This window comes from Lycium barbarum, chromosome 1, assembly GCF_019175385.1.
Source record: "Lycium barbarum isolate Lr01 chromosome 1, ASM1917538v2, whole genome shotgun sequence".
In the NCBI taxonomy this organism is placed as follows: domain Eukaryota; kingdom Viridiplantae; phylum Streptophyta; class Magnoliopsida; order Solanales; family Solanaceae; genus Lycium; species Lycium barbarum.
In genome coordinates this window covers 144,192,196-144,264,284 of record NC_083337.1, presented here as the reverse complement: position 1 = coordinate 144,264,284, position 72,089 = coordinate 144,192,196, and the positions used below count along the sequence as shown (strand labels likewise).

Sequence of the window (72,089 nt, the reverse complement as noted above, 5' to 3'; positions counted from 1 at the left end):
ATGTGTGTCCACCAAAACGTCTGTGTCTTCGTTGAAAGGAAAGTACGGCCTCCTTCAGATCTTCTTCTCCAAAATCAGGAAATAGTGTATTTGTGAAGTACATTTCAGAATAAGCGAGCTGCCACAATAAGAAGTTACTGATTCTTTGTTCTCCACCAGTCCTTATTAGTAAATCAGGTTTGGGGAACTTGGCGCACTTAGTAGAGAGTTCTTGCTCAAATAATTTATTGTCAATATCCTCTAACTTAAGAAGGCCATCCTTTAATTTACTGGCAATGCACTTGGTTGCCTGTAACATGTCATAATGTCCTCCATAATTTAGTGCCATCATAAGATGCAGTCCTTCATTGGCTTTGGTGGCCTCCTCTGTTAACTCGATGCTTTTCTGTAAAGTTATGGAAAGTCTAGGTTTATCTCCAATAACAGATACTCGTACCCCAAACCTGTCGATTCAAAGGAATGAGAAAATTGAAAAGCAGAAATCCCTCTGTCAATTTAGCTACACAGATTAATTTAACTAAACGAAGTACCTCATAAATTCTTGAAAGAACTCTTCGAACAGTTGCATCAAGAAATCAACCTCCTCCTGCTCAAAGTCAAATTGTTATTGTATAGCTACACTAATTAATGTTTATAGCTTCCTTTAAATCACAAGTTTCAGAAGTTTTTCTTGTTTAAATCTTGTGCTTCTCACATATGGGACGAAGAGAATAATATATTTTCTCTTTATATAAATTTGGAAGTTGAAATTAGGCCAAGAAAGTATATAGGAAATGAGGTTAAAGCTGTACCTTGGAACGATTAAGGTTTTCAGTGGAGAAAGCAAAAGCAGTGAGAACTTCTATTCCGAGTTTGGAGGAAACGTTACAAATATTTTTAAGATTCGGAGTAATAAATTTGTGACCCTCTTGCACCGGTAGGCCTCTAGCCTTAGCCCATCTCCTGTGGCCGTCCATTATTATAGCTACATGTTTAGGGATAAGCTCTGGATGAAGTTGGATACTACGCACAGATGCTGATGAATTCGATGATTGAAAACCCAAATTATAAGAGTTGTTGTATATTGGGAGGAGCTTGGTCTGGCACATTAAAAAAGAGCTCATTTCCTCAACCTTAATTAGTTTATACTTTGCAGTAAAGAATTCACAAATGTGTTCTAGTAGTAATATACTTGACAAAAGGCTTGAAGCTTGCCGTGGTAATATACTACTCGAGAAGAAATTAACACCCACACACTGCAACTGACAGCCTAACCTTGAAGTTTGAATAACAACCACAAAATCAATTCCTTGTAGTAATTACTTAAGTCCCGTTAAAATCAAGGACTGGGATTTCAGAACATGAGTTTCATGTGGAACTTGTAACAGTTATATAGCTAACAATAATGATTAGGGGTGGACACAGTTTGGGCCAACCCGAAATCTAAATCAAAATTCGAACTTTTTAAATATTTGGTTTGGATGTTCGGATTATGGATTGGACTTCGGATTTTATTTTTAAAATTTATGGATTTCGGATTGGATATGGATTTAGTACTACGGATATCCAAAAATCCAAAAATTTTATACCTTATATCTAGCCCTACCTATATCATATGTGCCCTGTACTAATAAGGCTAGTTTCTAAAGGTTCAACAGATTATACCTAAGGCCCACCTATTAAAATATTAAGTTCAATATACTATTCTCTGCTAAATCAAATATAATATAGGGTTTTCTTACTCCTCAAGTTTCAAAAGTCTCACGTTAGTGTCACAAACAACAGAGTTCTTTGTTTTTTTTTTTTTTTTAAATTTTAGTAAGTCATCGTCAAGGGTTGTGAGACTTTGATTTTGGGGGGGGGGGGGGGGGGGGGGGTGTGTGTGTTAGGCTTGACCCCTACCATGTCTATTTCAATGCACAAAAAGGTTACATAGTTAGAGGGGGACATGTACCAAAACCTCTAACACTACAGATTACATTGAGAGTCCAAAAGGAATAGAGAGGGATGAAGCCTATACAAATCCCTTTCATTTACAAAGAGTAGCAAAGTTAGCTTACAAAAAAATTACTTTTATCGTATCGAAGGGAGTTGCCATTTGTCTAGTTGGATTAAACCTTAAACCTCTCTAGGAAGTTGAGAAGGATTATATACAGGGGCGGATCCACATGTTGTCCACGGTGTTCACCCGAACACCCTCGGTAAAAAATTACAGTGTATATATAGGGTAAATTTTCTATATTTATGTTCATATATTAACTTTTGAACACCCTGAATAAATTATATTAGGTTCTTCTTTTTTCCGAACACCCTGAATGAAAATTCTGGATCCGCCACTGATTATATAAGGTTTCCATCCCACTAGATGATGCCAATTTTGTGAAAAAGTCAGCCGCCTGGTTAGCTTCCCTTAGGCAGTGTGATACTATTAAAGTGTGATTCTTGGTTAACCTGATAGCATCTGTGATGATCCTTTCAGCTTCATATGGGAAGTGTTTCTTTGGTTAATCATGTTGGTAATCAGTTGAGAGTCTAACTCCACCTAGAAATTATTGAATCCTCTTTCTGTGCACCATTAAATTCCTTGTTCAATAGCTATAGCTTCTGCTTCATTGTTGCTGTTACAGTTCATAGGTCTAAATAATGCCATAAGAACCTCTCCATTATTGTCTCTAATGACTGCTCCTATGCCAGCTCTTCTAGTGTTACTGATGTAGCTTCCATCAAGATTCAATTTGATGGTCCTTTCTTGTGGTTTGATCCAGTTGACTTGTTTGATTATTACTGTTAGTTTCAGTCTTTCCACCATGTCACAAATGTCAATCCAGTTTCCTGTTATATTGCATCTTGGAAATTCTGTTTGTAGGATAGCTTGGATGTTTCAAATAGTGTTGTACTCCATCTTGTTAGTGTACATCTTCCTTTATCCTCCGTATTTGCATGATGTCCACTCCTTCCATATTTGCCAACATATGATGATTGGAGCAACCTGCAATATTAGCTTATGCACACTATTTTTGGTCCTCATATCCCACCAGTTCTTAATGGTCCTTTTGATAGGACCTGGCTGTTGAGTGATGCCTAGAGGAACCCCAAGATATCTCCATTTATGATTAGCAGCTTCACCATAAGAAAAAGTGTGTTGCATTGAATCTATAACTGGAGTATTGCAACAGAAACAAAAAGAAAGCATTGCTCTGAATACCAAATCTTGCAATAGATTCATTAAAAGGAAGTTTACCCTGGCATAATCTCCATGTTAAAAAAGAGAATTTAAAGGGGAGGGATTTATACCATAATTTACTCAGAAAGTTATCTCTATTTTTGGTGATTCTGATACTATTCCAAGCTGATTTATTAGAGAACCTACCATCCTCAATGATTTCCCAGATAGGATCATCATTGATATCCATGGAATTCTACAAGAAAGTGGAGATACGACAACATTTATTCAGTGATGCAAATGTCGTAAAAATAGTTACATTTGTCGCAAAATGTCATAAAAATAGTGACATTTGTCGCAAAATGTCGTTAAATCAACGACATTTTGTGTAAAATGTCGTTAAAACAACGACATTTGATACAAATGTCAAAAACATTATGACAGTTGTTTCAAATGTCATATTATTAGTCGCTCATTACCGACATTTACAACTAATGTTGGAAATCTAAATCTTTTTACATTAATTCAGCACTCTTTATATTTAACTCTAGGAAAAAATTATTGGATGCATAAATTAGTAATTATATACTCCATATAACAGATGAGTTTGAAACTAAAAACGTGGTCAAAATTATTTGTTTAAGTTAGTCAAAAGTAAATTATACAATTATAATAATAGAACTTTTGAATATTTCCACCAATAATAGTAGAAAAATTTATTGAACATATGACTTATTAAAAAGTAACTAGTCACTACCAAAAAAAAAAATGAAATTAGCTACGCAGATTGTTGTTATTCCGTCGTTAAATTGCTCATAGCTTTTTTTTAATAATCCATCGCTAATCCGCCACAAATAGGATCAACGATGGAATTTGTTGTTTACTTACTGAATTTGTCCGCGCTAACTCCCGTTTTTAGTAGTTAATATTAGAATAGGCGCAATTGCGAATAATTTTAAAAAATATTATTTATTTTCAAAATTATGATTTAGCTTGTTTATTCGTTATTGCTCTCTTAATTATTGTCGTGGTCATACCCTATCGTGATTTTTTTTTACCATATGCCCTCTTAACTTTTTCATTCTTCGAATTCTGGTTATAGAGGTAGGGAGCGAGAACAAGGTATCAGGGATGATTTGATTTATTACGGTACAACTCATGATGTTCATATCAATCTTTTTGACTTCTATTCATGTTTGCTTTAGCTCTTATAAATAATTTTGTTTGCGGTGATTTTATTATAGAGGTTGACAGAACGCCGAATATTCGTGTGTAATTTATAACGATTACTGACCTTACAAGTTTGTAAATTCCGTCGTTAACTTAAAAAGTAAACTTTGTTTATCTTTTTTTTTCCGTATATATATATATATATTAATTTTGTATTTGTATGAACTTTATATAAATTTTAGATGTTAGATCAATCGTCATATTTATTCTATTTATTTTTGTATATGAATTAGAAATTTATTTAAGTTCTTACTGAAGTAATTGGTTCTGCAAGGACAACATTATAATTGGAGTACTAGTTAGTAGTTACTATTACTACTAAAATCGGGAAAAAAAATGAAATATAATAACAGGAACAGTTTTTTTTTGTTTTTTTGTTTTTTTGTTTTTTATATATATATATATATATATATATATATATACTTTAATAGAAAAGTTTCTTTTTCATTTGGATCCAAACTCCCCCCCAAAAATTTAAAAGTCCCCAAAACCCAAATCTTTCCCCCAAAATTTAGTAACCCTTCCAAATACTAATTACCTTCCCACGAAATAAAAACCTAGAATCCTAAATCCCCTTTCACCTCCCCCAAACCCTTTACGTCAGAGGCTTGTCGGCACTACACTAGTGGGGTATCTTCTCCCTTTTCTTATCTCTCTCTCTCTATTTTTCTCCTTGAATTTTATTTGTGTTATTACTTTTTTTTTATTTACTATTCATTTGTAGGTTTTATAAAGTGGAGTTCCGAAAGAGATGAATTGTACAATATGATTATTACATTGGATCAAATATTTGTGGATGTGAAGGTGATCCTCTATCGTGTGGGCTTGGCTTTAGGATTCATACTGAATTTTGAGATCTATACTTTTACTTTTTTAATTGTATCATGAATCTAGCAGTACTCTTATTTCAGGATCTTTTGAGTTCTCGCCGCGTCTTAAAGCCATTCGTAAAACATTTGACTATTCTAAATTTCGTCAAAATTATATTTGGCCTTTAATTGATTTTAGGTAAGCCTCAATTCTATTGTTCTTAGTTAAGGACCAGGTAATAAATTTACTCGTGTGGTTGAAAAAATAGGTGGCTTCTTGGAATTTGTTTAAGATCTTACACAGGTACACATTTGAAGTTCCTATATTCTGGAAGACTTGAAGTTTCTCATTGTTTTTCCTTTTTTTATTAGTTACCTTCTCATTCCTCCCCCCCCCCCCCCCCCACCTCCCTCCTTTATGGTGGAAGTTCTTAAGCTAGAAATATTGTAACGTTGTATGTGGTATCACTTGCTAGATAATTTTTATACAAGTTGCCTGCTAATTTTTTTTTAACAATATTTTTCTAACTTCTAATATACGCCTCTATCTTTGGTTTGCTGTCAGATGCCTCTTTGCCATTTTTGTTAGAAGTTGATATGCAAAAATTATAGTCGAGAAGAGAAGTCATGTGAAGAGGGTGTCGTCATAGCCTGTAGAGAATCCAGTTGCTGCTTTGTTTGAAGGCTCGCCAAGTGATCATCAATAAATTAGTGCAGTAACTAGTCAACATTAGAATTTATTTATAGTTGGCAGTCTTAGTTTGATCGGAGAAAAATTTGTATTCTTTGGGAACCATTATGTAATGGTGTTATGATATATTAAAAGATATTGTATGTCGAGTGACTCTTTCGTTTTGATTCAAAATTTTTTGGTGGTGTATGACTTGTATATCGAAATTGTACATATGAATATGGTATTAGGTTAGAATTATTTCAGTTTACAAAAATGAAATAAATAAGTTATTGATTGGAGATGATTCCGACATTTCTTTGTATGTGTAGCAACTATTGGTATGATTTCCTGACATTTCTTTATAGGTCACAACTAAATTGAATTAAAACTCAAAACTTGTGACATTTAATAAAAGTCATAAATAAATGTCACTAATTATTTTGCCGACATTAATTTAAATGTTGGAAATTTATTGTGACATTTTTTAAAATGTCGGACTTAAATGTCGTAAATCAATTACCAACATTAATATAAATGTCGGAAAATTCCCGACATTGATATTTACGACATTTGTAATAAGTGTCAAATAAATGTCGCTAAGTAATTTTGCGACATTTATGTCACTTAATGCGACATTTATAAAATGTCGTCATAAGCCTAATTTCTTGTAGTGGAACCAATATCAATGCCTATGATACGAAGTGTGATTTGATCAGGAAGCACATCATTAAGCATATTGACATCCCATTCTCCATTAGTGATGAGAGGACACAATCCTGTCCATGAATCTAGCCAAAAATTAGATTTTCCACCATTGATTCTCCAATTAATGTTGTGCTCTGTCTGAGATCTAGCCCAGACAAGATTTTTTCAGTTTTGAGAATTTCCAAGAATCCATTTTTTCTGAGTAACATGGATTCTAGAACAATATTTTGCAGTCATGAACTCAGCCCACAGAGTGTCTTGAGTTCTCAGTCTCCACCTTCTTTTGATGGAAAGAGTATTGGCAATATCATTCAAAGATTTGATACCAATACCTCCTTCCTCTTTGGGAAAACAAAGATTAGGCCAAGCACTCCAGTGATACCTTTTCTTTTTTGAAGAAGAACACCAAAAAAATCTAGCAATGTGTTTCTTAATCAGGTTCATGGTATTCTTTGGGAGGTTAAGAGCAGATAAAGTATAAGTGGGCAAAGACTGTAAAACACTCTTGATGAGTACAGTTTTGCCCCCAAAACTCAACATTCTTATTGAAGCAAAGCTTTTTTTTTTTTTTTTGGTTTTCCACCCGGTGTTCGGTACCCGCATTAGAGCTCAAGTATATCCGGATTTGAACCGCGTAGGGCTTATTTAGGGGAAGTGCTCCCTACCGAGAATTTTGCCATACCCAAGACTTAAATTGGAGACCTCTAGTTAAGAAAGGAGCAACCCATCCACTGCATCACATCCTTTGATGGTATTGAAGAAAACCTTGATACCACTATTAATTTGACTGATCAAGACAAAGAAATACAGAAATAACGCTACTTTAAAATAAGAAAATCTATAATTAACAAGTAAATTATTATCTTGATCATTCTTTGTGATGGTTTTGTTGTTATAGTATCACATGTGATATATTTGAAATTTGATATTTGGGCGGGAAATCGAACAAAAAAAAAAAACGTTTACTCCATTATTGAGCTGTAACATATAGTGCTGCAGGGAAATGCAGTTTCTACTGAGAAAAGGGCAACAAGGAAGTGACCCCATAAGGGGTTTGGTTAATTTGGAATATTGTGGACGTGTTGTGAAAGCGTCACATCAACTTCACTTTGAATCTCGATAAGATCTTACTTTTAGAAAGAAAAGGTAGACAGATCGATATAGCTTCCAACTTTACTATAATTAACAAACCATACACTTTCTTGCATCCCATAATCACATTGCCCAGAGTGAGAAAAATGTCTGTGTTTACTGTTCCAAAACAATTAAACCTTGCTGAGTAATCAGTGGCGGATTCAGGATTTTTATTCAGGGGGTTTGAAAAAAATAACAAAAGCTAAATATAAAAAATAATGTTGTTAATGGAATAGAACCTAGGACGCTAGAGAAAATTTTGAACACCCTGAACTGTTTGAGCTAACCTTTTGTATTTGTTCAGGGTATCCAAAAGTTAATATATGTACATAAACACAGAAAATCTACCCTATATATACACTGTAATTTTTTGTCGAGGGTAAGCTCTTGGTGATGGATTTGGAGATTATGATAAAAAAGAAAAAGAGGATCGTGGATGACCGGCCGAAGATCAGGTGGGGTAGTCTGACTCTGTCTAGTACCCAGGAGATGGGGGAGAAACTAATGGCTATGGGGGCTTGGGAGAGTAGGGGGGACACGAGCAGTATGTGGGATAGGACGGCTAGTTGCATTATGGAAGCAGTTAGAGATGTACTCGGAGTCTCGAGAGGTCGCCGTGGTGGGCAACCAGGGGACTGGTGGTGGAATGGAGAAGTCCAAGGGAAGGTGGAAGCAAAGAAGGTGGCGTACGCGAAGTTGGTAGACAGCAAAGACGATGAGGAGAAGCGGACGAATAGGGAAAGGTATAAGATTGCGGGAAAAGAAGCGAAGTTAGCTGTTTCGGTGGCAAAAACGATAGCTTTTGAACGACTATATGCAGAATTAGAGGACAAAGGCGGGGATAAAAAGTTGTTCAGGCTAGCCAAGGCGAGGAATAGGAAGGCACGGGACCTGGATCAAGTAAAGTGCATCAAGGACGAGGATGACAAAGTATTGGTGGAGGAAGCTCTCATTAGACGGAGATGGAAGTCATACTTCCATAAACTCTTGAACGAGGAAGGTAACAAAGACATTGTGCTGGAGATTTGGAGCACTCTGAGAGGCGTTGCGATTTTGTGTATTGTAGGAGTATAAAGGTGGAGGAGGTTAAGGGTGTCGTTCGTAGGATGCACAGGGGAAGAGCGACCGGGCCTGGCGAGATCCCTGGGGAGTTTTGAAAGAGTACAGGAAGGGCAGGTTTGGAGTGGTTGACTGGATTATTTAATATTATATTTAAGACGGTGAAGATGCTCGAGGAATGAAGGTGGAATATGATGGTTCCTTTGTACAAGAACAAGGGTGATATTCAAAGTTGCAACAACTATAGAGGGATCAAGCTGCTACGACACACTATGAAAGTGTGGGAAATGGTGGTGGAGATGAGGGTGAGAAGAGGCATGTCCATTTCAGAAAACCAGTTCAGATTCATGCCGGAGCGTTCGACTATAGAAGCTATTCATCTTGTGAAGAGACTGGTGGAGCTGTATAGGGAGAGGAAGAGGGACTTACACATGGTTTTCATCGACCTAGAAATGACCTACGATAAAGTGTCAAAAGAGGTTTTATGGAAATACTTGGAGGCTAAAGGTGTACCTGTAGCATTCATTAGGGCGATCAAGGACATGATGAGGGAGCCAAGACTAGGGTAAGGACAGTGTGAGGAGACTCGAAACACTTCCAAATGGAGATGCGGTTGCACCAGGGATCAGCTCTTAGCCTATTTTTATTTGTCTTGGTGATAGATGGTTTGACGCGGTAAATTCAAGGTGAGGTGAGGTGTCATGGTGTATGTTATTCGCGGATGACATAGTCTTGATTGACGAGACATGCAGCGGAGTGAACGCTAAGCTGGAGGTTTGGAGACAAACTCTGGAGTCTAAAGGGTTCAAGTTGAGTAGGACCAAGATAGAGTACACGGAGTGCAAGTTCAGTGATGTGACACATGAGGCTTTCGTGGAAGTGAGGCTTGGTACCCAGGCCATCCAAAATAAATGAAGTTTTAAATATCTTGGGTATATTATATAAGAAAATGGGGATCGCTTTAGGAGTGTTGTGTGATAAGAAGGTGCCACCAAAACTTAAAGACAGGTTTTACAAAGTGGTCATGAGACCGACTTTGGGGGCAGCGTTTTGGGCAGTCAAGAACTCTTACATCCAAAAGATGAAAGTTGCAGAAATGAGAATGTTGCGATGGATGTGTGGGCACACCAGGAGAGATAGGACTAAATGTTGTGATGGATGTGTGGGCACACCAGGCGAGATAGGATTAGGATTGAAGATATCCGAGATAAGGTGGGAGTGACATTGGTGGAGGACAAGATGCGGGAAGCGAGACTGAGATGGTTTGGGCATGTGAGAAGGAGAGACATATATGCCCCTGTGTGGAGGTGTGAGAGGTTGGCTATAGACGGTTTCAGAAGAGGTAGAGGTGGGCCGAAAAAGTATTGGGGAGAGGTGCTAAGATAGAACATGGCGCAGTTCTAGCTTACTGAGGACATGACCTTAGATAGGAGGTTATGGAGGACTCAGATTAGGATAGAAGGCTAGTAGGTAGTCCCAAGTATCCCTGTACACACGTAATTTTTTACCCTCCCGGGATGTTTTCATTGTCTTATTGATTAATTTTTATTTTTAGTCTAATCTTGGATTTTAACTATTATTTCATTTTTAGTAGGTTTGTTTGTGAAAATGAAAAAAGGACAAAAAATATTCGCTATTTTCAAGGCATAAGTTTTGTGTTTAAAAGAAAGAAAAATTACAAAAAAAATAGGTTTCTTTTAATCTAGTTTTTCTAAGTTAATTCTATCTTTTGGATTTTTCATTAGTCTATTTATTTAATTTTTTTCTTAGTTTTGGTTTAAAAATAGTTGATTAGTATATTTATTTTGGTATTTTATATATCCTTTTAATGGAAAAAAAATAAAAATGGAACCAATGATGGCCCGCCACTTGGCAAAGTTTCACCCTATTCACACAAAAAAAGCACAATCCATTTTTGGGAAGGGAATATTCCTTTCATCCTTCAAGATATTTTTATTCATGTGGGAATTTTGGAAAAAGAAAAAAAGAAATAACACACTCAAACCCTAGCCTAGACACCATATAAATATCTAACTATAGACACACATGAATTCAGCCGCAACAAACAAATGAAACAAAAGACCTAGAATATAGGAACCTACAGCCACCATAACCAAAAGAAAAAAAGATGAGCCGCATGAGATCTTTCTTTTTTCATTTTTAGTAGCTAAAAACGTGTACCCAAGAATGATGATCAAACTAAGAAACTCAGTACACCAAAAAACACTATAAGCATCTAGACCCTTTCCTTACTCTGCTGTGGATGGGTAAAAGATCCACAACTTACCCTTTCAACTCCAACAAAAACCAACCCCAAAACAGATGAAAGGTCATTTTTTTTTCTCCATTTTTAGTCCACTAAACACCACCATGGATATCAATCGTAAACTCTCCCAAAAACCCCGTAAACCAGCTTTGAAAGATTTTGTTTGCCTGAGTTTCTTCTATTTTTGAGACACATATTGAGTTTTGTGGTTGAGGTACGGGTCAAGATTTCCGGTCGTCGAGCTCCGGTGAACATTCTTTTTTTCAAGTTCGGTTGGTGTGCTTTTGCTTTCTATAATCCAAGCTTGGAGATTCGTTATTAATGTTGAAGAAGTTTCTACTCCTTAAAGCTGCGTAACTCAAAAGTTTGGAAGGATTTTCAGTTCACTTGTTTTGACCACGTCTTTGAAGGTCTATCCCCTTTTAGTTATTTGACGTTAATCGATGCTTTTGTTTCAAATCCGTAAGCCTGTTGTGTTTTGTTTAATTTTGAAAATCATTAAACATGTCTAAAATTGTATTTGTGTTTAAGATTTGATTATGTAGGAATTCTGAGCTTTTCATATCCAGCAATCATCCTTTTATTAACATTGGGGGAGTTTTATACCTTAAGGATATGATTTTGATTTTCTCTGTTACGTGTCAATGTATTTTTGTGCTTATGTGGTCTTATTTAGAGATTAAGTGAAAGTGATGATATGGTTGTTTATATGCTTTAATATAATAGGGACTTATTTCCTTTAAATTAGTAATGACAGGTGCATCGATGCTATGTAGCGGAAACGAATTTTTGTCTAAAAATGGTATTTAGGAGGTCATTGCTTTCATCGTTAAAAAATGTAGTTAACTTTAGCATGCTTATTTTGTATAGGAAATTTATTTGTTTTAAATTTTAACTTGTACGCATTCTAGAATTTCTTATATACTCATGTTGGTTTTTGGTAGATTATAATACTTTATATTATGCTTGCAGTTTGTTATTGGACATACTGGTTTTAAGTTAAGTTTTTTTTGAATGATTAATAGTCAATTGGGTCGTGATCTAATCGCTTCTTTTCAATATGGAACTGGGGTTTAAAAACAAATGTTGGGCCACGATCAAGGCTTAATTAATCAAATATTAGTGTGAGATGAGCGAGATGAGATGCGAGCTATTTCAAATCTCGCTGTCAAGTATAAAAGATAAGAGTGGTAAAACCAATTGTGGGGGAGCGAGATGGGTTGCGAATTTATTCAAAATCCATTGTCGAAAGAGAAAAAAAATAATAACCAAATAATAATAAGTCTCGGATTTTAGAGACAAATAATTGTCTTTAATGCTAGATGAGCTTTAGGCACGTTTCAAACGTTTGTTTCGATTAAGAATGCGGTTACGCATCTTATTTCGAGACGTTTTCTTTTATAACTCAAGGATGCGGTTACGTACCTTGGCCAAACTTGTTTTAATAATTAATTTTGTTTCAAGTAAGAATGCAGTTATGCATCTTATTTTGAGATGCTTAAAAGATCCGGAATGCGGTTACGCATCCAAGTTAAGACCAATAAAAAATTCAACAATAAAAGGTACGAGCAAATCAAGGCCTGTAACGCAATATATCCAAAAATGATTTAAGCTAAGTATAAGTCGATAAAGCGACCGTGTTAGAACCACGGGACTCGGGGAATGCCTAACACCTTCTCCCTGATCAATAGAATTCCTTACCCGGTCTTCTGTTTTCGCGGACCATAATAAAAGAGTCATTTCTTTTTTATTAGGGATTCATAAGGTGGCTTGGAACACCAAAACTCAATTCCAAGTGGCGACTCTGTAAATAAGATAATCCCTTTTCAAAACCGTCACTTCAAATGGAAAAACCCTTTAATAATAAAACTTGCGCGTTCTACGCGTGGGGCGCAAAAAAAAGGGGTGTGACATCTCTGGCGACTCTGCTGGGGACAACCAGAGTTCGAGCTTTGTGATATTGCCTTATACTTGGCTTTTATTATTTTTATTTGGGTTTATTGTGTGTTTGTTGGCCTAATGTGCTACTTGCCCGCTCATTTACCGCTTTGATATTGTTGAACTGTATTATAAACTGTCTTCTCTTGCGCACCCCTCTGAGTCTCTGAAACACTTCACACACAGTCACAGGAATGCAGTTATGCATCCTACTTCTGTCAAGATAAAGCCGGAGCGTCTTGACGCCTGATGAAGGATTTTAATCACACATGTTAAGCGGGACAGGATAAGCAATGAAGTTGGAATAGCACTGCTACCGACAGTATTGCCCCTCCCCGGCTCGAGTTGTCCGCTCGGGTTAGCCAGTCTAGACACCGTTTTCCATTAGGTTTTAAACCTAGCAGAACTGAAACGCAGACATGATTATCCCTAGTAGGATCCGCTTATATGCATCACTTGCATTTGACTTAGTGGGACTCGGCACAGGGGCCGGGTCCGTCTAGGACAGGTATCCCTCTTTCTGACCGATCTGTGCATCTCATGTGCTATTTGCAATATTATTTTTAAGGCTTGCATGATTGTTGATCGGCTTTAGGCTAACTAGTGAAATAGAAGAGAGAGAAGCATTCTTCTAACTTTTTACGCACCCATTTTCCTTAAACCTCTAATTTGTCTGGATCTTGCTAAAAATAAGAAAATTCGTGACGAGTTTATTAATTAATTTATTTATTTAAAAAAAAATAACTTAGCAGTCCAATCTGGACGAACTACGCACACCTGATTCCCGTCCCTCGGGGCGACGATACGTAGGCAGCCCATATCGGGTTCGGTGATCCTTATTCAAAAAATTAAAAAAAAAGTGTTTTATTTGTATTAGAAAATCCGAAAAACAAAGGAGATAGTTTTATAAAAAAAAAGATAATAATAAAAGGGGGGAGATTCCTTTTTAACGCCCTATCCAAAAGAAAAGGAAAACGCAAAAAGATTTTACTTCGAGTAGTATTTTTAGCGGGGTTTCTTTGGAGGAAATTTTATAATCAAAATCCAAAAAGATTTTTTTTTTCAAGTTTTTGTAGTTTTTTTTCTCTTCCTAAATTTCAAAAAAAAAAAAAAAGAAGAGAAAATTCGAAACAATTTTATTGATTACTTTTTGCCGAAACTTCCCGAACTACGCAAAGATCTGATTCATGTCCCAGCATGATACGTAGGCAACCCAAGTTGGGTTCGATCGAATTATTTTCAAAAATCAAAATGAGTAGTGAAAGAGCGGAGAAGAAAGGAAAAAAGAGTGGAAAGAAAAAGAGAGATAATCGTAAAAAAGAAAAGAAAGGAAAGAGAGCGAGTGAATTGAGAGGCGTGGAAATGAAAAATGAAAGAGAGAGGATGGCCAAATCGAGCGGGAAATGGGATGATGCCAAAATGACATTATTACCCTTAGAGTCATTCTAGAACTGATAATTGTGAATATATGCATTGCAAGCAATTCCCTAACCCATATTTTTTTATGATGTTCGATTTTAGAAAGTGGTTGGTTTGTGGTACACTGGCAACACACATCCACTTCACTAGACCAAAAGGAAGTGTGCGAATGTCGAGTGAAAATGAACTCCCAATAGTCAATACTGAGGAAAGACAAGGACATGGTCAACATGAATCAACCGTTGTTGAGGAAAATAGGTTGTTGAGGCAACGTATAGTGGGGATGTTACAAGAAGGGTCGAATGGTAGGCAACCGCCCCAGGCAATCCCTAGTTTTTCTGACATCACGCCTATGGAACATGCATATACTCAGGCCTCACTCTCCATGTCAGAAGATCTAGTGTACCTTTCTGGGTTTGCTCATGGTCTGGGTGACTATACCAATTTGCCTAACATCACTGAAACCTCCACAAGTCGTTTTCCAAGGGTGCAAATCACGACTGATATTCAGGGTATCGCAACAGCGCCGCCCGTTTATACGTTCTCGCAGCCTAATCCTATGGTTGTGACAACTACTGTGCCAGTTGACATGATTCCCCAACCCACTATGGTGCAAAGACAAAATCATGTGTCACAATTTGTTACCCGTCAAGATCAGTACTACCCTTCGGATTTCACATTCATGGGCCCAGATCCTCATCACTCTATTTCACAGTTTAATTCTCTTATTGACATTGAGAGACCGGCGAAAAATGGTGAACATGAGGACATGGCTGGAAAAATGAAAAGCCTGGAACAAGCTATGAAGAACTTACAAGGATTGGGAGGTTATAAAAGTGTCTCGTTTAGAGATTTGTGTATGTTTCCCGACGTTCATCTACCTCTCGGATTCAAGGTCCCGAAGTTTGACAAATACGATGGACAGGGTGATCCTATGGCCCACTTGAAGAGGTATTGTAATCAATTGAGAGGAGCTAGGGGTAAGCAAGAGTTGCTTATGGCCTACTTCGGTGAGAGTTTGACGGGTTTAGCCTCAGAATGGTTCATTGATCAAGACTTTACTAAGTGGCATATTTGGGACGACATGGCTCAAGAATTTGTGCAGCAATTCCAATACAATATAGACTTAGTTCCTGACAAGAAGTCTCTGATCAATTTGAAGAAGAAAACTACAGAAAATTTCAGGGAATTTGCCATCAGGTGGCTGGAGCAGGCTGCAAGGTTGAGACCACCGCTGAAAGAAAGCGAGGTTATGGAGACTTTTATCCAAGCACAAGATGAAGAATATTATCAGCACATGCTCCCTGCCTTAGGCAAATCATTTGTTGAAGCCATCAAAATAGGGGAGATGATAGAAGATGGGATTAGAACAAGACGTATTGTGAGTTTTGTTACCTTTAAATCCACCACACATGCAAGTGAAAGTCAGTCAAAAAATCTGGGGATAGAGAGGGATGGAAATTCTGATGTTGCAATGATTGGATCTGGACAAGGTCAAGGTCCGAGGGGCCGCCATCGTCAATATACTCAGCATCAACGTCGATCACCAAATTACACACAATGGCGAGCAGCAACACCACAAAACCCTCATCCGTCTCCACAAAATTTTCAAGCATCATACAATCCCCATTCGAGGCAGGAGTACGGCAAGAGACAAAGGCCAAGGGATAATTTCACACCCATTGGAGAATCTTATACGAGCGTGTTCCAGAAATTGAGACATTTGGGCATGATCACTCCTCTACTCGGGTATACTCCTGACCCACATTCAAAAAGTTTTGATCCCACCGTACGATGTGCTTATCATTCTAATATTCAGGGACACAGTACTGAAGACTGTCGCACTTTAAAAAGAGAAATAGAAAGAATGATTCAAGAAAAACTGATTGTGGTACAGGACAGCGACACTCCAAGCGTCGCAGAGAATTCTTTAATGGCATGGGATGATGCACACTTCGTAGCAATGAGCGCGTTGGCCAAAGGGACCCAGAACCTATTTGTTGAGGATAATGTATTCGATATTGGTGAAGGTTCTAGTAGTGTTGATATGCAACTTAGTGGCTAAGGTGTCAGGCTCAGCAATTGGGGAAGTCACTCCTTTTTCCACTTGGAAGGAGTATTGGTAGTTTGTTTTGACGCTCTTTCTGTTATTCGGATTATTCATGGTTGTAATCTAGATTTTACCTTGCTTGTTTTGATGTTCGAACCCTTCTATCCTTTTTTGTTTAATGAAAAAAAAAGTTTTTGTTTTTGTTAAATTTTTAATTCATTTTCCTTTGTACAGTTTGTTTTAGGCTGGTTCTAGTAACATGGCATGCATGCGGATTTGTTTGGTCAAATCTTAAAACCTGATCTAGCCAGGGGTCAAATGCACCAAAACTCGAAAATTGTGAAAAAGAACATTTGAGGAAACAAGAAGAGACAAGTATGAAGGAAAAGTGAGAGACAATATCCAACAATGCATTTGTTGTGAAGAGATACCATGTGATTTTCATTTCTCATTCTCAAATCGCATGTTTTGTACTTGACATTTTTAAGGATTGGTATGACGAAGGCATTTCATTCTGCTATCTAAATATTGTGTCACCATTTGCTACCCCTGTTGAACCTTAGTTTTATTTTCTTTCATACCCCTCTTTTGGAATCAAAATAGAATAAGAAAAGAAAAAAAAAAAAAAAAAAAAGACAACGAAAAGAAAAAGAAAGAAGGAAACAAAATCACACAAACCAACAAAAAAAAAAAACACAAGAAATGATCTGCCGGAACTACGTCTGACCTGATTCTTGTCTCGACAGGATACGTAGGCAACCCTATTCTGGGGTTCGGTCCAACCCAAATAAGATTCGAAATTTCCCGTTTCAAAGAAACTGGGACAGAAGTTATTTTTCCCTTTGAGTCGATTCCAAAAGTTGTAAGTCTCACCCCTATTATTTTTGTGTTGTCTTCGAGCCTCCATGCCATCCTTCTTTTCAACCCTATCCAAAGCCACGTTACCACCAAAGAAAAGACCTTCAGATCAATCATTGAGAATGTCAAGGCTGAGCACGCTATGAGTACAAAATATTTGCTAATGAGCATCACCTGTCTGCGTAAGCATAAGGGAAGTGGAAGAAGAGAATGAAAATGAGAGAGTCTTACTGGTGAAAGCCTTCACAGGCACCATAAGGCAATGAAGATCTGAGAGAAATGAAAATGAGAGTCTCTCACTGGTGAAAACCTTCACAGCCACCACAAGTCGACGGTGAGTTGAGAGAATGAAAATGAGAGAGTCTTACCGGTGAAAACCTTCACAGGCGCCATAAGGCAATGAAGATTTGAGAGAAATGAAAATGAGAGTCTCTCACTGGTGAAAACCTTCACAGGCACCATAATTCGACGTTGAGTTGAGAGAATGAAAATGAGAGAGTCTTATCGGTGAAAACCTTCACAGGCACCATAAGGCGACGGTGAGTTGAGGGAATGAAATGAGAGAGTCTTATTGGTGAAAACCCTCATGGGCACCGTAAGGCGATGGTAAGATGAGAGACAAATAAAAGAGAGAGGTTTAGTGATGAAAACACTTCGGAGCGCCACTAGCCGAATGAGAGTCTTGAGCCTGTTGAATAGGTTGGGATATGAAGCCTTGATTTCAAAACAAGTTGTGAGAGCGCAACAGGAGTTAAAGAATAGATTGGTTGAACAGATTAGGCCGCTCAATCCGAAATGCATGTCATGACCATTGGAGCCAGCGACCACATTCAGATAAGTGTCTTCTTTCCTTTTCTCCTAATAAGGGACATTTACACTTCTACATATTTTTACTTCTTTTGTTTTGTTTCGTTGAGTCGTCCATGTAGAACGGGTGGAGAAAGGATTTCAAAACTTGCTACCATCTTTTCCAATTGCGAAGCAAAACATCTGGCTAGCACATGAAGGTAGCATGATTCAAAATGGGTAGAGTACCCAATGAGTTATCGTTCATTGATAGATTATGGATTCATGAAAATATATGGGATCAGTAGAGTTTGAATTAATAGGCACCATGAAACAGAGGTATTGGTATTGGTTTTGATTTAAAGTCACTGAAAGTCACTCCGGTAGCCAGAATTTGGGTCAGTGGTCCAACGAGCCGACAGCGAGCACAGACTATTTGAAATCACAGATAAGTAGAACAAGTGCATGAGCAATCACCTTCAGAACCAAGGCCACAAACCAACCGCCACATTTTAAAACTCACAATTTTTCTTTGTTTGAAACAAGAATGGATATTATCCTCAAATCAAAGGGTCAAAGCTTCAAAAGGTACAATGTCTTATTTTTGCCGATGCAAAAGGCAATGTCACAACATATGTTTGCAAGTAACAAAAATTGATCGACTTTCCAATTATGAATATTGTCACCCTAGGAGATGCACTTCCTAGTCCGGGTTGTAGGAGACGCACTTCCTAACCCAAAGCTCTACTCCTAGGAGACGCACTTCCTAGTCGAGTCTTTCAGTTTAACCCCTAAGAGACGCACTTCTTAGTCTGGGTCTTCCTGGTTTTGACGTTTAGGAGACGCACTTCCTAGTGCAAACCTTTACTCATAGGAGACGCACTTCCTAGTCGAGTCTTTCTGTCTAACCCCTAAGAGATGCACTTCTTAGTCTGGGTCTTCCTGATTTTTGACTTTAGGAGACGCACTTCCTAATGCAAAACTTCTACTCCTAGGAGACGCACTTCCTAGTCGAGTCTTTCAGTTTAACCCCTAAGAGACACACTTCTTAGTCTGGGTCTTCCTGGTTTTTGACTTTAGGAGACGCACTTCCTAATGCAAAACTTCTAATCCTAGGAGACGCACTTCCTAGTCGAGTCTTTCAGTTTAACCCCTAAGAGACGCACTTCTTAGTCTGGGTCTTCCTGGTTTTTGACGTTTAGAAGACGCACTTCCTAATGTAAACCTTTACTCCTAGGAGACGCACTTCCTAGTCGAGTCTTTCAGTCTAACCCCTAAGAGACGCACTTCTTAGTTTGGGTCTTCCTGGTTTTTGATGTTTAGGAGACGCACTTCCTAGTGCAAACCTTTACTCATAGGAGACGCACTTCCTAGTCGAGTCTTTCTGTCTAACCCCTAAGAGACGCACTTATTAGTCTGGGTCTTCCTGATTTTTGACTTTAGGAGACGCACTTTCTAATGCAAAACTTCTACTCCTAGGAGACGCACTTCCTAGTCGAGTCTTTCAGTTTAACCCCTAAGAGACACACTTCTTAGTCTGGGTCTTCCTGGTTTTTGACTTTAGGAGACGCACTTCCTAATGCAAAACTTCTAATCCTAGGAGACGCACTTCCTAGTCGAGTCTTTCAGTTTAACCCCTAAGAGACGCACTTCTTAGTCTGGGTCTTCCTGGTTTTTGACGTTTAGAAGACGCACTTCCTAATGTAAACCTTTACTCCTAGGAGACGCACTTCCTAGTCGAGTCTTTCAGTCTAACCCCTAAGAGACGCACTTCTTAGTTTGGGTCTTCCTGGTTTTTGATGTTTAGGAGACGCACTTCCTAATGCAAACCTTTACACCTAGGAGACGCACTTCCTAGTCGAGTCTTTCTGTCTAACCCCCAAGAGACGCACTTCTTAGTCTGGGTCTTCCTGGTTTTTGACTTTAGGAGACGCACTTCCTAATTTGATTCATTACTCTAGGAGACGCACTTCCTAGTTAGTACATTTAATTTTACTTTCATAATTGAATTATTTTAAAATTTTGCTAACACTCACCAAAAATTTCCTGGTGCAAACTGGGACAGAAAATTTTTGTTCGTGTTATTTGTTTTGATAATGTGCAGGAAAGCAAGTCAAGACCCGCCTGAAGAATGGGAAGAAAGCCAGGACCCGCCTGAAGAATGGGAGCAAGCCAGGACCCGCCTGAAGAATGGGAAGCAAGTCAGGACCCGCCTGAAGAATGGGAAGCAAGTCAGGACCCGCCTGAAGAATGGGAAGAAAGTCAGGACCCGCCTGAAGAATGGGAAGAAAGTCAGGACCCGCCTGAAGAATGGGAAGAAAGTCAGGACCCGCCTGAAGAATGGGAAGCAAGTCAGGACCCGCCTGAAGAATGGGAAGAAAGTCAGGACCCGCCTGAAGAATGGGAAGCAAGTCAGGACCAGCCTGAAGAATGGGAAGAAAGTCAGGACCCGCCTGAAGAATGGGAAGCAAGTAAGGACCCGCCTGAAGAATGGGAAGCAAGTCAGGACCCGCCTGAAGAATGGGAGCAAGTCAGGACCCGCCTGAAGAATGGGAAGCAAGTCAGGACCCGCCTGAAGAATGGGAAGCAAGTCAGGACCCGCCTGAAGATGGGAAGAAAGTCAGGACCCGCCTGAAGAATGGGAAGAAAGTCAGGACCCGCCTGAAGAATGGGAAGCAAGTCAGGACCCGCCTGAAGAATGGGAAGCAAGTCAGGACCCGCCTGAAGAATGGGAAGAAGTCAGGACCCGCCTGAAGAATGAAAGCAAGTCAGGACCCGCCTAAAGAATGGGATGATCAGGAACCCGCCTGGAGAATAGGGTCACCTTTCAATTTTAAGTTCAGGAACCCGCCTGGATAATAGGGACATCTTTCAATTTCAAGTTCAGGAGCCCGCCTGAAGAATAGGGTGTACTTTCGGCTAGAAGTAGCAGGAGCCCGCCTGAATAATAGGGTCAACATTCAACTGCTTTTCAATTTCAAGCTCAGGAGCCCGCCTGAAGAATGGGGTGTACTTTGAGTTGGTTTCAAGTTCAGTCAGAAGTGGCAGGAGCCCCGCCTGGAGAATAGAGATGACTTTAAATTTTAAAGTTTAGAAACAAGCATGATGATTCAAGTCAAGATTCAAGAGAAGCTGCATAGATAGGGTCTTGTACTTGTATTTTGTTTTTAACTTATTTTTCATTTTGATGTAATAACAGGAGCTGCAGACCAGAACCTCGACAGGACCTCAATCGACTCCCCAATTCAGTATGTTTCATCACCCATCTTACCTCTTGAACTACACGAGACCTGATTCCCTTATAACCCGGGATATGTAGGATGCCCAAGATCAGGGCTCCGTCACATTTTGTTCCATTCCTTTCCCTTCCTTCAAATAAAGGTCAGGTCCAAATTTGTCTCGTTGTCTACGTCTTTGTCTGAGAACGCTTCGCGTCCCCAACTAAAGAGGGACATGTTGTAGACACGTAATTTTTTACCCTCCCGGGATGTTTTCATTGTCTTATTGATTAATGTTTATTTTTAGTCTAATTTTGGATTTTAACTATTATTTCATTTTTAGTAGGTTTGTTTGTGAAAATGAAAAAAGGACAAAAAATATTCGCTATTTTCAAGGCATAAGTTTTGTGTTTAAAAGAAAGAAAAATTACAAAAAAATAGGTTTCTTTTAATCTAGTTTTTCTAAGTTAATTCTATCTTTTGGATTTTTCGTTAGTCTATTTATTTAATTTTTTTCTTAGTTTTGGTTTAAAAATAGTTGATTAGTATATTTATTTTGGTATTTTATATATCCTTTTAATGGAAAAATAAAATAAAAATGGAACCAATGATGGCCCGCCACTTGGCAAAGTTTCACCCTATCCACACAAAAAAAACACAATCCATTTTTGGGAAGGGAATATTCCTTTCATCCTTCAAGATATTTTTATTCATGTGGGCATTTTGGAAAAAGAAAAAAAGAAATAACACACTCAAACCCTAGCCTAGACACCATATAAATATCTAACTATAGACACACATGAATTCAGCCGCAACAAACAAATGAAACAAAAGACCTAGAATATAGGAACCTACAGCCACCATAACCAAAAGAAAAAAAGATGAGCCGCATGAGATCTTTCTTTTTTCATTTTTAGTAGCTAAAAACGTGTACCCAAGAATGATGATCAAACTAAGAAACTCAGTACACCAAAAAACACTATAAGCATCTAGACCCTTTCCTTACTCTGCTGTGGATGGGTAAAAGATCCACAGCTTACCCTTTCAACTCCAACAAAAACCAGCCCCAAAACATATGAAAGGTCATTTTTTTTTCTCCGTTTTTAGACCACTAAACACCACCATGGATATCAATCGTAAACTCTCCCAAAAACCCCGTAAACCAGCTCTGAAAGATTTTGTTTGCCTGAGTTTCTTCTATTTTTGAGACACATATTGAGTTTTGTGGTTGAGGTACGGGTCAAGATTTCCGGTCGTCGAGCTCCGGTGAACATTCTTTTTTTCAAGTTCGGTTGGTGTGCTTTTGCTTTCTATAATCCAAGCTTGGAGATTCATTATTAATGTTGAAGAAGTTTCTACTCCTTAAAGCTGCGTAACTCAAAAGTTTGGAAGGATTTTCAGTTCACTTGTTTTGACCACGTCTTTGAAGGTCTATCCCCTTTTAGTTATTTGACGTTAATCGATGCTTTTGTTTCAAATCCGTAAGCCTGTTGTGTTTTGTTTAATTTTGAAAATCATTAAACATGTCTAAAATTGTATTTGTGTTTAAGATTTGATTATGTAGGAATTCTGAGCTTTTCATATCCAGCAATCATCCTTTTATTAACATTGGGGGAGTTTTATACCTTAAGGATATGATTTTGATTTTCTCTGTTACGTGTCAATGTATTTTTGTGCTTATGTGGTCTTATTTAGAGATTAAGTGAAAGTGATGATATGGTTGTTTATATGCTTTAATATAATAGGGACTTATTTCCTTTAAATTAGTAATGACAGGTGTATCGATGCTATGTATCGGAAATGAATTTTTGTCTAAAAATGGTATTTAGGAGGTCACTGCTTTCATCGTTAAAAAATGTAGTTAACTTTAGCATGCTTATTTTGTATAGGAAATTTATTTGTTTTAAATTTTAACTTGTACGCATTCTAGAATTGCTTATATACTCATGTTGGTTTTTGGTAGATTATAATACTTTATATTATGCTTGCAGTTTGTTATTGGACAGACTGGTTTTAAGTTTAAGTTTTTTTTTGAATGATTAATAGTCAATTGGGTCGTGATCTAATCGCTTCTTTTCAATATGGAACTGGGGTTTAAAAACAAATGTTGGGCCACGATCAAGGCTTAATTAATCAAATATTAGTGTGAGATGAGCGAGATGAGACGCGAGTTATTTCAAATCTCGCTGTCAAGTATAAAAGATAAGAGTGGTAAAACCAACTGTGAGGGAGCAAGATGGGTTGAGAATTTATTCAAAATCCATTGTCGAAAGAGAAAAAAAATAATAACCAAATAATAATAAGTCTCGGATTTTAGAGACAAATAATTGTCTTTAATGCTAGATGAGCTTTAGGCACGTTTCAACGTTTGTTTCGATTAAGAATGCGGTTACGCATCTTATTTCGAGACGTTTTCTTTTGTAACTCAAGGATGCGGTTACGTACCTTGGCCAAACTTGTTATAATAATTAATTTTGTTTCAAGTAAGAATGCAGTTATGCATCTTATTTTGAGATGCTTAAAAGATCCGGAATGCGGTTACGCATCCAAGTTAAGACCAATAAAAAATTCAACAATAAAAGGTACGAGCAAATCAAGGCATGTAACGCAATATATCCAAAAATGATTTAAGCTATGTATAAGTCGATAAAGCGACCGTGCTAGAACCACGGGACTCGGGGAATGCCTAACACCTTCTCCCTGATCAATAGAATTCCTTACCCGGTCTTCTGTTTTCGCGGACCATAATAAAAGAGTCATTTCCTTTTGATTAGGGATTCATAAGGTGGCTTGGAACACCAAAACTCAATTCCAAGTGGCGACTCTGTAAATAAGATAATCCCTTTTCAAAACCGTCACTTCAAATGGAAAAACCCTTTAATAATAAAACTTGCGCGTTCTACGCGTGGGGCGCAAAAAAAAGGGGTGTGACAATCCCTTCGTACAAGTAGTCGCAATTTTGATCTATAGTCTATTGTCCTTTGATTCTTGCTACTATATGTTGTTTCTTGTACTTCGATTATCTTATTTATCTGTGATAACTACTGCTTCTTTTGCCCAGACTCCTTTATCATAACTTTTTCGCTTTCGTTAGTTTCATTTTCATATTGCTTCGAACTGCTTGTGCTTATCTGACCTTTTCTCATCATGTTTTCTCTTGAGCTGAGAGTCTCTCGGAAACATCGTCCTTATCTTCCGAGATAGGGGTAAGGTCTGCATACACTTTACACTCCCCAGACCTCACATTGTGGGATTTCACTGGGTATGTTGTTGTTGTTGTTGTTGTGTTTTGAACACCCTCGTCATCCTCTAAATTCGCCCTTGCAAGTAACTGTTGTAGAATTACACGTTTTATTAAGTGAACTTTGTACGAGGATGAGTAATTAGTAAAGATCATTGATTTCACGCATAATTTAGCACCAATTAGGCCTGGGAATTTCTTGTTTTGTTATTGGCATCATGTGGGCATGTGGGCAGACGTAGGAAGTGATGCTGGCTTTGCTTAGTCTTCAACTGCATCTTTTGGAGGTAATTTTCTATGCTATTTATTACCAACAACTTTTTTTTTGTTGGTACATGGTGTTGTTCGGGCTAGCTTACTAGCACCTGCTACCTTTCACAAGCACAAATATTGGATAACTTGACCCATCGAGGCTTGACAGAGGATAAGAAATCACCTAATATGTTTTTTTCTTATATTGGGATTTAACCTGAGACCTCATGATTCTCTCCATTTATTTCGGACTACTTGCATCACTCGTAGTGTTTTCTTCTTCTAAAGGAGTTTGATTTGTTGTAACTGTTACCATTTTGTTTAGGAAGGGGAATGGTGGAGGCCATAGACAGATTTAGAATTTGAACTTTATGTATAAATATTTTTTTTAGCGGACTTTTCAAAATTACTGAGCCAAAATAACTGAGTTTGGATGAACACATAACTTGTACACGAGGTCCGACTTTGAGGGGTTACGGGAAATGGAAGCAGCATAAGAGGGTGATGTTTTGAGTAGATGTTTGCTTTAAGATCATCTTTTATGGGTAGTTAACTACTCTGAATATGAAACGAAAAGAATGTTTCCGATGTAGGAGTAATTATGTTCTAGCTTATTCTATCATTCAAAAGAAAGGTCTTTTTGGATGTTTACTGCTAATCCTCATTAATTCATGAACTAAATATGTTCCACATAAGCTATTGGACACTTGTATACTTATATAATATAAAATATTAATTAAAGACAGTTGACTGCTTCAATCTTGATTGGACCTACTGTAGGAGCAAATTGAATGACATGAAACAGAACAAATTTGCACAGGTTCAACATTTTTAAATACTGTGCACCTTCCCTCTCAATCTTCATAACACATCTTTTGAATCCTTTAGGTTTTTCTCTGACAGCTCAGCTGCTAGAAAACTCTCATGGCATTCTCAATTTCTCTTCCAGCCTTCGTTCATCCTCAACTCCAACATGTTGTTGCAAAGATGTCTCTGTTCGACACAATTTTGTTCTATGTTAGTGTCCTCTGTTCCCCTCTTTTAACCGTGCACATGTGATGTTGCTTTAGCTAATGCTCATTCGTTTTTATATATCAGGTGGTACATCTTGTGGACAAGTTTGATCTATGGCATAGATTACCCGTGTTACTCGGGGCTGCTTACTTAGGGATGAGAAGACACTTGCACCAGCGAAACAACTTATTACATGTAGGAAAAGTTAATGGCAAGAAATATGACACACAAGAGTTTACCTATCGAACTGCTGATGGTACGTGCAATAAGAGTCCGGAACCAAAATACCCCTAAAATAATCACTTTGAACCAAAATATCCCAACAAAAAAAATGTTACAAAACTACCTTTATCGCAGTAATTTACTGCGCTAAAGCAGTTCACGGAGACGGAGCCGTTAATTGCTTTAGCGCAGTATTTTATTGCGTTATAGGAGCAGTTAAAAAAAAAATTGGCCAACTTTATTTTTTGCAACACTTAGTGTGTTTTTTCCATACTTTGATCAATGATTAGTTGTGTGTCAAGACTCCGAAACGTCAATATTTTATATAAAACATGATATTTTTTTCTGCGTACAATAATGTAGGCTCAATACATCAAGGATACATAAACGTTCGGATCGTCATTTTAGGGGTTGAAAAGGTGCCCAAAATATGTTTTATTTGTAAACTTTAGGTTTAAGTGTTATATACATAGACGTTCATTTTTGTTTGAAGACTTGTTGTCATTAGCTTAAGGTTTTTTATTTTTAGGGTTTAGATTTATTGAAAATAAAGCTGTTACCAAAAGGTTTTTAACTGCTTTAGCGCAGTATTTTACTACGCTAAAGAATATTTTCTTTTGTTTGGTTGTATAGCGCAGTAAAATAGCGAGCACTAAAATAAAAAAATTGCAATTTTTTTTTTTTTGCAACACTTAGTGTGTTTTTTCATACTTTGACCAACGATAAGTCGTGTGTCAAGACTCCGAAACGTCAATATTTTATATAGAACCTGATATTTTTTTCTGCGTACAATAATGTAGGCTCAGTACATCAAGGATACGTATACGTTCGGATCGTCATTTTAGGGGTTGAAACGGTGCCCGAAGTAAGTTTTGTTTGAAAAAACTTAGTGTTTGACTGTAAGGTTATTTTAGTCAACTTTATATGTCGAGAAAATTAGTCAGCTTTATTTTCAAAAATTGAAACCGCAGAAGTGAAATTGACATTCACAGCTACATTACCCCGGGATTTTTACGTTGAAATCTATTGTGTATCATCATCTTATAAGTAAATAAAACTGAAAATTTCAGGCCAATTTGGGGGGAAAATTGAAATTGAATGGGATAAAAGGTGTTTTTTTTAAAATCTGCTCGGCCAAACCGCTTTGCGGCAGTCCGCATAGATCTCGAAAAAATACGCAAGTTAAAAAAAAACGCGTAAATCGGACGTCCGAGCGCAAAGTTATGACCATCTAAAGTTTGATCACTTTATAACTAATTTTTCTCCCTATATTTTTTAGAATTATATTTATATTCAAAATAAAGTTATGTCTTGATTAAAAAATAACACGCTTAAATCAAAACCTTAAAAAATAAAACACTTAAACCTTAAACAAAACTTACTTCGGGTACCTTTTTAACCCCTAAAACGACGATCCGAACGTTTACGTATCCTTGATGTATTGAGCCTACATTATTGTACGCAGAAAAAAAATATCAGGTTCTATATAAAATATTGACGTTTCGGAGTCTTGACACACGACTAATCGTTGGTCAAAGTATGAAAAAAACACTAAGCGCTGCAAAGAAAAGATTTATTAAAATAAGATGTTGCGATCTTTTTATGGAAAAAAACACTAAGTTCCTTAAGTGTGTTATTTTTTAATGCATAACTTTCTTTCGAATATGTTGCAAAAAAAAAAATCGCGTAAATCAGACGTCCGAGCGCAAAAAACCGTGTATATTCGAAATAACACACTTAAATCTAAACCCTAAAAAAAAAATTTAAGCTAATGATAACAAGTCTTCAAACAGAAATGGACGTCTATGTATATAGAACACTTAAACCTAAAGTTTACAAACAAAACTTACTTCGGTCATCTTTCCAACCCCTAAAATGACGATCCGAACGTTTACGTATCTTTGATGTATTGAGCTTACATTATTGTACGCAGAAAAAAATATTAGGTTTTATATAAAATATTGACGTTTCGAAGTCTTGACAAACGACTAATCGTTGGTCAAAGTATGAAAAAACACACTACACTAAGTGTTGCCAAAAAAAAAAGTTTGCCAATTTTTTTTTTTTTGGTACTGTTTCTATAACGCAGTATTTTACTGCGTTATAGGAAAACAAAATTTAACTACTATAACGTAGTAAAATACTGCGCTAAAGCAGTTAACGGCTCCGTCTCTGTGAACTGCTTTAGCGCAGTAAATTACTGCGCTAAAGATAGTTTTGTAACATTTTTTTTGTTGGGGTATTTTGGTTCAAAGTGATTTTTTTGGGGCATTTTGATTCCGAACTCAACCTCTTAGAAGTTAAAAAAAAAAAAAAGCGGCAAACACAGAGGACAACCTTTAAAGAAGGTAAAAAAAATAATGGCAAATACAATAGGGTAGGTTGAAGAGCTTATGACGTGATGTGTGTATTTTTGGTGCAAGTGTCGGGAAGAAACATGTGGAAAAGGTGACAAAATGGGAAAGTTAAAGAAGCACGTGTTTAGTTTTCAGTTGGGGAATTCATTTGTGGTTGATATTAGAGAATGTGTCAACCTATCCAAGGAGGAGTTGCTGATGGTGCAAGAGAGGGACGGGAAATAAATGGCAAAAAAATTAACTTTCGACTAATTCAATTTTAAAAGATAGCTCATAAAAAAAAAAATTATCCAAAATCATATAGGAAGACAAATCACTCATCCACGATTAACGTCGAAAACTAACATAAAGGCAAAACTACACATACTCACCAAATAAACCCATCTTCACAGCTAATAAATACGCTGAACCAAAAAGCAAATAAAATAAAATGCTCTCTGGTTCATATTTCTACTAATTGTTTATTAAGTAGCGGTAGAGCCACCCTGAAAAAAAGAGCCAACACATTATGCTAATTAAAATGTTAGCACTTCGTCACTAGCCATTTTATACAAGATTATTAAGGGAATGAAATTTATTAATGGTGGAAGTTTGTAGTTACATAATATTTTTTTTTTATCATAAGTGGTATATTAAAGTTTTTAAATCAAGATTTATTATTGGTAATTTTAGAGATTTTATTTCCATAAAAAGAAGTTGTTCTATTAGCCAAAAAGAAAAAAGATAGTGGTGGGGTAGTATTAAAATGAGGTATTGTTTTATAAAGATAGTTGTTGTTGTTTTACGTAAGATATTGTTATAGAGAGATAAAATATAACATAAAAAATTAATTCTGAAAAATATCGGCTTTTATAGTAAAATGTTGTTAATAAGGATGCATTCGTATAGAGGTCTGACCGTCTTAACTAAAACAAATTCATGTCTAAGTATCTAGTTTAGTACTTGGGTATTATTTATTATGTCTTTAATTAAGAAACCCTCTTACGTGAGTATTTGGTTCTTTTTTATGAGCCTCAGATGCAAAATTTCATTTTTATTATAGCTGACGTGAATTCTAACTCAAAACTTATATTTGCTTGAATGCCATGTTAAAATGTATGATTGATGATAGACCAAAAACACGAATTTTTAGCTATATTTCACATCTTAATTGGCTACATTTTAATCATGTTTTGATCTATAATGTAGTATTTTATACTTATTATGTGTGTTTTTTTGTGGAGGACTTGTTCCCAAGTGTTGAACTTACAAAAGAGGAAAAGATAATGAAGAAAAAGAAGCGAAATGGCCTGGAAGACCCTCTTACTTGTCCACATTTGACATCCCGGTATCTGTACTTCATGGACTTTCATCCAGACCCCTCAATCTTCAACCGCGCTGACATGAATGACACATCATTATCGAATAGCACCTTTTGATGAGAGATATGAACAAGAAGCTTCGAGAAAACTCTGTCCACCTCAAAATTCTGCCTTCAATCGGCACCTCTTCTTATATCTTATCTGAACGGGTCCAAGATAGTTTGCAACTTCCCGATTCTTCTAACTGGTATAAAAGAGTTAGAGTCGCCACCTTATTTTTAAGGAAAAATAGGAAACCTATATGTATTTGTGTGTGTACTCCATTTTTAGTCCACGAAACATATGAGATTCTAGATAAGAGTTTTATTTACCCCGAGGGGAAGGTATTAAGCATCCCTCAGAGTCTGTCCGAAAACAGTCCTTAAACTTAGTTTAACTGAACACTAGAGGGGGATTATCTATCTGTTTATCATTATTATTACTTGTTTTCAAAATGTTGTGATTTCATGAAAAAACTACATTAGGTGATAATATGCTAAGTATATGCAGTGTATAAAAATGTATGTATATCAAGTGTAAAGTATTTTATAAAGAATGTATATCGATAGGAATGTACAAAGGAGTGTAAGGAAAATGTACCTCGTAAGTATAAAAGTGTATCTGTTGGTATAAAGAGTGTATATCTATTAGTGTAATGAATGTATATAACTATATAAAAGATGTATAAAAAATATGAGAATATGTAAAATAGGTATATCAAGTATATAAAAAATGTGTGTTTGTGTATATAAAAGAATGTAAGTATATGAAACATATAAAGAATATATTTCAAATATAAAAGAGTGTATATCAAATAAAAAAAATATATAAAAAAATTGTATAACTAGATATATCAGTGCATAAAGAATGTAAAAAGGTTTCTAAAAATATTCATTGGTGTAGAGATCTTATATAACAAAAGAATTCAGAAAAAAAGTGAAGTCGATTTGACTTGTTTCTACCGTTTCATAAAAAAGTGTTTGTTTAATGAATATCCTATCAAAAGAGTAAGGAACAAAAGAATTGTCAAAAAAGTATTTGTAAAAAATAAGTATAACGAATTGCGGATAAAAAAAAAGAATGAAAATGTGTAATGCCTTTAAAGAATAAAAGATTTATAAATGGACTACTAAATATTTACCTAGCGTCAATTAACTTAACTAAAATATGTACACGAAATAATATAAAATGTACATTGTATTAAAAGTGTGTAAAGAATATAAAATAAAGGATGTACTAGTATTTTTTTTTTTTTTTGCCTAAACGCCAAAAGTGTGAATTTAATTAACGAATTATTTGTACCAAGTCAATTTAATCTATTTATGAAAGTATTGATGGCCTAAGTCTTGCCTAAAGTGAATGACAAATTTTAAATTAAACATGTAAGCGACAAGTAATTAAATATCTCCGCCCAATATTAAAGTGAAGTTTTTACTACTCCAAATTTATGTTTCATACAATTTTAAATAACACGCGAAAGTAAATACAAACAAGGATTCGATGAAGTCTTCGAGTTCCTTCCGAGTGTCATCTTCGGGATGTGTCTCCGTGTACCTGTATAAACATTTAGTAAAAGTGTTAGTAAGAGAATAAATAACTATCGAATGAATTAAAGGAATAATGAATAAGCATAAAATAAAAACCCGTCTTTTGCACATGGGAGGCCTTGGAAATCGACGGAAATTTCTTCATTGGCCAAAAGTGTAATATTTGTAATAAATTGCAAGATGAAAGAAAAATGTATTGGTTAAAATAATTTGAAAAGTCAAGAAGTAAAGGATGTGACATAAAAGTCTTAAAAAGGTGATTTGACATAAAGTCTTAAAAAGAATATTTGACAAAAGTGAGGGTGAAACTTGATTTGGCCTTAGGATGTAGTGTAAAAGTGTATATGTAAATGATGTATATAAAGAAAATATATTAATATAAAAATGAAAATATATGTAAATGTAAATATGATGTAGAGAAAATGTAAAGAGCAAAATGTGTAGAGAAAAATAAAATAGGCATGTAGTGTGATGGTACAAAAAATGTAAAAGAAAATGCTTGAAAATGTATACATGCATAAAAAATAAAATAAAAATTGTAGAGACAACATAACAAAAATATAAAGATAATGTATGAAAAATATAAGGATAATGTAGAGACAATAAAGTGCATTCTCTTTAATGAAAAAATTCTCCTTTCTTCACTTAGCAGTTAGGTAAAGTATGTACATGTATATATATATATATATATATATATAATGTATGGTATAAAATATATAAAATAATATAGAGATGTAAAATTATGTAAAGGAAAAAATGTGGGTTAAAGTGGAAGAAAGGTGTAAGGAAAATGTAAAGAAAAAATGTAGAGAAAATATATGATGAAAATGTAGAGACAATATAAACAAAATGCATGAATAAATGTAAAGACAATACATGAATAAATCTAGAGACAAATGCATGAGTGATGTAAAGACAAATGCATGAGTGATGTAAAGACAATGTATGAATAAATACAAATGTATGAATGAATTCAAACACAAATGCATCAATAAATATAAAGACAATGTATGTAATGTATGTAATGTATATATATATAAAAAATAAAGACAATGCATATAATAAATTTAAAGACAATGTATATAAAAAATATAAAGACAGTGTATGAAAAAAGAAGAGAGGAAAAAATATAAAGAGAAGAGGACGATGCTAGCCTTGCTAGTCTTCCTATGAAGAGAAAAATATGGAGAGTGAAGAGCGAGGAAAGAATATATGTGAGGTAGTGTGAAGTGGTGGGTGGAGCCCGGCGGTGGATCGTCGGGGGTAGTTGGCGGCTCTTTTGGTGAATAAGAAGAAGGAAGAAGATGTTTAGGGGTTTTTCTTAGGAGGAAGAGGGGAAAAATCTGAAATTTGAGTGTGTTGTGTGATGACCCGCCACATCATCATGCCACCTAGGCGCCACGTGGAACTATTTTTGCCATGTAGGAAGCTTATGTGGATGCTTACATGGAGAGAAGGCTAGCTTATGTGAGAAGGTTCTAGAGAAATATGGAGATTTCTCATGGAAGACCTTAGAACCTTATGGAATTGCATGGAAAGTCCTTAGAATAATCTAGTTGTGTAGAGATTTCTAGAATAGGGGCTTATTTGTAAATATGTAGGGACTTGTATAATAATTATTATTTACATACTAGACCCTAGGTGAGTAGTATAAATAGGAGGGTCATTCATTTGTAAATCATGAAGCAAAATTAATCAAGTCTTCTATAATAAAAAGCTTCTTCTAGCAAATTTCTCTGGTCTTTCTCAATTACTATTCCCTTAGCGATCTTGAGTGTAGTAATCTAGGCTGACTTGACATAGCAAGATCGTGAGCAAGTTGTGCAAGAACGTGAGCGAGTTGTCAAGTGCCGCACGTGCGCTTAGTTGAAGACTAAGGACGTGACAACGTGGTATCAGAGTGAAGGTTATGACTGAGGGAATGGCAAACGACGGAGAAATCAACGCTGCTAAAACCCAAGCCAACGTCACCCAGGATGCTGCTGGCAAGAAGGGCCATAACAAAAAGAGGAATGACGCCAACAAGAGCCGGGAGGTGCCGCCAGAGGTTGTGCCAAATGAAGGGTTTACATCCCAAGAACCATCTACCACTGAGGCGAGCGAGGATGACGTGGAGGTCTTATCCGAGGACGTCTCGCTCGGTAAAGAGTGGGTTATGAAGGTTAACGTGGAGATGGACTCCATCAACACATTTGGCCAACGTTTGGGCAAGGTGGAGGGCACTCTTAGCGTTCTTGAGGGGCATACTCTTGAAGAGATTGAAAGCATCCGAAATGACTTGGAAGGGCACATGCAGGCTGAGATTGAGGTAAAGCAAACCATCACTGCCTTAGAGTGCAGACTCATGGAGGCGTTGAGTACTATCGATGCCATGAAGGCAAAGATAGTGGCACTCGAAGAGCAGGTCAACGTTGGTGTGATCGAGGCATCCAACAATGTTGTCGTGATGAGGAAGGCTAAGATCGAGGCTTCTAAGCCACCAGTGTTCAAAGGGGTTCGTGATGCACAAGAGGTGGAGAACTTTCTTTGGCACTTGGAGAACTATTTCAAGCATGGCAAAGTAAGGGATGATGAGGCCAAGATCAATACCGCTGTGTTGTACCTAACAGAGACTGCCATGCTATGGTGGAGAAGAAAGGTCGCTGATACTGACAGAGGTCTATGCACAATCAACACGTGGGATCAGTTCAAGAATGAGTTCAAGCGACAGTTCTATCCAAATAATGTCTTGTACGAGGCAAGGCACAAACTTAGGGAGTTGAAGCAAATAGGGAGCATACGAGACTATGTTAAGGAGTTCACCACCCTTACGCTTCAAATTCCTAACCTCACTAATGGTGACTTATTGTTTCACTTTATTGACGGGTTGCAAAATTGGGCTAAGCAGGAGTTGCAACGCTTTCGAGTCGCAGACATAGACCAGACCATAGTGGAGGCCGAGTCTTTGATGGACTTCAAGCATGACAAGCACGACAAAGGCCAAGGCAATGAGTCAAGGGGTAGCGATGCCAAAGGTGGGGGAGACCGTGGCGAGAGCAAGGAGTCGCATCAACAATACTCTAAGACTCAAAATGAGAACAGGTTCGACGGCAAGAAGTCAAGTGGTCGTCAGGGCTATGCCGAAAAAAAGGCACAGAATGAGAAGAAGGGATGCTACTTATGCGGAAGGCCGAACAACTTCAAAAATTGCCTTGACCTGAAGAGCCTTAGAGCTATGGTGCATGAAAGAAATGATCAGATGCAAACACAGAGTACGGGAATCGCACAGTTGGGGACGATTAGACTATGTGGCGCTGTCGCGAAGCAAGATAGTCAAACCAATAATAATAAAAACCAGTACGTGGATCTCACCATCAATAACAAGCCCGCTCGTGCACTGGGACACTAGGGCGACTCACAATTTTGTGACCGAGGCTGCAGCGAAGAGACTAGAGTTGAAGCTTACTCCAATTAACACCCTCGTCAAGACCGTGAATGCTAAGCCAGAAAATGCTCGTGGTGTAGCTAATGGCATTAGTGTCAAATTGGGTGATTGGAAAGGTATGACAAATTTCACCGCCACTACTATGGATATTTTTGACATTGTTTTAGGGCAAGAATTCGTTACACATTGCCACGCGATGATTGGTCCCTACCTCCAACGTCTCTTGGTCATGGAGCGAGAAGGCGCTTGCATGGTGCCTACAGTGAATATGTCGCATGGACAGGGCCATGCACAACTTTAAGCTATGCAGCTTGTCAAGGGGCTCAAGAAAGAGGAGTCAACATTCATGGCAACCATTACAAGTTTGGAGGAAGATAATTTGCTCGAAGAAAACAAAAATGGTATTTCCAAAGAGCTACCTAAACGCTTGCCTCTTAGGCGTGAGCAGGATCACAAGATTGAGTTGGAGCATGAACCGGAAAAGGGTCAAGTCATGCACCGATTACCGACACCGCCTCACACGATAGGGAGATTGAAGCTATCATTGACTACCAGGCCAGGCGAAAACAAGGGCAAGAAGCCACTGCCATTTTTCTCGTGCATTGGAAAGGTCAATCACCGGAAGAGGTCACATGTGAACGTACGAAGACTTGTGGCAATTTAAAAACAAGAGTCAAGAATTTAAGCAGCAGCAGTGCGCCGTGGTTGTCGCAACATCAGGTTGGGGAGAGTGTGATGACCCGCTACATCATCATGCCACCTAGGCGCCACGTGGAACTATTTTTGCCATGTAGGAAGCTTATGTGGATGCTTACATGGAGAGGAGGCTAGATTATGTGAGAAGGTTCTAGAGAAATATGGAGATTTCTCATGGAAGACCTTAGAACCTTATGGAATTGCATGAAAAGTCCTTAGAATAATCTAGTTGTGTAGAGATTTATAGAATAGGGGCTTATTTGTAAATATGTAGGGACTTGTATAATAATTATTATTTACATACTAGACCCTAGGTGAGTAGTATAAATAGGAGGGTCATTCATTTGTAAATCATGAAGCAAAATTAATCAAATCTTCTATAATAAAAAGCTTCCTGCTAGCAAATTTCTCTGGTATTTCTCAATTACTATTCCCTTAGCGATCTTGAGTGTAGTAATCTAGGCTGACTTGGCATAGCAAGATCGTGAGCAAGTTGTGCAAGAACGTGAGCGAGTTGTCAAGTGCCGCACGTGCGCTTAGTTGAAGACTAAGGACGTGACAGTTGTGTGTGTGTAGAAGATGTGTAGACGATGAAAATTAAATTAACTCCTCCCTTTTCTTATAATGTAAATTAACACCCTCTTTTGTCCAAAAAATAAAAGAACTCCCCCTTTGTCCGCTTACCCCTTTTAACCCATGTTTAAAAATGCATTAACCAATGGATCAAGAAGCCAACCTATCACCTCAAATGTCAAATTTTTAAAAGGTGACGAGACCTTGACTTGATTGAATTTTTGCTCTGCGTTTAAAAATTAATTGCTCCGATTTTCTCTACACTAACGGACTGCACTAAAATATAGTTAATTAATACATGTATAAATAATAATGTAAGTATAAGATATAAATATTAATGTATAAGATATAAAACTGTACTGCTATAAAATAAAGAGACAATTTATTAATTGCACAAAATGGTAGTATTACGCTGTACATGTGCAAAAATAATGATTCTTAAAAATGACAATAAATTGATAAAATTTCTAAAATAAGGATAATCATCAATAAATTGTCAAAAAATGTAAAAATGTGTAAAAAATGGTATTTCGTGCTCTTTAACGAATCAGGGCCCCCCAAAACGTTAATTTTAAGCATAGCGAGCCAAAATTACGTGTCAACACAAGAAGTCAAGGGCACGTGGCAAGGACAATGGTAAGTAGTTTTATACTTTTAAAGTTACCGACGATCAATATGCCATTATTAAGTTATTAATTCTATCCTTAATTTTTATTTTTATTTTGCAGAAAAAAGGCTAGGGACAGATGCCGACTTAGGATCAACTATTCCTAAAGACCCATACAAAAAAAGAAGAAACAGGAGTCGGATCCGATCGTATGGGTTGAGGACAGGGCTCGTGATTCCTATGTAAGTGATAATTTTATTATTTAAGTAATTATATATAAGTCTAATTATGATATATTCGTTATATGCTAAGTTTCATTTTTTAATAAACAGATGTAATTTATGCAAGATGTGGACCAGTGCAGCCAAACTCAACCTGACCACCCGAGCCGTCCTCCACCAGAATTAGAGGTAGATTTTTGTTGTAGAGCAGTTGGGGGAGTACAAAAGGGTAGAGCATACGGTCTAGGCCCAAGGAACAACTTAAGTCGCCGTCGGTCAGGATTGCGAGGTGAAGGGTCTTCTCGACAAGCCGAGGGAGTTGATAGTGTTCAGGTCGCAGCTATGGCGCAGCAAATCGCTGAACTTAATCGGAAATTAGCTGAGACTGTGGCAAAAAGAGTTGAGGAAAGCAACTTCATGAAAGCGAACCTAGAATCGCTCAAGGCACTTGTTAAAAGCCACATTGCATGTGGAACATTTGGTGTGCCCCCTTCTTCCCCCCCCCCCCCCCCCCCCCCCCCCCCCCCCTTCGGACCCAGAAGATGATGATGCAGATGATGATGACGGTGATTACGTAGCCCGAACACCGGATGATCAGTTGTAGTAGTTTGGATTTCATAATGGACTTATGTTAAAACTATGTAGAACTAGTTAATGGTACTTTTGGTTGGACATTTAAATATTTTTGAACTTTGAAGGTCTATTTAGATCGTATTTGATGTGTTTGATGTGTTTTATTGTTACTTGGGGTGATTTTATGTGTTGTAGCTCTTTTAGAATTGATTTGGAGCATTTTTATGCTGGTTTTGAGCAGCTTTTGGTACTGGTTTTTGTGCAGGTGTGGCTGCAGAAAATGCAACAATTGCATGAAGAAATTTTTTCGGAAAACCGACGCAGGCCGTCGGTTTCTGGAATTTAATTCTGTAATATTTCCAGAAAACCGACACAGTGCATCGGTTTTTTATAAAATTTATATTGTTTCTATTTAAATTAAAAAAAATCAAAAATTAAAAAAATCGACGCAGTCCGTCGGTTTTTTTTTAATTTTTTTTAATATTGGATAAAAAACCGACAGACCACATAAGCGACACAGTCCGTCGGTTTTCAAAAAGCGACGCTATGAAAACCGACAGACCGTAATGGGTCGGTTACCCGTCAGTTTCATTGAAAAAACCGACGCTAGTTTTGATAGTTTTTTAGTAGTGACGTATATATACCTAAAAGCTATAAATATTTGCAATTTGAGAAATGGGTTTGGGTTTGGGTAAGGACTATGGTGCAATTTTAATTTTTTAGTTATATTTTCTCTAATTACCTACTTTCACGCTCGTTAAACACGTGAAATACACTCATTTTCTCCAACTCGACCATCAAGTTGCCACATGGGTTTATTCAACGGTCAGAGGGGTTTAAAATAATATATTTTAACAATTAAAAGGGTCTGAATGAAACCTGTGAAGTACAGACACCGCGATGTCAAATTTGGACAAGTATGAAGGTCTCACAGGCCATTCTGCCGAAAAAGAATAAGGACATGAGAATTCCTATGTGAAGAAGCAAATTGGAGGAATTTGCTGAAAAGGAGGTAATTGGAGATGTTATGTACGTGGAAAACAAATGATGAAGCAATGATTGGATGAAGTGGATAATTTCAAGGGCAATAATATATTTGTCTACGTGGAATCAAATGCCTAGCAAGATAAAATGGAAGCAACAATTTCAATGTTGCTCATTTCATGAAATACATTGCAGCCAACGAATTGAAAATACATTGCAGAAGTTTTCCCCTGCCGCGACGCACTGGGCGTAGCGGCCCGCGTCGCAGTAGGCCAATTTCGGCCTTTTTTTTATTTTCCCATTTTTTAAGGGTATTTCGGTCCGGCCACTTTCAGTGTGTTCTATAAATACATGAAAGCACGTTTTTTAAGGGACTTTTGACTTAGGAGGCACTGAAGGCACGTAGAAGAGGATTTGATGGCCGAATTCATTATTTTCCATCACGATTCGATTCAATATAGAAGTTTGGATCAATCGTCAGTTGTAATGTTTTCTACTTCTATTTCTTCTATGTTCTTTTATTCTATTATGGAATAGTTTTCTTATAGGGTTTTTACATACATGATGTATTGATTGACATTTTTAGTTTCGATTCTTGTTTTATTGCTTGAATTTGTTAACATGATTTTGAATTTAATTGCAAAGTTATTTATTATTTTATCTAATCGAGTGAAGATTAGTTTGGTGAATATCTTTACATTATTTTGTTTAGTTTTAATTGGTGATTCTTCTAAGTAATCGAAAGAGCTACTTGAATTATTGGTTGAACCAAAGAGGAAAATATTCGAGAGACATTTTTCTTGAGACTAAACCCTTAATTTTTTTCTTGAATATGTGAACTCATGGATAGTAGTTTTATTTGATTATTGAGTTATTTTTGGATGCTTTAATCGTTAGAGAAAGTGTTTTATGAATTATCTTCATATAAATCTGATTTAGCTCATAATTGAATGATTTATTGAGTAATCGAAAGAGACTCTTGAATAATTTATCTTGGGTTATAAGCTGATGATATTCGTGAGAAGTTGTCTAAAGATCTATTGCTATCCATGATTTTTGAACATTCTCATGGCTTGCAATATTAGTTTAATCTGTTAAATCTATATAAATAATCGGAAGATGTTTATTTGATTCTCGAATAAACTAATTACTTATTGAATTCGAGAGACTCAATAAAATTTAGAGGAGAATGATAAAATGAATCGAAGCTAATTGCTAAAATCTCGGATCTATCTTGTGTACTACCCTTACTTCTCATATTAATAGTAACATTTGCTTTCGTTGTCAATTGTCTTTAGTTTCGTTGTAGTCGATAATCGTGGTTTATAATCACAACAAACTCAAGTTTTAATTTCCTGAATAATACTGAGCAAGGTTCCGTTTGAGTAATTATTTGTATCAATCCCTGTGGAGACGATCTTAAACTATATTATCTTTGACTAGCGAAACACTTAATTTATACTGTGTTTTGCGCTCGTCAATAATCATATCATTTAAAAATTTAAAACTGCACTGAATATCCTTTTAATTACTTAATTCAGCTTTCACCACCAAAACGCTTGAAAAATCTTTCTTCTTCCCAGAAATTTGTTTGTAACATTGTAACAATAACTTCTTAGGGTAGCCTATGGTACTAATTTCTTGAATATTATCAATTTTGAAATAATTTTTTTTTGTAATTGTGATAATGGTGATCACAAAAAATTGTGGTGGGTAAGTATCCTTTCATCCTCGATCAAGCTTTGAGAATAGGGTCTTTTTAAAAGAACACTTTATACTTCAAATATAGGTACTGGACACCAGATTAAAAATCAGAAACAAGAAGAAGATAACAATGGTGAATGGTGGAAGCATCTACGTCTATTTTTTGGAAAAGGAACAAATTGTGGAATTTTCTTTAGACAACATTTCTTTATGCTGAAAAAAATCATAAATATACATTAAAATTAGAAGCTTACATTGCATTTATTGGTGGAAATTATGAAGTTGCATGCATTAGCAAAACTTAGAATGTTATTATTCTAACTTGAGATTTTTTGTGGGCACGAGTGTATATGACTGATAGAGCCCGTTTGGATTAGCTGAAAAAGTGGCTTTTAAACATAAGTGCTTAAAGTATTTTTTGAATGCTTAAAGTATTTTTTAAGTACTGAAAGTTATTTTATAAATAAGCAGTTACGTGTTTGGATAAAAGTGCTTAAAAGATTTTTAGAGGTAAGAGTAATATTGGAATTAATAAAAAAAATATAAGGGATAAAAGGGAAAAATTGTTAGTCAAACCAATGGCTTTTAAGCCAAAAAAAAATAAGTTGGGGCTGAGCAACTTCTTGGTTTTGGCTTATTTTAAGCACTTTTTAACTTAATTTAAACTGTTTTTTATCTTTGTCAAACACTCAAATAAATTAAAAATGACTTATAAGCTGATTTGACTAACTTATAAGTCAATCCAAACAGGCTCTAAGACTAGTGGTCTAATGTGATGCTTATTAATATACTTGCTGTCAAGCCTAATTGCTGCATCATAAGAATCGTATGTAGATCTTTTATGAACGTACTTCAATAGATCTCTTATGAAAGATCTTGCATGTACTTGTTTATACCTACTTATTTAGATCACTCTATGCATGGTCTCATAAATAAATGTTGTATCCACTTTTTGTCGTCTCATTTACGAGGCAATATTTCTTATATTATTTTTGGTATTATAGGAACGTGTGTCGCACCAGTATTTCGTGTCAATATTATTGTTCATAAAGATTATTGAAGTTTCTTATATTATTTTTGTTTCAAGATTCTTTTAATGCTTTAGGTACAAACTAATTTTCAATTTTCATGAACTTGGATAAAAATGAATGCTATTATTGATTGTTTAGAATCCACTATGACAAATAATCATCTTGTCCCTATTATATGATATTAACAAGTACAGAATTTAGTTCACTTAGATTTGTCACAACGCTGCTGCTTCAAAACAGAGATCCACACACATCAAAGGTCATAATAGATCAGACTAGCGGCGCTGCATAAAGAAATCAAGCCCTTTAAATCATCAATTTGGCTGAGAGGATATTGCAGACAAGTACGAGAACACACAGACTAAGAGATACTTGGGGCCTAAATGTACGAAAGAGTTTCAATATGTGTGTCCACCAAAACGTCTGTCTTTGTTGAAAGGAAAGTATGGCCTACTTCAGAGCTTCTTCTCCAAAATCAGGAAACATTGTGTTTGTGAAGTACAATTCAGAGTAAGCGAGCTGCCACAATAAGAAGTTACTGATTCTCTGTTCTCCGCCAGTCCTTATGAGTAAATCAGGTTTAGCACACTTGGTAGCGAGTTCTTGCTCAAGTAATTTGTTGTCGATATCCTCTAACTGTACAACACCATCTTTCACTTTACTGGCAATGCTCTTGGTTGCTTGTAACATGTCATAATGTCCTCCATAGTTTAGTGCCATCATAAGATGAAGTCCTTTGTTGTATTTGGTGGCCTCTTCTGTTAACTCTATGCCTTTCTGTAAAGTGATGGGAAGTTTTAATCTATCTCCAATAACAGACACTCGTACCTCAAACCTGTAGATTAAAAGTAGTGAGAAAATTGAAAAGCAGGAATTCTCTATCCCAATTTATGTGATGTATATCTTCTTCTTCTTTTTTCCAGTCTATCTCAAAAGAATGACATATAAATATATGTACATAATTGAACTTTAAACTCCAGATTTTACTCGTAATGAGATCACTTATAACAATATGAATGTTTATGATATGTTTCAGATCACAAGTTTAAATAATCTTTATTTCTTTCTTATAAAAGTCAGTACGTGCACAATCAAATATCGCCACATATCATACCAACGAAAACATAGCTCTCACTTTTTTCATCAAGCTTAGATATCTTCTCATCCGGCACATGTGCATAAGCAATGCTTCCAAACACTCGCAAGTGAGCAACTTTTGGTTTGAAACCACTCCAAGCCTCTTGCGGTGTTTTGCCACAAACACTTTTGGTGTGACGCCGATTTGATAAATACACCGCACAAACAACTACTTTAGCCCAAAACTCCTTTGGCATATTTTTGCTCTTCAACATGCTTCTTGCCATGTTGAGAACAGTTAGATTCTTCCTCTCCACCACGCCATTTTGTTGAGGCGATCTTGGAACGGTCAAAAAATGACGTATTCCATTTTTTCCACAAAAAGCCTTAAATTCATTTGAAGTGAATTCTCCACCAATTTCGGACCGAAGTGACTTTATTTGGTAGCCACTTTGTTTCTCCACCATGCTCTTAAAATTCTTGAAGTTTTCAAACACCTCAGATTTTTCCTTCAAAAAATATACCCAAGTCTTTCAAGAATAATCATCAATAAAGAGAAGGAAATAATTACTTTTACCAAGTGAGGCTGGCTTGATAGGTCCGCACACATCCATATGAATCAACTCTAAAGGACACCGTGCACTCGTCAATGACTCTTTGGGAAAGCTTTTCCTTGACTGCTTTCCAAAAAGACATCCTTCGCAAAGCTGATTAGGATGGTTAATGGTTGGCAACCCTTTCACCATATTTTCCTTTTTCATCAACCTTAAACTATCAAAATTCAAATGGCCAAGTCTCATATGCCAAAGCCAAGATGAATCTTTGACACATGAAAATAAGCACCTTGGTACATCACTTTGAAGATTCAAAACAAACATTTTATTTTAGCCATAGGAACTTTGGCTAACAATCTCCCATTTTCATCTTTCATAGTCAACTTTTTATCTTTCAAATGAATGTCATAATTTTTCTCCAAAAGCTGTCCCAAACTCAGAATATTACTTTTCATTTCCGGTATATACATGACATTGGAGATAAATTGAAGACTTCCATCTTTCAAACGAATTAAAATTGTACCTTTTCCTTTGATTTGAACTATTGAAGAGTCTCCAAGAGTGATGTTGCCACCATTAAATTCCTCAAACTTAGCAAATATATGCTGCTTCCCGCAAATATGGCTGCTTGCACCGGAATCAAGGTACCATTTATTTCTTTCTACACTTTCTTCTTCTTTACATTCCTTGAGTAAAGTGTCATCTACATCTTCATTTTTGCTCTCCACAAAATTATTTATCTCCAAATTATTTTTACATTTCCAGGAAAAATGACCATATTTATGACAGGTATAACATTCAATATTTGATTTGTCATACCTTCCTTGATTTGACCTCCATCCTCTACCTCTTCCGCGGCCTCTTCCTTGGTTAGAGTCTTGACTTCTATTTTCTTTGGTCGGTGGTTGACTACCGCCTCTTCCTCCTCTACCACGACCTCTTCCACGCCCACGACCTCTTTGTTGTGAGCCACGCCTTTCATCTTTCTCATTCGAAGAAAGTTTTGCTTGCAAAGCTTGTTCAACTGACTCTTGTTTCGGTTTCTTCAAATTTTCTTCATGTGCTTGCAAAGAACCCGTGAGTTCTTCTATGGTCATGGCGTCCAAGTCCTTGGACTCTTCAATGGCAATAACAATATAATTAAATTTTGAATCTAGGGATAGTAATATTTTTGCAACGACCCTATCATCATTCAACTCTTCACCATATCTCTTCATTTGATTGACAACCGCCAAGACTCTTGAAATATAATCCGAAATTGATTCGGATTCCTTCATTTGCAGCGATTCAAATTCTCCTCTAAAGGTTTGGAGACGAACCTTTTTCACCTTGTCCAAACCTTTAAAGGAAGTTTGAAGAATATCCCATGCTTGCTTGGAGTTGGTTGCATTTGCAACCTTCTCGAACATCTTTTCATCCAAACTTTGATGGATGAGTGTGAGTGCCTTTTGGTCTTTCTTCTTTGTCACAGCGGCATCATTTTCTTCATCAACGCCACTCTCCACAATTTCCCATACATCATAGGCTCCAAGCAAAGCCTTCATTCGGATGCACCAACTTCCATAATTTTCTTTAGTGAGCATCGGAACTTGGAATGGAGTTCCATTGGTGTTAGTCATTTTCTCTCTACGTTTTGTTGTTTCTCAAACACACCGGCTCTGATACCAAATGTTGGAAATTTGGGAGAGCAAGACAACACAAATAATACTCAAAACTCACTAGAAGAGAAATGGAGGAAAGATGATTTTCTATTCAACTTGGCTTGCTTCAAATGGCTAGATTACATGACTATTTATAGGTGAATTCATCCATGTATCTAGCCTAGCATACATGTATCACTATTAATAATTTCACACTTCACATCCTCCAAGTACATGAATAAGAATTCACTAGACTAATCTAGAATTTTCCACCAATTCATGTATCTCCTAATACATTAATCTACTAGTTCATGAAATAAATTAAATATAGTGTGAACAAATTAAATAATATGAACAAGTTTATTTTTTCAACATCCCCCTTAAATTTGATTCACTACTCCAAAAGCCATCCGCAGCTTCTGAAAAATATCAATCTTCAACAGCTTGGTGAAAATGTCCGCAACTTGGTCTTGAGATTTCACAAACTCAAGCTCTACCTCCTTCTTCGATATGCAATCTCTAATGAAATGATACTTAGTATCAATATGTTTTCTCCTTTCATGAAACACCGGGTTCTTGGCCAACACAATGGCCGATTTGCTATCAATACACATCTTAGTTGCATTTTCTTGTGGTTGGTGAAGTTCTTTCAACAAGCTCCTTAGCCAAATTGCATGACAAACACCAGAAGAAGCTGCTACATACTCTGTTTCACATGTTGACAAAGTCACAATTGGTTGCTTCTTGGAATTCCTTGTAAATGCAGAATTTCCAAAAAGGAAAACAAGCCCGGTAGTACTTTTTCGGTCATCAACATCACCAGCCCAATCACAATCACAATAGCCAACAAGCTTGAAGTCCTTGGAAGATGAATAAAAAATTCCATAATCAAGTGTACCTTTGATGTACCGGAGTATTCTTTTGGCTGCTTTTAAATGAGAAGTTGTTGGAGTTTCCATAAAGCGACTGACAAGTCCAACACCAAAAAGAATATCGGGTCTCGTACAAGTTAAATACCTTAAGCTTCCAGCAAGACTCTTGAAATATGTGGGATTGATATTTTCTCCATCTTCATGCTTGGACAGTTTAACTCCACAATCCACGGGGGTGCTAACAGGCTTGCAATTCTCCATCTCAAATTTCTTAAAAATCTCCTTTGCATATTCTCCTTGAGAAATAAAGATGCCATCATTCTTCTGCTCCACTTTAATGCCAAGATAGTATGACATTAGGCCAATGTCCGTCATCTCAAATTCTCTTGTCATTGATTTCTTGAATTCTTCAAACATCTTTGGATTATTTCCTGTCAAGATCAAATCATCCACATACAAACAAACAAGTAATGTGTCACCATCTTCATTAATTTTACATAAAGTGCATGCTCATGTAGACACTTTAAAAAGCCATTTGCTTGGAAGTATTTGTCAATTCTACAATTCCAAGCCCGTGGAGCTTGTTTCAAGCCATAAAGATCCTTCTTCAATTTCAACACTTTATCTTCATCTCCTTCAACCTTATAGCCCAAAGGTTGACCAATGTATACTTCTTCCTCCAAAATCCCATTCAAGAAAGCCGACTTCACATCCATTTGATGGATTTTCCACTGATTCTGAGCTGCGAAAGAAATAATCAAGCGGATTGTCTCCAAACAAGAAACTGGTGCAAACACCTCATCATAATCAATACCGTCCTTTTGCTTGTACCCCTTTGCTACCAATCTTGCTTTCTACCTCTCTACTTCTTCTTTGGAATTTTTCTTTAGCTTGTAAACCCATTTGACTCCAATGGTGCTTTTTCTTTTTGGAAGTTTTGCCAACTCCCAAGTGTCATTCTTCTTGATTGCCCTGATTTCTTCATCCATCGCATCTCTCCATTTTGGATTACCGGCAGCATCTTCATAACTTACAGGCTCGCTGTCCACCAATAAACAAAAGTGAGTTAAATCACTTAAATTTTCTGTTACTTCTTCTGTTGCGTCATACATGTCACACCCCTATCAGGAGTATGACGGGCTCCGATCAGTAGGCCGGGAACCACCTGACTTATCCGTTACTTTGAACATTATAAAACCATAACTCAAAGAACACCTGCACGCAGAAAAGGCCCAACATAGAAATATCCGATCATTCAGCATATATGTTCATATGCAGACCGACAAGGTCGCCACAACATAACGTATATCATAAAGCCGGCAAGGCTAACAGTAAAGTATCAAGAGCTCAAAATAAGGCCGATAAGGCCACTAAAATATTATACAACAATATGAACCGGTGGAGCTATAAAACATCTAACTGTACACACACACGTCTACGAGCCTCTACATAGAATAAAATGATCATAAGGACAATACCAAATAGATTGCAGCTCCGAAGTAAGTGGAGTGCTCGTGAGAATTCACTGATAGAACACCTACGGATCTGATCCATCTCCCTGCCTACCTGCGGGCATGAGCGCAGCGTCCACAAGAAGGGACGTCAGTACGAATAATGTACTGAGTATGTAAGGCATGAATAACAACATAATATAGATATGGAAGGTAACATGGAATAAGAGAGATAACCTGTAAATCTGGATGCCTCATAAGGCGGATGTCATGCATGCTTAGCCTTTTAAAAAAACATTTCTATACACATACATAGTACCATGCCCGGCCATTAAGGCTCGGTGTCATATATATAGTATCATGCCCGGCCATTAAGGCTCGGTGTTATCATCATTAGCCCGTGTCCGGGCCTCCGGCATCCGGGGCGACATCATAACATGCCCACTACAGTGGTGTGCACATCTACGTGCCATGCCCGGCCGACTATAACGCGGCGCGGTGTGAGAAAGTACATATATACATATATATATATATATATATATAAAGCATGCATGAGAGCCAAATAAAAGCTACGACTCTATCGGAGTGACGTAAGGTCGGTAACCTCTGATTTATATTATGGAGAAATCATCATCGCTATATCTCACCTTGAAGGAACAATTATTATAAGGTGAGGTCAACAACAATGAATAAAATCGAGAAAATCACGAAAATAACTCAACATTCTCAAATTCACATTGAAATCATAAGCTTGGGACTTTTAAATATGAAATCATCATCATCATCGTAATCCTCATAGAAAAATTCTCATCTTTAGCATCGTCATTCATATTGTAAAAAACATATTCGTTGTTGTTGTCATAAAAGCTTATAGAATCATAAATCTTTGACTCGGAAAATAGGGACATTTTGGAAAACATTTATGGATTATCAAGAAAGAAGTCATGCCTTTGAATCATGAACTCTAACTTTTGGAAGTAAGGAGGTTATGAAACACATGTAGGGAATTATAGCATAGGAGTTTCTAGAAATAGGATCATCGTCATCATAAAACATGTTTATCTTTAGCATCATAAGAACTCTATGAATCATGAATCTCTAGCTTTTGAGAATAAGAATATTCTTGGAAAACATTTATGCATTCACATAGAGGGATCATGGGACATTTGGAAAACACCTATTGGATTCATAAGAAAGGAATTATGCCTTTAGAAGAAAGGGACTAGCCTTAACATACCTAGAAGATAATTTCTCGACTTCCAACTTACTTCCTGTCGTGCAATTCACTTAAGATCATTCGTAGCCTCATAATCTACATATACGACCATTCATACTATTGTTAGGCTTATCATCATACGCTCGTCTTAAACCCTTAATTTAAATACATTTAGAACCTGCCGAAATTCGGGCAGCATCTTCCCTATTTATATGCCTAGCTCGAAATCACAATCCAATAACCAACAACAACAACAACAACAATACCAACATCACAACAACATTATCAACACCAATTGGCTCCATAAAACATCTCACACGATTTTTTCCAAGTTTCTCAACTATCCAACTTATCATACGACTATGTTATAACTTTATCTCCATAAATAAACTGAAATTAATATTAATAAGGAGATACTCATACCTTATTCTTTCTAGAGCAGTAATATCTTCAATATTTACTTTGAATCCAAGCCAATTCCAACGCAAGACAAAACTATAATCGTGACTACACGTTGTCTGGACCTCGATTAAGACTCCGTAACTTGAAATCTCTCAAAATCCTCGCTTTTATGTTATATATATGCTCTCATATGTGGTTGAATTTTCTAGAGCATTTGGGAAATTTTTTGTGAAGAAAAATGGGGTTTTGCCCCTTATATAGGGCGCCAAAGTCGGTATCACTGTAGCAGCACTGTAGCATTGTAGAGTACTGTAGCAGCACTGTAGTAGCGCGCCCTGCTCTGCCCGTCTAACTTGTAACATCCATAATTCTCTATTCCGACGTTGTATCGATGAGCGATTTATTGCGTTGGAAAATAGACTCGACGAACTTCATTTTAAGCTTTTGAAACATCTTAAAACTCCCCATATACCTGGAGATATACCCCTCCAAAGTTGACCCAAAATTCTGTCCTTAATTCTGCCAACTTGTTCCAAATTTTCGACAAACTTTTTTTCGTTGATTTGCTTGGTCCCAAGATCTTTCGAAACTCTGATTACATGATATTTATCACTAATCATACTTGATAATGGTCATGTCCTTTGGTTCCAAGGCTGTCCTTCCCGGTTACGACTTACAAGATCATAATTCATCCTTTACTTAAACCATATACTTAATAATGTTTCGTTCCTCATACTCCAAAGTTGTTTTACCTAGCCCTAGCTCGACATACTTACATTCAAATTTAACCAGTGCTTCTTCGAGGTACGGGGTGTAACACTGAAAGTGCGGGGTCATGTCCTTTGGTTCCAAGGTTGTCCTTCCCGATTACGACTTACAAGATCATAAGTCATCCTTTACTTAAACTATATACTTAATAATGTTTCGTTCCTCACACTCCAAAGTTGTTTTACCTAGCCATATCTCGACATACTTACATTCAAATTTAACCAGTGCTTCTCTGAGGTACGGGGTGTAACACTGAAAGTGCGCCCCCCTTTAAAAACATTCGTCCTATAATGTTGAGGTAGATTTCGCTGTGAGGTAGATGTCAATGTTCTTACCTGTATTTATCAGTATTTACTTTACTTACTTACAGTCTTACTTTCTCATTTAAAATTGAACTTATCCGAATTACACAGTTTATCCTTCTTCTTTTGTAGCCAAATTTACGCCCGTACTCAAGGTCGTCTCTTTTCTTATTATCTATCTGTCTATTAACTCTTTATGCTTTATCGTTCTCATTGTCTCTTCAGCCTTCTTTGTTTACATTTTTGTATGCCCTTTCATCCAGTACTTACCACATACTTTTATCCAATTTTAATCCCATATTATTTTTATTCATAAATTCTTGTTCTCTTCGATCTCCACGTATCTTTCTTACGTTTCACAGATGTCCCAGGCCTTTGTCTTCTTGTTTACTTATTCTTATTCTTCCTCCCTTAAAGATAACCTCGAGACTGGTCACTTTTTAGCACCGTTTGCTTTCTATAGCAGTCGAATTAATCTTTGCGGTACTTTATCTTTCAACTAGTGTAACACAGAAATGTCTCGCTTAATTCTCTTTCCTTCAATTGGACTTCTGGCACTTGGCTAACTAGCGGTAATTCTTGTACTTATATAAAAAACATCTCAAACCTCTTCTTTAATGATTCATTTCCTTCAATTTACTCTTAAAGTTTCTGATCCTTAGTTCGGCTAATAACTTAGGGGTGAATTCAGAAATTTGTCGAAGAATAACCAAGATTTCTAGTCATGCAGCGAATTCGAATCTTTTCATTCTTTCCTTTGTCTGTAACCTTCATTCATCCATTTTTCCAATAAGAGCCATCATGTTGCTTGTTCCACGAGGTCTCATTATCAGCCGCTTGTTCCAATCAAACGTGATATCCTTTGATCATTTCCTTTGGGGTTCTCCTTCTACTTTTAACCTTTGCCCGATTCTCACTTAATAAGTCTTTCCCATAATTTGACGCAATTATCTGTCATTTCGGTTTATCAATCAAGCGGATCTCTTAATTCCTTAAATGTCCATCTCCTTTATTTATATCCCTGAATCCTTTTCCTGCGATCCTATCTTCATCTACTTCCATGACTTCACCTTCCGTTGACTTAGTCCCTTCTATTTCGCAGCCCTTTATTTCTCTACTAGTGGGCAACTTTCTTATTTAGCTGTGGCACTTTTCCTTGCTGGCTTCTCTAGTTCTACTTTAGATTATGTTCTTAGTACTAATTGATTTTATATACATATCATTCCATCTCATTTTTAATGCTTTTGTCGAACTCCTTAATTCCTTACAATGTCATCATAGTTCCACCTATGGTAGCGCCCAGATGGCTTGCAATAGCATTTCCTTGCCAATGGCTTATTATTCTCATTAATTACTTTACCTCAGATTACTCATCCAATGCGTCAAAAATACCATAGCCAAGGGATCTATATTCAAATGGGACTACATTGTACCCACACAACAATCCTCGGCACCATTCCTTATACATTTGTATACAACATTTTCTTATCATCGTTGTTATCCCCTATCAGAAGATTATACTTACAATATACTAATGATCATATCTCAAGCTAATCCACTATTCAAAATATTTTCAAATCCATATTTGAATATTTCCTCCAATTTCTTCTCCTCCAATCTTAACATCATTACAAAATAACTCATAAGCATGAGACTAAAATAAAATCTTACTTAATTACAACTTCTTTTCAATATGAGTGTGCTTCCCTCTTTAAGTCCTTAGCTCTCCTATACCAGCGGCTAATTGAGACTCAACTAGCTCCTATCTTTCTTCAAATATTTATTGTTGTTCCCACACCATTTTACTAGCCATTTCATCAGGACGGTTATTTATATGGTCCTATGACATATACTCTCACGATTTGATATAAACGGTGACTTATAATTTCACGACGCGGGAGATGTTTTCTAGTCTAAGGTAGTACTGTTGTCATGCTATCCATAGGCATATTGTCTTTTTTTTTTTTTGACGATCATTGAAATTCCTAAAAATATTCCTCTTTTAAAACTCTCACCTCTTCCAGTGCTACGATTTTTCTTTACTAATCCCGACTGTCCTTGATACTTAACCTTGGTCACTTGTGTGCCTTCTCACTTCTTCTGTTACTTTTTTGGGGTACGTTACTACATATTTAATTATAACCAAAAATTTCTCTGGTACGAGCGATTCGAATTGTTATATCCCGTATGTTGTACGCTCGAATATTTCAAGATAGTCGTGATAAGTTAAGGAAATGACCATCGTCCAAAATTATTTTAATGTACAAGTTGGTTATGAATATTATTTATGAATACTATTAGTATGGAAATATTGAGAAAGGTCAAGGGCAAAAAGGAAAATTCACAAAATGGTTCATGGTAATATCGTGGAAAGGTTAGGGGCAAAATGGGAATTTCACAAAATGTTCAAGAAGATTCTTGAAAGGGCCACTTTGGCCATGTGACTTAAGTGTGGGCCCCACCCCATGGCCATGTGCCCATATTTTCATTTGTAGGACCTAAGTAAAAATATGGAGAAGTAGTGGCAATTAAAAGTATATTTGTTTTCATGAAAAATTCAAGAAGCTTACATAAGAAGACAACTAGTCTTCTCTGTTTATTTTAGAAAATTCAAGAAAAGTGGAGAAGGGACATGTGTCCATATGCTATTTGATGAGGCCATATATATATATGAGGGAAGATGACTAATTCATCATTAATTAAAGAAGTTGGAAAGCAAGAAAAAAAAAAAAGGGAGCCATTCGGCCATGGCTAGCCAAATGGGAGCCATGGAAAAATGATTGAGGAAAATTATTTTCTCCTAGTTTTCCTACCAATTGAAAAGTCCTCTACGACGTGGAATAGTTGTTGGAGCAAGTAAAACATTCTTTTGGTGCAATCTCAAGACCTAGCCGAGAGTGGGGAAGATAAGTGGGAACAAGGTAAGGTTCAACCTTCTTTTACATGTATGGGTAATTTATACATGTTAAAGTGTGTGGAAATGAATGAAATTCATGAAAGAATGATGTTGAGGTTGTGGCCGTATATGTATAGTGTTGGCCGTGTATGTGTGATGTTGTGTAGAATGAATGGATTAACTTTATGTAGTATATTGATTGTTGTTGTAATGTATAGAAATGGATGAAGAATTCATAAAAATATGCATGTAGTTGTGGTGGCCGAAAATAGGTGGTTATTTGTGTAGAAATGATGAATTAATTTTAATAAGTATTTTGATTGTTGTAGTTGTGGATTCTATGGTGAGAATGAAGGTTTGATGACTTGAAGTAAATTTGGAATCATTGTAGAGTTATTGAAGAAGTTAGTGTGACTTTGGGTATGGTTTCTTATATTTGTAAGAATGATATTGTTAATGTGTAAGTTATAAATATAATTCATGAACTTGGAAGTGAGACATTTGTTTGAAAGATTGTAAGTTGGGTTGAGGTGATTGAATTTGAAAGAAAGAATTAAGTTGTTATTGTTCTCGTTGAATTTGGAAGGTGTTGGATGAAGTAGTATGTTGATTGAATCGTTTTGAATATTATATGAATTGAATTGAATAAAAATGAAATGTCGTTGGATTGTATGAAAAAGGTAGTTAATATTAGAATGCGTCCTGAATTGATTGTTGATGTTGTTGGCACGATTGTTGGTATTGTTGTTGATAGTTTGGCCGAGTTAAATTCTCGGATTATTGATTGATGATTTGGGCCGAGTTAGATTCTCGGGGATGACGTATTTATAGGGGAAATGCTGCCGAAATTTCGGCAGAATATAAATGAATTCATTTGAAGGATTGAGACGAGTATATGATAAAGAGTCTAATGATTGTGCCAATCTTCTTGAATGTAGACTAGCGATATGCGAGCTTGGACAATTAAGCGTAGCCAATAGGATGTGGAGCAGGTATGTTAAGGCTCGTCCCTTTCTTTCAAAGGCATGATCCCGATGTTGTGATTTTAAAAATTGTTTCTATATCTTACTTGTTTTCCAAAAGTTAGATGTTTACGATTCCAAGGCATGATTCTTTTCCCGATAACCCGTCAATGTTTTCCAAAATGTCCGTATTTTTCCAAAACAAAGGTTTATGGTATAGTAAGTTTTTATGACAAAAACGATGGATATGTTTTACAACGATATTGATGATGTCGAGGATGAGAATATTTCTATGATGACTATGATAAGAATGATTTCATGTTTAAAGGTACTTGGTACGATTACTGCTTGATTTTCCAAAAAATGGCTTCTGAAACGCTCATAACTTTCGTATACTAAGTCAGATTGACCCGAAACTTGTTTTTGAGCCTTCATATGTCGATTTATGTACGTACCCATCGAGTCTTAACGCTACCACTCGTTGCTAGTCTCATCTTATAATAATTGTTCCTTCGAGGTGAGACAAAGCCATGGTTATTCCATAATGTAATCGGAGGTTACCGACCTTACGTCACTCCGATAGATATATGACTTTCTTTGGGCTCTCATGCATACTGTTATATGTATATGTATATGGGGAAGATGGGAAAAAGGGGCCAGAGCGTTATATACGCGTAGCCACCTGATCAGTTGGTGTTGCATGACATGATACCATCCCGGACGCGGGATGCCCGGACGCGGGATATGTGGTTAAATGGATCGGAGCCGACGCCTCGGCAATATGATATGTTCTATTTTCTATATATATGAAAAAGAAATGTTTCAAATGGATCGGGCTGCACGTTCCGCAGCAATATAGTATATGTATATATGGATCGGGCTGCACGTTCCGCAGCACTAAGCATGCATGGTTCCTGCCTAAAAGGCATTCGGATGTACAGGTTACTCTGTTATCTCATGATATGCTCTATGCTCCCATTCTGTTATGGTTTATAATTTCATCCCTTACTATGTTACTATTCATGCCTTACATACTCAGTACATTGCTCGTACTGACCCCCTCTTCTTCGGGGGCTGCGTTTCATGCCGCGCAGGTACACCCAGATGAGTAGAAGATGTTTCAGCGGAGTTGGCAAGCTCCATTTGCTCTGGAGTGTTGCCGGGTCAGAGTACTATGCTATGATGTCTTGGTAGAAGTTAGAGACTTTGCAGACAGAGTCGCGGTATAGTATGTCAATCTTGTAAGCGGCTTCATCAGCCGATGTGTCTCTAAGTATTATGTTACAGATTCCATATGATTACAGATTCGGCTTGATTTGAGAACGATGAACAGAAAGTTTCTGAAAGTTTTACTATGTATTTCATCTATGTCTGATTCAAGAAGTCCAAAAGATTATGTAAGTAATAAGAGTCAGCGGGTTCGCTCGGCTCCGAATACGGGGTCGGGTGCCCATCACACCCTAGTAAGGTTGGGGTGTGACACGAATCATAGCCCGGAACACAATGTATTGCAGTGACAAAACTTAATTCCTTGATTTTCTAAACCTTTATTATCTTGTCATGCCTCCGTTCCCATGTCTGTCTCATAATATACATGCATTTAGTCAATTTCCACTTTTTTTTAGCACATCCTTGCTATATTAGTTCATCTCGAATTTCGACTCCTTCAAGCCAGTACGTTTCCTTCTTCTGTACTTGAGAATATTCTAATTCGTCTAAGAATGTTCTCATATACCAGTAACATTCAGGTATTGACCGTCTTTGGTAGTCATTTGGCCGACCCTAGCAATCCTTTAACTTCTCTAGTCCAGATAATGCCAGAGTTACTTCCATCGCATGGGTTGACTTATTTCTCTTTTGCTAACTGGATTCTTGTATCAAGTCATCCATACATATTTGACACAACTCAAACCACTTCCTTCCTTCATGCCTAATAGTCCCCAAGTTAATGAATCAATGCTGACATCGAAATTCGTTAGGCTCCTTATAGTATGCCCGACTATACCATGCTCCTTCAGCCGCAATTTTCCTTCATAGCTATCCTTTCCCCAGTACCCTTGAGATTCCTCTTACTCCTGGTTCCCGATTCCGAGTTGAGTTTATACCATACCAGTAAAAGTCGATACTCTCTCTCATTCATTCTCACGATTCGTCCTTTCTTTAATTTGGCTTATAGTGTCCCATAGTTTCTCTTAACTAATTGTTTGTATCATAATCATGCATCATAATCCTACTAATGTCCCGCCGATTCTCGTTCTCATCATGAAATTTTAGTAAAATACGCCCTTTTCTTTCTTCCTTCGTTTATTTCTTATTTCCCTTTACGATACCATAGCTTGCTCGTCTGTATGTCTATTCCTCGTATATTTGTCCTGTTTCCTTTATAATCGCATCTTTATTCCAAGTCCACTGTCGTATGCCATCACTGTCTACCTTTGGCCAACCTTACTAATTTATTAATCTTCCTCTTATCGTCACCGATCACATAACTTCCTTTAATTAATTTATAACCGCGCTTTCTTGTACTTCTGTCCTCAAGGTCCTCCTTGGTTTCCTTTACTCTTCAAGGGATCTTTCCTGTTTACCACTTAATATTATCTACCTGGAAGTCTACAGAACATTCCACTATGAGTACAAACCCATCTTGATCTCGTATATATATATATATAGCACCGGTGTATCCTATATGTACTCAAGTTTATTTGAAGTATCCCAATGGTGTAACGCCGTCGACTATATATATATATATGTATATACACTTCTAGGGTGGAACTTTCCCGTACTCGTTAACTTCCTTTCCAATATCAATATCTCTTTGTTATCACTTACTAACCAATCTAATCTATAAATTGTAATACTGTATTTGAGTTCCTAATGTCAACTCTCTTTATGTTTCCAATAGGTCTCAATCCTCTGAAATCTCGGATGCAACTCATTCCACTTTCTTTAGTTACTAATCATTTTTTTCCTCCAGGGTTTCTCCTTTAGATTAAATTAAAATCATTCTAAAACTTCTCTTTGAAAGCGTCTCGTAGTTATCCCTTCAATCATGACTTACCAACGGCTGATGGTCACATTTTCCCTTTACTCTTTCTCTATAAACATGCAAACAATTCAATTTGTTAAAATTTCGGCAGAGTTTCCTCTATAATTCTTACTACCTCATTCCTACACATAGCCCAGAAAACACATCCAATGCCCCCACAGAGCAACCACAAATACTCATATTATCTTGCTCAAGTTCTTATATCAACATCTATCCATATTAATAAAACAGGAAATATACCTTTCGAATGAACAACTTCAATTCGCAGCAATTTCCTCGTAGCGGCATAAACAACTGCTTATCAATGATCAAAACATTTGGATTAGGATTAGGGACATCATATCCTATGATTTAGCTCTATGGCACGATCTAAGATAAGAAAGAAAGGTCAATGGTTCCTAAATGCCCCGCAGCCTCTTGTTTATAAGTGTGGCGCGCTTCACACCCATAAACAAGACTCCACTGGACACGGCTCGTAGACATTCCCGAGGACGAACTGCTCTGTTACCAATTTGTCACACCCCTATCAGGAGTATGACGGGCTCCGACCCGTAGGCTGGGAACCACCTAACTTATCCGTTACTTTGAACATTATAAACCATAACTCAAAGAACACATGCACGCAGAAAAGGCCCAACATAGAAATATCCGATCATTCAGCACATATGTTCATATGCGGACGACAAGGTTGCCACAACATAACGTATATCATAAAGTTGGCAAGGCTAACAGTAAAGTATCAAGAGCTCAAAATAAGGCCGACAAGGCCACCAAAATATTATACAACAATATGAACCGGTGGAGCTATAAAACATCTAACTGTACACACACACATCTACGAGCCTCTACATAGAATACAATGATCATAAGAACAATACCAAATAGACTGCAGCTCCGAAGTAAGTGGAGTGCTTGTGATAATTCGCTGATAGAACACCTACGGGTCTGATCCATCTCCCTGCCTACCTGCGGGCATGAGCGCAACGTCCACAAGAAAGGACGTTAGTATGAATAATGTACTGAGTATGTAAAGCATGAATAACAACATAATATAGATATGGAAGGTAACATGGAATAAGAGAGATAACCTGTACATATGGATGCCTCATAAGGAGGATGTCATGCATGCTTAGCCTTTTTAAAAAAATATTTCTATACACATACATAGTACCATGCCCGGCCATTAAGGATCGGTGTTATCATCATTAGCCCGCGTCCGGGGCGACATCATAACATGCCCACTGCAGTGGTGTGCACATCTACGTGCCATGCCCGTCCGACTATAGCGCGGCGCGGTGTGAGAAAGTACATACATATATATATATATATATATATATATATATATAAAGCATGCATGAGAGCCAAATAAAAGCTACGATTCTATCGGAGTGACGTAAGGTCGGTAACCTCCGATTTATATTATGGAGCAATCATCATCGCTATATCTCACCTTGAAGAAACAATTATTATAAGGTGAGGTCAACAACAATGAATAAAATCGAGAAAATCTCGAAAATAACTCAACATTCTCATATTCACATTGAAATCATAAGCTTGAGACTTTTAAATATGAAATCATCATCATCATCGTAATCCTCATAGAAACATTCTCGTCTTTATCATCGTCATTCATATTGTAAAAAAACATATCCGTTGTTGTTGTCATAAAAGCTTATAGAATCATAAATCTTTGACTCGGAAAATAGAGACATTTTTGAAAACATTTATGGATTATCAAGAAAGAAGTCATGCCTTTGAATCATGAACTCTAACTTTTGGAAGTAAGGAGGTTATGAAACACATGTAGGGAATTATAACATAGGAGTTTCTAGAAATAGGATCATCGTCATCATAAAGCATGTTTATCTTTAGCATTATAAGAACTCTATGAATCATGATTCTCTAGCTTTTGAGAATAAGAATATTCTTGGAAAACATTTATGGATTCACATAGAGGGATCATGGGACATTTTGAAAACACCTATTGGATTCATAAGAAAGAAATCATGCCTTTAGAAGAAAGGGACTAGCCTTAACATACCTGGAAGATAATTTCTCGACTTCCAACTTACTTCCTGTCTTGCAATTCACTTAAGATCATTCGTAGCCTCATAATCTACATATACGACCATTCATACTATTGTTAGGCTTATCATCATACGCTCGTCTTAAACCCTTAATTTAAATCCATTTAGAATCTGCCGAAATTTGGGCAGCATCTCCCCTATTTATATGCCTAGCCCGAAATCACAATCCAATAACCAACAACAACAACAACAACAACAATACCAACATCACAACAACATTATCAACACCATTAGGCTCCATAAAACATCTCCCACGATGTTTTCCAAGTTTCTCAACTATCCAACTTTTTATACAACTATGTAATAACTTTATCTCCGTAAATAAACTGAAATTAATATTAATAAGGACAAAACTATAATCGTGACTACATGTTTCCAGACCTCGATTAATACTCCGTAACTTGAAATCTCTCAAAATCCTCGCTTTTATGTTATATATATGCTCTCATATGTGGCTGAATTTTCTAGAGCATTTGGGAAATTTTTTGTGAAGAAAAAATGGGGTTTTGCCCCTTATATAGGGCGCCAAAGTCGGTATCACTGTAGCAGTACTGTAGAGTACTGTAGCAACACTATAGTAGCGCGCCCTGCTCTGCCCGTCTAACTTGTAACGTCCATAATTCTCTATTCTGACGGCGTATCGATGAGCGGTTTGTTGCGTTGGAAACTAGACTCGACGAACTTCATTTTAAGATTTTGAAACATCATTAAACTCCCCATATACCTGGAGATATACCCCTCCAAAGTTTATCCAAAATTCTGTCCTTAATTCTACCAACTTGTTCCAAATTTTCGACAAACTTATTTTCGTTGATTTGCTTGGTCCCAAAATCTTCCGAAACTCTGATTACATGATATTCATAACTAATCATACTTGATAATGGTCATGTCCTTTGGTTCCAAGGCTGTCCTTCCCGGTTACGACTTACAAGATCATAATTCATCCTTTACTTAAACCATACACTTAATAATGTTTCGTTCCTCACACTCCAAAGTTGTTTTACCTAGTCATAGCTCGACATACTTACATTCAAATTTAACCAGTGCTTCTCCGAGGTACGGGGTGTAACACTGAAAGTGCGGGGTGTAACAATACAAGTCTCGAAGACATCTAGACTTTCGAGGTACACTGCTTGAACTTGATTCCCCAACTTCTTGAACTTGCGGTGGAAGTGTTGTAGGTGGTGTAGTAGGCTGCTCCATAACTTCTTCATCATGTTCATCATCAAGGAATGGACTAAAAGAGTAATCTTGCTCTTTAGATTTCCATTCCCAAGCATTATCTTCATCAGCTTCAACATCTCTGCTTATGGTAACCTTGCCATTTCGTGGGTTATATAACTTATAACCTTTAGATCTTTGCGCATAACCAACGAAAACATACCTCTCACTTTTTTCATCAAGCTTAGATCTCTTCTCATCCGGCATATGTGCATAAGCAATGCTTCCAAACACTCGCAAGTGAGCAACTTTTGGTTTGAAACCACTCCAAGCCTCTTACGGTGTTTTGCCACGAACACTTTTGGTGTGACGCCGATTTGATAAATACACCGCACAAGCAATTGCTTCAGCCCAAAACTCCTTTGGCATATTTTTGCTCTTTAACGTACATCTTGCCACGTTGAGAATAGTTCAATTCTTCCTCTCCACTATTCAATTCTTCCTCTCCACCACGCCATTTTGTTGAGGCGATCTTGGAACGGTCAAAAAATGACGTATTCCATTTTTTTCACAAAAATCCTTGAATTCATTTGAAGTGAATTCTCCACCATTATCGGACCGAAGTGACTTTATTTGGTAGCCACTTTGTTTCTCAACCATGCTCTTAAAATTCTTGAAGTTTTCAAACACCTCAGATTTTTCCTTCAAAAAATATACCCAAGTTTTTCGAGAATAATCATCAATAAAGAGAAGGAAATAATTACTTTTACCAAGTGAGGTTGGCTTGATAGGTCCGCACACATCCATATGAATCAACTCTAAAGGACACCGTGCACTTGTCAATGACTCTTTGGGAAAGCTTTTCCTTGACTGCTTTCCAAAAAGACATCCTTCGCAAAGCTGATTAGGATGGTTAATGGTTGGCAACCCTTTCACCATATTTTCCTTTTTCATCAACCTTAGACTATTAAAATTCAAATGGCCAAGTCTCATATGTCAAAGACAAGATGAATCTTTGACACATGAAAATAAGCACCTTGGTACAACACTTTGAAGATTCAAAACAAACATTTTATTTTAGCCATAGGAACTTTGGCTAACAATCCCCCATTTTCATCTTCCATAGTCAACTTTTTATCTTTCAAATGAATGTCATAATTTTTCTCCAAAAGCTGTCCCAAACTCAGAATATTACTTTTCATTTCCGGTATATACATGACATTGGAGATAAATTTATGACTTCCATCTTTCAAACAAATTAAAATTGTACCTTTTCCTTTGATTTGAACTATTGAAGAGTCTCCAAGAGTGATGCTGCCACCATTAAATTCCTCAAACTCAGCAAATAAATGCTTCTTCCCACAAATATGGCTGCTTGCACCGGAATCAAGGTACCATTTATTTCTTTCTACACTTTCTTCTTCTTTACATGCCATGAGTAAAGTGTCATCTTCATCTTCATTTTTGCTCTCCACAAAATTATTTATCTCCTCCAAATTATTTTTACATTCCCAGGAAAAATGACCATATTTATGACAAGTATAACATTCAATATTTGATTTTTCATACCTTCCTTGATTTGACCTCCATCCTCTACCTCTTCTGCGGCTTCTTCCTTGGTTAGAGTCTTGACTTCTATTTTCTTTGGTCGGAGATTGACTACCACCTCTTCCTCCTCTACCACGACCTCTTCCATGCCCACGACCTCTTTGTTGTGAGCCACGCCTTTCATCTTTCTCCTTCGAAGAAAGTTTTGCTTGCAAAGCTTGTTCAACCGACTCTTGTTTCAGTTTCTTCAACTTTTCTTCATGTGCTTGCAAAGAACCCGTGAGTTCTTCTATGGTCATGGTGTCCAAGTCCTTGGACTCTTCGATGGCAACACCAATATAATTAAATTTTGAATCTAGGGATCGCAATATATTTACAACGACCCTATCATCATTCAACTCTTCACCATATCTCTTCATTTGATTGACAACCGCCAAGACTCTTGAAATATAATTCGAAATTGATTTGGATTTCCTTCATTTTCAGCGATTCAAATTCTCCTCTTAAGGTTTGGAGACGAACCCTTTTCACCTTGTCTAAACCTTTAAAGGAAGTTTGAAGAATATCCCATTCTTGCTTGGAGTTGGTTGCATTTGCAACCTTCTCGAACATCTTTTCATCCTAACTTTGATGGATGAGTGTGAGTGCCTTTTGGTCTTTCTTCTTTGTCACAGCGGCATCATCTTCTTCATCAACGCCACTCTCCACAATTTCCCATACATCATAGGCTCCAAGCAAAGCCTTCATTCGGATGCACCAACTTTTCTTTAGTGAGCATCGGAACTTGGAATGGAGTTGCATTGGTGTTAGTCATTTTCTCTCTACGTTTTGTTGTCTCTCAAACACACCGGCTCTGATACCAAATGTTGGAAATTTGGGAGAGCAAGACAACACAAATAATACTCAAAACTCACTAGAAGAGAAATGGAGGAAAGATGATTTTCTATTCAACTTGGCTTGCTTCAAATGGTTAGATTACATGACTATTTATAGGTGAATTCATCCATGTATCTAGCCTAGCATACATGTATTACTATTAATAATTTCACACTTCACATCCTCCAAGTACATGAATAAGAACTCACTAGACTAATCTAGAATTCTCCACCAATTCATGTATCTCCTAATACATTAATCTACTAGTTCATGAAATAAATTAAATATAGTGTGAACAAATTAAATAATGTGAACAAGTTTATTTTTTCAACAAAACCTGTAGATTTAAAGTAGTGAGAAAATTGAAAACCAGGAATCTCTCTATCCCAGTTTATGTGATAATTTTTTTTTTTGTTTTAGTCTATCTCAAAAGAATGACATACTTGTATGTGTACATAATTGAACTTTAAACTCCTCGTTTTACTCGTAATGAGATCACTTATAACAACATGAATGTTTATGATATGTTTCGGATCACAAATTTAAAAAATCTTTATTTCTTTCTTATAAGAGTTAGTACGTGCACAATCAAATATCGCCACATAAATTCAGATGGAGGAACTTTATGATGGGATAAAGAGAAGGGGCGCGGTTGGGTCGATGAGGAAGGGGGGACAAAACTACCGAATTCACATCAGAAATCGTCAACATAAACACAAACTAAAGCTTGAATTATTTATGAAAATAAAACACTTCTATATATTCTCGGAGCTAAATAGATTTGGTCTCTTTCATCCGGGGGTTAGGATATTGTTTTTTCGGAGCAATATTCTCTTTCTATTGTCGTATTTTCAACTTTATCTTTTCACTCATGCAATCGTTTGCAGATTCTAACCAATTCATAGAATCATCCATTTTACTCATGTTCATCTAATTTAATGTTGTTTTAATATGCTTTTCCCACAATGCGTCGTCTTAAATTTATTGATCGTAGAACTATTTCTTTCAAGCTAGAATTTAGTCCAGGCATTATCATTACTTTTCTCGTGAGTCTTCATGGGTTTCTCACAACTCAAGTTTCTTTTATTCGGATCGTTAAGGTAAATCACTAGGATTGTAAAAGAACCATTAAAGTTTTTAATCAATAATAGACGAAAGCTTCCTTCCAGGAAGACACTAAAAATCGTGAATAATCTATTTATATGTGAAAGAAAGGAGGAAAGCCACGAAACTGGATCCAGAGATATAAACAATTTAAACAAACGAATTACCTCATAAATTCTTGAAAGAACTCTTCGAACAGTTGCATCAAGAAATCAATCTCCTCCTGCTCAAAGTCAAAATGTTATGATCTTACTTTAAACACAAGCTTTAAACGTCTCAATTTCAAACTCCGGGCCAGTAAGATACTGGCACATAAATTGGAACAAAAGGGTAGTATATTTTCTCATCATATAAATTGGGAAGTTCAAATTAGACCAACAAAATAGGAATGAGGTTAAACTAGGACGCGTACTTTGGAACGATTCCAGTTTTCAGTAGAGAAAGCAAAAGCAATGAGAACTTGTATTCCTAGCTGGGAAGAAATGCTACAAATATTCTTCAGATTAGGCGTAAGAAATTTGTGACCCTCTTGCACTGGTAAGCCTCTCTAGCCTTAGTCCATCGCCTATTCTCATCCATTATTATAGCTACATGTTTAGGGATAAGCTCTGGATGAAGTTGGATACGACGCCCAGAAACCGATGAATCCGATGATGGAAGACCCAAATTATAAGAGCTCTTGGATATTGAGAGGAGCTTGGCCTGGTACGCTAAAAAAGAGCTCATTTCCTCAACCTTAATTAGTTGGCACTTTGCAGTAAGGAATTCAAAGATGTGTTCTAGTAGTTATTGTTATCTTTCTATACCCCAGAATTAAATTTCTGGAAACTAAACAACCAATGTAAACAGAAATGAAGAAATCCGAGTCCACTAATTCACAGTATTTTCTTAAGAAACTTAATTCCCTCCTAGTACCCAATCGAGTTTCAGGATTATTTTCTTCCAGGATATAGAACGGATTACAGTCACTAGGTACTGTAGCAGTACTTCAAACACCAGTGTTCAGCGAACTCAATGATCGGCTGAATCACACTTCAGACTTACTTCGTAATGCAGAAAATAATATGCAGAAAGAAGGAGAGTATTTCAGAATTTTCGTAAGTAAATATCTGAGGAAACGGCCAGGTATTTATAATCAACAAAAGGTAGTGTGAACAGGTGCTATTGTGCCTTATCAGAAAAGTCACAACCTATTCAATGTTCAAAAGATGTTGTTTTCTCCTAGTTTCTTTCGGGAAAAACACCTTTTCATTTTCCATTCACACCTTATAAAAAACCAAAGTAATATACCACCACTAGAAACTTGCAGTAGATATATACTAATCGAGAATAAAATTATAATGAGAAGTTCTTTATTGGATTAATAAATGGGCTGGAATAAGAGAGTGCTTTGTGCACATGAGAATTGGGCTTCGTAGGCAAAACGGGTCAATTTGCCCCCCTCCCCCTTGCGCACGAGATATACGTGAGGCCCAGTCCAAACGTTTCTAATCTCTTCTTACTACCGAGATCCTTCCTTCTACCTATATATTTTCGTGGTTATGCATACTCCATACTTCCTGCCACTAGTTTCTGCACAAGTGTTGTGGAACCTTGGGGAGCGTATTGGGCTAATGATTTGCAACGTGATCGGTCCGCAATCGCTTTCACGACACAAAAGTGATTTGATAAGTTGTTTTCCTATATTTTTCTCAATTTTTACTCTCTTTTTTTTTCAATTTTTTCTCAAATCATGTGTTTTTCTCCTCGTAAGACTAAGAGAAATTGATTAATATGAAACTAAAAAAAAAAGAATCAAATCGCACCATCTCTATAAAAGTAAATGCCTCTTTTTCTCATGAAGTTGTCGGAATTAATCGTAATAAGATATTTTCTGCAATTGAAAATGTTTTATCAATAAAATTTCCATTTATCCGTGATCTAGGCATAGGTAGCAATCCATGAATAAAGGATCCATGGATGAAGATAGAAAGTTGATTTCTAATCGTAACTAAATCTTCAATTTCTTGTTTGTACTGAAGAAAGTGAAGCAAAATTGCTATTAATTAAACAATGACTTTGGTTTACGAGAGACATCAACAGATTGCTTTAGCTCGATGGAAACAAAATCCTTTTCCTCAGGATCCTATTAAATAGAAATAGAGAACGAATGAAATAACTAGAAAGGTTGTTAGTATCCCCCTCTTCTAGAAGGATCCTCTACAAAGCTATTCATTTTATCTGTATTCAGACCAACAGCTGACATTTATTCCCATAAGGAATATATTAATTCTCTCCCAATTGGTTGGACCATAGGTGCGATGATTTACTTCACGGGTGAGGTCTCTGGTTCAAGTCTAGGATGGCCCAGCTGCGCCAGGAAAAATAATAAAAGAAGCATCTAACTACTTTATGCATGCTCCACTTGGCTCAGAGGGATATAACTCAGTTGGTAGAGTTCCACTCTTACAATTGGATCGTTGCGATTACGGGTTGGATGTCTAATTGTCCAAGCAGTAATGATATTATCTTGTACCTGAACCGGTGACTCACTTTTTTTAAGTAATGGGAAGAGGACCGAAACGTGCCACTGAAAGACTCTACTGAGACAAAGATGGGTTGTCAAGAACGTAGAAGAGGTAGGATGGGCAGTTCGTCAGATCTAGTATGTATTGTACATGGACGGTAGTTGGAGTCAGTGGCTCTCCCAGGGTTCCCTCATCTGAGATCTCAGGGAAGAGGATCAAGTTGGCCCTTGCAAACAGCTTGATGCACTATCTCCCTTCAAGGTAACCCGTTCCCTGTCTTTGTTTCTATTGCATTCTATCTCATCGTATCACATTTTGTTCTGCGAGATTAGAAAATTACCATCAATACCTTGGTCTAGATTAGAGATAATCTTTTGTTCCATAGTCCTGAGGCTATTTACAACTAGTCAATTAAGAAGTCTCAAATGTACTAGCACTGCTATCGGGACTTTGCAATATTTGATGGATCACAATTCTATATATTCCATTTACTATAGAAGTTCCCAAGGAATTTATTAGAAGAATGCTTCCGATAAAATTTGTTTGTTCCTCACTTCTTTCTCTCATTCAAAACTATGCATGAGACTTTCATCTCGCAATGCTCCTAAGTGATAAAAGAATGAAGAACCAATTTTCTTTGTTTTTTCATTACCTTCCACGCGTATGTATAAGACCGAATCCATTCGATTTCTAAAAAGGATTATACTTTAGAATTTTAGATTTATTTATATGAAGTATGAAGGTAAGGGACCGTTTGGTCCTTGAACAGTTCTTTCAAAATAAGGGATTAATTGAATTGTCTCATTAGGAGAATCATTAATTTTCCTTTCATGGAGTTTCTCGCTTACTCATATAATTCTGTATTGTAAAAAAATATTTTAATTTTAAGTAAAATAATTGGCCCAAGTGTTATTTTTACTCAAGACTTTGCTACTTCAAAAATTTTAATTGAAATACACCAATTTAATTATTACTACTCTATTGAAGGGGCTAGAAGCACACGGCTCTTCAACAACGTGTGCTTCTGCTATCTGCTTGCTCAATGAAAGTGCAGGTCCCACTTAATTTTCAAAGCCACTCGTTCAATTTGCAGCAAATTGAAACTTGCTTGCCGAACACCGGATTAAGAGCCCGTTTGGATTGACTTATAAGTTGTTGAAAACAGCTTATAAGATGTTTTCAGTTTTTTTGAGTGTTTGGCTGGCCAGCTTAAAACCATTTTATGCTTAAAATAAGTCAAAAAAAAAAAAAAATGAGCCCATTTCGCTTAGCTTATCTAAAGCAGCTTATAAGCCTAAGCTGGGCTACTCCAACTTTTTTATTTCTTTTTTTGCTTATAAGCTGTTTTAAGCTTATAAGCTGCTTTTTTTAAGCCCATCCAAACAGGCTCTAAGTAGATGTTTCAACCAATCACTATTTATTGACGAAACTAGAAAGTCAGACCTTTCTATTATTGGCATTAATTATAGAACATAATTCGGCATTTACTCTGCAAATATGGGACTTCTGTATCCTCCTTTTGACTCATGAGAGGTGTGCCAAAGTGTTAGCAAAGTATAGACGGCATTTTTCTTCTCTTCATTTACTTGGGTATTAGAAAAGGTTCTTGCGGTGGTCTATTCTTTTTTGGATTTCGTGCATAGCAGGAACTTAGTGCATCGGATTCTCCTTATTAAGTTCTCTCTTCGTCTCAAACTATCTGTCGTGTTTTTCTTTTAACTTTTCTTATTAAGTAGACGTTTGGCCATGCTTAATTTCAAATCAGCATTTGTTTATAAAATTTGCACAAAATTTCATTCGTTCATGATTTCAATTTTTTTAAATATAAAATTTGACCAATAAGTTTATATTTTGTAAAAAAAAAAACTCCCATCATTTTATATTTTGTGAAAAAAGACTTATGCTCGACATGAAGAAATCGACCTTACCTTGTGGAATGATTATGTTAAAGAATAGCTAGTTACTACTATTGCTGATTTTTTGAAAGTGAATCTTTGTAAAATTATGTGTATGTGAAAGTTTGTGATAGCATGTAATCACGAGCATTTATCTATAAAAGGAATATGTAGATGTGTAATTTATTAAAGTAATGCCTAAGGATATCCCTACACCTTGTTTATGAACTATGATTTGCTCATCCGGTAAGATTGTATAAGAGTTGGGGAAGTTTTGATAGTTTCCAAACAATTTACGCTTTTCATATTTATGAGAAAAATACAACTTAAAATTTTTAACTAAATTGCATAACCAAAAAATTTTTTAACTTCAAATCAATAATTTCAAATAACCTGAAATCATGTCCAAACAGGCCTAAGTGTTAGGAAAGTAGGGTAGATTCGGCTGAAATCAGTGTTTTAAAAGGTGTTTTGGGGGGAGCCCCGGGGCTAGCCCAGAGGCGAGGTGTACCGAAAAAGCACTGAGGCGCACAGGCGGGGCGTAATTATCTTGGGGCGTTAGCCTAGGCGTAAGCCCCGGGAACTTTTACAATTTTAAGCCAAAATTGCTTAATATTTTTTAAAAAAAAGTTAAATATCCAGTAATTAACTCATAGTAAATTCTCAAACTAAATATCTCAAAAAGTCAAAAGTTTTTTCCAATCGTTTATCCTAATTTCATAAGTTTTTCTCATTGTTGTTTACGGAGTAACATATACACTTTACACCTTTGTATGCAAAGTAAACTACAAAGCAAATAGTTTTGTCGTCTAATTCTTACTATCTTCCATGTTTGCATTTTCCTTCTTTATGATTTATTTTCTTCAAGATTTTCTTAGCATTCTTCAATTTATCTTTTTCAAGATAGTTTTTAGTTTTAGAATTTCTTTTGATATCACTCTAGTTTAGATAATGTTTTGAAGACTCTACTTTGACTATTTGTATATTAATGAGTATTAATTTTTATCTAGTTTTAGGTTTTAAAATAATAACTTTATATTATTTTCAGTTTTATCTTTGAATTATTAGGACAGAGTATTATTTTGTCAACTCGAATTATGTTTCATCATAGTCATGTTATTGTGTAATGCATCTTTACATTCACTTTTTCAAGATTTTTTTAATAGTCCATGCATATGTTGGCATGTTAATAATAAATATATACATTTTTATACTAATTCTTTTTTTATTTAGATAATTTTAATATATTTTTTACTTATATTTTTATTTTATTAATTTAGAAAATATTAAAAATTAAGTACACACGGGGCTTACGCCCCGTGCCTCGGGGCTTACGCCTAGGCGAGACATATGTAAAACGCCTCATCTTACGCCCCCGCCTTTTAAAACACTGCAGCAGATCTAACTTTTCTTCTCTTCATTTACTTGCACGATCAACATCTCCTCCTTGGAGACCCTTTGAGCACTTTGACACATTTTCCAATATCAACCACAAATGAATTCTCCGACCCCTTCCACTTGTAGATACCTCCCAAGGAGGAGATATGTTAGATGGTGCAAGAGAGGGATGTGGAAAATTAACTTCCGGACTTACTCAATTCTAATAGATAGCTCATAAAGTAAGATTTGTCTGAAATCATATACAGGGACTAAGTCCCTCATCCACAATTAAATGATAATTTTAATTGGTAACTTTAGGGATTCTAATGGTTGTTATATTACCCAAAAATATAGTAGTTGTTATAGAGGAGTAGTAAAGCGTAATATTATGAAGATGGATGTTGATGTTATAGGTAAAAGTTGTTATAGAGTGATAAAATAATAATATTAGAAAATGGTCAGAAAAGCGAAGAAGTGTCCAAAAGTTATGCTGAAGTGAGCTGTTAGTGAGCTGGCACCAAGTTAGTGGTTAAGTTAACTAATTGTAATTAGTAGTCAAAGTTAGTTAGTTAGTTAGAAGTTTGTTGATATAGTCGGTTAGCTTAAATATAAATAGTGGTAGTTAGTTTCAATTTGTTTTAGACTGTACAAATATTTTCTCTCTATGAAGATTGAAACAGTTTCTTCTCTCTCAACTTTGTTCTTCATTCTCTCAATATAATTCTTCCAATTCTTCTCGTTACACTGTCTAAGACTCCATTAATGAGCTTCATCATGGTATCATAGCTTCAAGGTGAAGATCACAGTCTCAATTATCTCGGAGTACAGTGTTTTGTTTTCAATCGAAGTGATTTTTAACTCCAAAGAGAATTTCTCACAAATTAGGGTTGTGATTGAAATCGAAGGTGTTTAATTGCAGAAATTCTGAGTTGAACTCGATAATTCCTTCAAAACTGTGTGTATAATCAATTGAAATGACTAATTCAACTGAAACAACAAGTGCAAATGGAGCAGCACAAACAACCGCCATTAATGAAGACTCCGTTCATCATAGTCATCCTCTCTACATTCATCCTTCTGACACTCAAGGTGCAGTTTTGATTTCTGTTCAACTAGTTGGATCTGAAAATTACTCAATTTAGAGTAAATATATGTGTATTATTCTAAAAGGAAAAAATAAGCTAGGCTTTGTTCTAGGAACCTGTAGGAAAGACATGTATGATTCTAGCTTGCATGATATGTGGGAGAGGTGTAATGCCATAGTATTAGCATGGATAATGAACACTGTCTCGAAAAATCTAATTAGCAGTGTTATGCATGCTTCTGATGCTCACACTATTTGGAAGGATTTGAAGGAAAGGTTTGACAAAATTGATGCCTCTAGGGCTTATTACATCCATAAGGAAATTGCTAGAATCACTCAAGGTACAGCTTCTGTATCTGCATATTTTTCTAGATTGAAGGAACTGTGGGATGAAAATGAAGCCTTAGCACCTTCTCCCTCATGTGGTTGTCCTGAATCTAAAAAGTACTCAGATCACTTTCTGAATCAAAAACTATGGCAATTTCTTATGGGACTGAATGAAACATTTGAATAAGCTAGAAGTCATGTGTTATTGATGAGTCATGTACCTAGCATCAATTAAGCCTATGCAATGATCATAAATGTTGAAAGTCAAAGGTTGAATGGAAGTGTGAGTAGTTTTGGTGGAAATGTTGATACTAGTGATCATACTGCTCTAATGGGAAATAGAGCACATGGTGACAACTTCAGACCTAGTCACCATGCTGGAAGCAGTCACTATGGTGGCAACTCTGGTGGAAATAACTATCAATATAGTGGAAATTATTCTGGGAATGGTAGTTATCATAGTGGAGGAAGTTCTGGAAATTCTGGTGGAGGAAACTACTCTAGTGGTGGAAACCGTCCTGGTGGAAACTATCCTAGTGGAGGAAATTATTCTGGTGGTAGAAACTATTCCAGTGGTGGTGGCTACTCAGGAAAAGGGCATCTTGTTTGTGAGTTTTGTCACTATAAGGGACATACCAGGGAAAACTGCTACAAGCTCCATGGTTACCCTACTGACCTCAAAAACAAGAAGAGAGGCAAAGAAGTTAGAACTGCTCCAAACTATGCTAATAATGCCACTACAGGACCAGATAATGTTGCAGATTCATCAGGAATATCTACAGTTCATAATATACCAGCAACTCCAACTGCTCCATTCTTCACACTTGAACAGTACAATCAGATCATGCAGATGCTACAAGGCAAACAAGCAGAGTCAGTAGCCAATGCAGCATCAATTGGAACTGCATGAACTGTGGCCCTATTGACTAATCTAGTTAAGTGTAACTGGATAGTAGATACTGGTGCCTCAAATCACATGGTATACAATCTAAATTTGCTAGATAAATAGAGAGAATTGGCAGGTTGTCATAAAAATAGAGTGAACCTTCCAACTGGTGGACAAGTGTCTATCACACATGTTGGTGAAGCTTCTATCTTAAAAAACAAAACAGTTGATAATGTGCTATATATTCCAGATTTCAAATACAATCTCCTATCAGTATCCCAGATTACTAAGGATCTAGATTGTATGGCAGCATTCTTTCCTCACTTTTGTATGTTTCAGGAAATCTCAAGTGGGAAGGTACTGGGGATTGGTAAAGCAGAAGAAGGACTCTATATTCTGAAGCCTGAAGGATTAAACTTAGAGAAGGAAAACACACACAATGTCTTACCTGCACACTCCTTTTTGAATTCTGTAAATAGTGTTGCAAATAAAGACTATAGCAGTGGAAATTGTAATGCAGTTGCTTGCAAGATTGACTCCACTACTGATAGTTCTGTTTGGCATAAAAGGTTGGGGTATGCCCGTCTAAGAGTGTTACAAAAGATAGATGGTTTGAACATTTCTAGTAGTGAAATAAAAGATCATTGTTGTCCTGTTTGTCCAGTTGCAAAACAAACTAGACTTCCCTTCCCTTAAAGTGATACTTACTCTGCAAAACCATTTGATCTTGTGCATGCTGATGTTTAGGGCCCATATAGAGTTCCAACCTATGATGGTAAAAGATATTTTCTTACACTAGTGGATGGTCACTCTAAGTACATTTGGATTTTTTTGCTACCTTCTAAAGCAGAATCTGTTGTTGTTCTAAGGAATTTTGTACTGTTAATCAAACTCAGTTTAATATTGTGATTAAGTGTCCTAGGACTGACAATGGTACTGAGTTCTACAATGAACAAGTCAGTACATTGTTGACAG

General features: G+C 36.6%; 3 protein-coding genes, 2 long non-coding RNA genes and 1 pseudogene across 5 annotated transcripts in view; 4 read left to right on the top strand and 2 right to left on the bottom strand.

Moving 5' to 3' along the window:
• The window catches only part of LOC132611905 ((2Z,6Z)-farnesyl diphosphate synthase CPT6, chloroplastic-like), a 1,505-nt gene extending 205 nt beyond the window's left edge, over nt 1-1,300 (bottom strand). The window contains exons 1-3 of the mRNA XM_060326281.1: nt 792-1,300; nt 531-586; nt 1-443 (exon numbers count right to left, since the gene is read on the bottom strand). The exon at nt 1-443 is cut by the window's left edge and continues 205 nt beyond it. Of these exons, the coding sequence (XP_060182264.1) occupies nt 1-443; nt 531-586; nt 792-1,103 (811 nt within the window). The 5' untranslated portion in view covers nt 1,104-1,300. The remainder of the gene's footprint in view (nt 444-530; nt 587-791) is intronic.
• Nucleotides 1,301-4,602: 3,302 nt separating this feature from the next.
• Nucleotides 4,603-6,021, top strand: LOC132611866 (uncharacterized). The gene is made up of 3 exons (XR_009571712.1): nt 4,603-5,002; nt 5,097-5,176; nt 5,747-6,021. It is a non-coding gene; the product is annotated as an uncharacterized LOC132611866 (long non-coding RNA).
• An 8,523-nt stretch (nt 6,022-14,544) lies between these two features.
• On the top strand, nt 14,545-16,440 carry LOC132615520 (uncharacterized). Its single transcript, XM_060330126.1, has one exon. The coding sequence runs from the start codon at nt 14,545-14,547 to the stop codon at nt 16,438-16,440; it is 1,896 nt and encodes a 631-aa protein (XP_060186109.1).
• An 8,052-nt stretch (nt 16,441-24,492) lies between these two features.
• Nucleotides 24,493-26,633, top strand: LOC132641587 (uncharacterized). Its single transcript, XR_009582899.1, has 3 exons — nt 24,493-24,815; nt 25,684-25,797; nt 25,879-26,633. It is a non-coding gene; the product is annotated as an uncharacterized LOC132641587 (long non-coding RNA).
• Nucleotides 26,634-41,471: 14,838 nt separating this feature from the next.
• On the bottom strand, nt 41,472-63,761 carry LOC132615513 ((2Z,6Z)-farnesyl diphosphate synthase CPT6, chloroplastic-like; annotated as a pseudogene).
• A 6,711-nt stretch (nt 63,762-70,472) lies between these two features.
• LOC132615503 (uncharacterized) lies at nt 70,473-71,138 on the top strand. Its single transcript, XM_060330108.1, has one exon. The coding sequence runs from the start codon at nt 70,473-70,475 to the stop codon at nt 71,136-71,138; it is 666 nt and encodes a 221-aa protein (XP_060186091.1).
• Nucleotides 71,139-72,089: the final 951 nt, after the last annotated feature.

Coding starts and splice junctions, on each gene's coding strand:
- LOC132615520 (XM_060330126.1), top strand. CDS start 14,545: ATGTCGAGTGAAAATGAACTCCCAATAGTCAATACTGAGGAAAGACAA.
- LOC132615503 (XM_060330108.1), top strand. CDS start 70,473: ATGATCATAAATGTTGAAAGTCAAAGGTTGAATGGAAGTGTGAGTAGT.